The sequence below is a fragment of the Taudactylus pleione genome, unplaced genomic scaffold, assembly GCF_031769625.1.
Source record: "Taudactylus pleione unplaced genomic scaffold, aTauple2 ptg000089l, whole genome shotgun sequence".
Taxonomy (NCBI): domain Eukaryota; kingdom Metazoa; phylum Chordata; class Amphibia; order Anura; family Myobatrachidae; genus Taudactylus; species Taudactylus pleione.
The window spans coordinates 1,558,639-1,630,727 of NW_028284491.1; the positions used below are offsets into that span (position 1 = coordinate 1,558,639).

The following is a 72,089-nucleotide window of genomic DNA, read 5'->3' on the forward strand; positions in this document are numbered from 1 at the left end:
GGATTGCAGCAATTGGTAAATTATATTTTCCAACCTGGGAAGTCAAATAATAATGGATGAATAATTTAACATAGGGCGCTTTGTTTGACCATAGAGCTTTACTTATCTACATAGGGATCCTTCCCAACTTCACAGGTTTTCATATGTAGAAAAAAATCATAGGTAGTACAGTCAATCAAACCTATGATATTTTTTTTCTTGATATCCTTCCCACAATACCTGCCGTCTCCCCTATCCCTCCCATAATTCCTCCCGTCTCCCCTATCCCTCCCATACTTCTTCACGTCTCCCCTATCCCTCCCACAATACCTGCCGTCTCCCCTATCCCTCCCGTCTCCCCTATCCCTCCCACAATACCTGCCGTCTCCCCTATCCCTCCCACAATACCTGCCGTCTCCCCTATCCCTCCCACAATACCTGCCGTCTCCCCTATCCCTCCCATAATTCCTCCCGTCTCCCCTATCCCTCCCATAATTCTTCCCGTCTCCCCTATCCCTCCCACAATACCTGCTGTCTCCCCCTATCCCTCTCATAATTCTTCCCGTCTCCCCCTATCCCTCCCACAATACCTGCCGTCTCCCCCTATCCCTCCCACAATTCTTCCTGTCTCCCCCTATCCCTCCCACAATTCCTCTCGTCTCCCCCTATCCCTCCCACAATACCTGCCGTCTCCCCTATCCCTCCCATAATTCTTACCGTCTCCCCTACCCCTCCCACAATACCTGCCGTCTCCCCTATCCCTCCCACAATACCTGCCGTCTCCCCTATCCCTCCCACAATACCTGCCGTCTCCCCCTATCCCTCCCACAATACCTGCCGTCTCCCCCTATCCCTCCCACAATACCTGCCGTCTCCCCCTACCCCTCCCACAATACCTGCCGTCTCCCCCTACCCCTCCCACAATACCTGCCGTCTCCCCCTACCACAATACCTGCCGTCTCACCTATCCCTCCCATAATTCTTACCGTCTCCCCTATCCCTCCCACAATACCTGCCATCTCCCCCTACCCCTCCCACAATACCTGCCGTCTCCCCCTACCACAATACCTGCCGTCTCACCTATCCCTCCCATAATTCTTACCGTCTCCCCTACCCCTCCCACAATACCTGCCATCTCCCCCTACCCATCCCACAATACCTGCCGTCTCCCCCTACCCCTCCCACAATACCTGCTGTCTCCCCTATCCCTCCCATAATTCTTCCCGTCTCCCCTATCCCTCCCACAATACCTGCTGTCTCCCCCTATCCCTCTCATAATTCTTCCCGTCTCCCCTATTCCTCCCACAATACCTGCCGTCTCCCCCTATCCCTCTCATAATTCTTCCCGTCTCCCCCTATCCCTCCCACAATTCTTCCCGTCCTGCCCTAAAAGATTTCTACAGGGGAAGCAAGGGTTAATGCGCTTGATTCCCCTCCACTCATTTATTCCCCAACCTGGGAAAGAAAGAAAAAAGAAAAACAAAGTTGCAGTCATCACTGGTAGCAGATTGAAGGCAATGTAGCAACTTCTGCACAATATGCTGTATAATGACCAGACTGGCAAATGAAACAACCACTTCAAGACAAAAGGCTTAAGTCTTACTGATCAAACTCTGGTTTAACCCTTGTGACAAATCTATTATTTATTACACTCTGCTACTTGTCAGTCTGGCTACTCCGCTATGTAAGTATTTCAACAAACTGCTTCTTAAATCAGACATATAATACATGTATCACCTTTTACACCCATATATGTAAACTTCCACAAACAGTCAACAAATTATTCTGTGAAATTTTTACTATAAATTCCTTTAGTATCCATATAAAACATATTCAAATGAGTAAACCGCAATTAAAGAAAACATTTATTAAATAAAACATCTCACTCCTGTGCAGCTTCATCCCTCCCATGTTATTTTGTAGCCTTGCCTTTTGGACTAAAAAAAGAGGGAATGTTCTTCATTCCGCTTCTGTCCACCTTAGCCAGGGATTTCTGAGCCGCTGTCATCTTGCCATTACTCTGAATGAAGAATCACAGGGATAGAATAAGCAGTGGGAACGCAACACTTTGTTCACAAATCAGCACTTGTATTTATTATACCAAAATACATTCTAGAGTGTTACCGTCAGACTGAAATTACAATACATAAAGCACTAGAAGCCATAGAAAAAGAAAGGTTAGTTAAAATTAGTTCTTCTAGTGCAGAAAATAAAATGTTTCTGTCTAGACTACCTATTCATGTGCTATTCGCAGGACTTAATTTGCTAAAGCCTTAACAAAATATATCTACAGTACACCTGTTCTGTGGTCTACAACTTTGCCAATATAAAAGACGAGTATTCTGACCGAGTCTTTGAGCGTCCGCTCTCTATGTCAGTGTAGCAGCACTAAGAGCTTTGAGGCAGGGCTGGGCACCTCATCTCTAGTACGCAACTGTTAGACTGACAATAGCAGCATTATATAATGGATTATAGATGCTTCTGATTTGTTTCACATCATCCTTCCTCTGTACCAGTAACATGCAGTGAGGTATATGGCAGGGGAGGCACTGACTAGTATTCCTTTTGGGCTGAAAGGTTACGCTATTACTTTCTCTGGTAGCATGTACAAAACCTGGACACTCTTACCATGAAAGCAATACAGTTAGCCACAGGGTTTGCTGTGTGGGGAAGAGCTCTGTGTTTCATGCCTGAAGTTATTCAATAAATACTGCCTTTCCCTGCGCTGTAAATCCTGGGTTAAAGCGCGCTTACCCACTGATTCCATGTAAAATGCAGAATCAGTGTGTTTCACCACACGTTAAACCCTATCAGGGTGCCTTTTATCACAGATTTCACCATGAATCAACCAGCACTGTATTTTGCCCTCCCTTAAAATTTCTCCCTTCCTTTCAAGCAGGGTTTTCACAGCAGCTCATTAAATAGTGCAGAATAACATAAGAACTACTGTATTGCAAATGGATCAAAACACACTATAGCACACAGTACTATATAATAATATAATGAAGTGACAGCGAACAAAGTTGCACTTCTACACTTGATGGACACTCTGATAAACTCACAACAAGGGTTTCTGTGCAGAATCCACAGTAATTGCAGTGTTATACAATGCGGTGCCTGAGATGGATAAATGCCAGCAATCTGTTCCGGGCCGTTGTAGTGTTGTTGGCACAATGTTTAGTGCATATGAGCACATTACTGGTACAATATACGGTGGCACTAGCACTTTCATACAAAAGAGTTTGCATTTTAGCTGCCCTGTCCTAAATCATATGAATAAATTATCAAAGTAAAATATGCATTTTAGGGATGTAGTCAGAAGTTCAAAAATCAAATTGTCGACAGGCAACATGCCGACCTTCTCAGAATGTCGAGTTAGGCTTCAGGCGGGAAGTTAGGCTGTGGGCCGGAGGGTTAGACAAGGAGGGAGGGGTTATGGTTCGGCTGCGAAAGGGAGGGCAGGTTAGGGGTAGGCTGTGGGAGGGAGGGTAGACTGTGAGGGGAGAATAGGGTTAGATTGCGGGTGGGAGGTTCAGGCTGCGAGCGGAGGTTAGGGTTAAACCCTAGAAGGAGGGTTAGGAATTAGGGTCGAGAATAGGGGAGAAATACTCACTGGAGCGCTGTAGCATTGGAGGTCTGACTCAGAAGTGCCGGTCATATGACCCCTGGAACCCGCGCTGGACTTGCTGCAGCTGTCGGGAGCAGGAAACTCACCACTGGGCCACCAGGGATGATATGTCCACATTCTAACATGTCGACATTTCATCATTGTTTACATGATGAATGTTTGCATGGTCAACATCTACATTAGGATCATGTCGACATTCTCTTGTTGACATGATAAATAAATCATGCACGAACTACAATAATTGAATATATATACCCCTTCACGCTATACACACTGTAAAGAGTTTTCCTGATCAGGGAAACTTGTGTTGCAACAATCTTTCTATGGTTATTCTGCCGCTCATGAAGAATAGGTATTATATATATATATATATATAAAATGTAGTTTATATCCCGGTGCACAGAGTGCCAGCGCCGAAATCCCAACACCAGTCAGAATCCCAGTGCCAGCATCCCGATGGTAAGTATTGGAGTTAGGGCTAGGCACTAGGGGGAGGATTAGGGTTAGGCACTAGGGGAAGGATTAGGGTTAGGCACTAGGGGAAGGATTAGGGTTAGGCACTAGGGGAAGGATTAGGGTTAGGCACTAGGGGAAGGATTAGGGTTAGGCTGTGGGGAAGGGAGGATTAGGGTTAGGCACTAGGGGGAGGATTAAGGTTAGGCTGTGGGGAAGGGAGGATTAGAGTTAGGTTGTGGGGAAGGGGGTTAGGCTTAGGGGGAGGGTTAGGATACTTACAGACAGGTGTCGGTATCCTAACCCTGTCAGGATGCCAAACGTCTGGATTCTGACCGACTGCATCCCGTACCCAACCTATACATACACACACACACACGCATATATAAGGCAAAGCACTGCATTCCACTGTTAGTTAGATACTGTCATTCTGATGCACATTCAAGCTTAGCCTGGTCACCCGTAATGGACATGCATAACATAAGCAAGAAGCAGCATAGGTCAATCAAAGACAGAATTAAGTCATGATTATGCAATGATACTACTACTACTACTACTACTACGTATGTGGCTACACTGATAGTCTATATATATATAGATAGAAGCTGCGTTATTGCGCTTAAGCCCAATCCAATCACACTGATCAGGTTAAGTATTGTGCTCTATTGCCAGGTGATGCAACTGTGGCAGCAAATGTTCATTTAACCCCTTTGTCATAGAGTGCCCATGAGTGCACTGAAAGCTGCTCCATCTGTATGCAATCTCCTACATGCAACTAAAAATTAAAAAGACCACCAATAGAACGGGAAGAGGATGGTTATGTATAATAAAACGCCCACCTTTTTCTGGGAACTGGAATTATATTTTGTGTAGTCCTCTTCTGCTTCAACAGGCTTGTCAGAAACTTTCCGTTTCTGCAAATTTAGATTAGATATTGTTGAATTGAGTTTATTCCCCAATCACATATGCCCCAAATAGGTTCAGGAAACCAAGTTTTAAAAGGGAAAATACATTTGTCCCTAAAAAGGGCATTAATACAGGAAAGCATTATTTATTACATAAAATTACTATGGTCATAGTAGAGAATAATTTAACTAACATTACTGCTAAGAGAATAAGAGGGATATGTATCATGCCTTGAAGAGAGAGAAATAGTATCAGCTTCTGTCATTTAGCACAGTCTATGAAATGACAGTTAGATCCTAATTGGAAACGTCTCCACTTTATCGCACTGCAAGGCTTGATACAAGTCCCCAGAGATTTATAGCCTGTGCTATATCCACCATATTTGAAATTGGCATAGTGCTATTCTTACAGCATAATATAGGGTTAGTTTGATGATTGGAAAGAATACAATTAGCTTGTGCAAAGCAGACAAGTGCGGTGCGCACATTTACTTCTGCAGATTACCTTTGTGGGAGGCTCTGGGGTTGGGCTGGAGATCTCTGGCAGACTGGGTGGTAAGAATAAATAAATAAAATAGAGAACATAACCATTTGCAGACAGATTTGTAATATTTTAAGAGTCAGGCAAAATGAAAAAAACTATTGTATTAATATTTTACAATTAATCCCGATGTGTACTTCTATTAGAAAAACTCATTAATTAAGCTGCAACTATGTCAGAACATTTGTAGGAATACAACTGGAGGCCAGTTTCACAGCGATGTGGTTTATTTTTAGCAAGTAAATGTCAGTGATCCGTTTACTTAGCATTAGTTTGGTGTCATCGTTAATGCAAATGACCAAGTATAACGATGGGGAACATTTTAAAATAGAAACTAAAAACACACAGGCACTAACCATCCAGACACTAAAAATATAAGTACATTAACTGATTATAAATATCAGTAATTATCCCATGTAAATTTTGTGATCCTAGTGAAGAAAACATAACTGACAGCTACGGCCACAAGTGGGTACAACCGAAATACCCTACAAGTAGTGAGCAGGATGAGCGATAGCAGGCGCTAGTCAGTTAAACAATGTATTACACCAAGATCAGTACATACAGTATAATAAAAAATATACATGTATTTTATATTCACCACTTTCAAAATATAATAAAATATTTGGAAATAGAAAATAGGCACATTAATTGTACCAATTTAAATTTAGCAATAATAAATTGTCCAGCATAAGATGGCAGGGCACCTCTCAATTGCGTTTCCGCGCCTTACTAGCCCATTGGCGGTTTCCTATTAACCACTAAGGCTTCAATTGCGTTACAATGGATGATAATTTGCATATGCATTTTTTTTACATACTTTGACTACTAGTCAGACATTTAGCTATATTTTAAAGTGGTGCAATTAATGTGAATATTTTTTATTGTATTGCATGTACTGATCTTGGTGTAATAAATAGTTTTAACTGACTAGCGCCGCCTATTGTTCATCCTGAACATCATAAAATATCCTCTTATCTTTTTCAAGTTTTGCCCTCATCCCTGCGTGGATTTTTATTGTTGAATAGGTTTATAATGCACATGTACAGAAAATACTCCTACGGAAAAAAAAAAAAAAAAAACCACCACCACTGGAGAGTAGTTAAGGGCATAAGCACACTAGTTAAAAATTGTGTTTTTTTTTTTTACCTGAGGTGCAATTACCAGCATTCAAAGCAAGGTGGAGCTAGAATACCTATCAGAGATATTACTGATCTATGTGCTAAACAAGTCTTCAGCATACACTAAAATATAGGACCCACTGGTAATAGGACAATGCAAATATGTAGTAAATTTGTTGTCGCCTGTGTGTGAGTACAGAAGACATACAGACGGAGATTAATTATCTCCATAAAAAAAACATTCTAGCTGCATCCACTGTGGACACATCCGACTTCCCCACAGATAAATCACAGTTGTTTAACGAAATATACAAAAACTCTAAAGATTTTAACATTTCTTGTTCACTACTCTTTCAATATACCTCCAAAGATAATAGAATCTATATAGGTATGCCTCAAGTCCTAAAGTTTGCACTTAAATTAGTGCAAGAAGTAAAACTTGCAAGAAATATTTTATCTGCAATGAGTTCTTAGAACTCTCATAGCCAAAGATCTGAAAAATAGAAAACCAACTCTGTTGCATTTCATATTAAAACTATTATCCATTCTACATTTTTCTCCCTAAAATACAAAGTCGTATGGTTGTTTGTGTGGTTGATGCAAATGTATTGCTCGGTTACAATTTCTACCAGCTGTAATGTTTGTAGTCTTACTTTAAGTACTGGGACAGCTCATTGCGAAGATCTTCGGGTATATACTCGGATATCAGTCCATGGGCGTAACGAATGTAGTCCTCTGTCCAAATGGAAAGACAAGCTCAAATGTTGTAAGAGACCACATATATTACATATCTATGGGTTTACAATGTGTGCCATTAATTAAGAGCATGCCGGCCACATTCAACTAAAAACTAGAGATGAGCGCTTTGGTTATGGCTGATTTTTCCACCAAGTTCAGATCTCAGAACGAGGCAAAATGTCACCTTTCACAGACGTCTCGGCACAGATGTCCATGAAAGATTACATTTTGCCTCGTTCTGAGATACAAATCAAAACCGAACCGCTCACATATATTAAAAATGTCTGTTTAGTACTTTCTTTGCAGCCAGTAAAGAAATAAATACTATCACTAGTAATGGCACACCCCAACCTACCCAGTTCAAGGGCAAAAACACCTATCCTATCATATATTGCAAGCACATAATGAACGTCTGCTTTCTGAGACAAAGCAATATTTTTGGAACATTATTGTTCAACTTTTTTTTTTTGCAACCAACTTGCATTGTTCTACAGCTAGACTGTTACAGCATGCAATAAGTGCTATAACCAGAACAAATGGTAGCTGGTCTTATAGTGGACCTGCAGTTACTGTAGGAGATAACAGGTTGCATGGCACTCTCGCAAGACAGACACTAGGCTACGTAAAATAAAATAGCGTGCATCCGTATTTCCTATTTAAATCAATGGCTCAATCATTTTCAGAAAGTCACTTGAGGACGGTAAACCCTCAGATTTTGATTAAAAAAATTAAACAAAAAAGGGAGGTGCTTGTGACAGGCAAGATAGAGCTAGAGCTGTGATTGCAGCTACTTCTGGATCCCTGGTTTGACCAACCAAGGCTACCTAAATTTAACACAGCTAGTTACGTCATGCAGTCCTACATGGCTATAAACGGGAAGTAGTCAGCATCCCAGCGGTCGGAATCCCGGCTCCAGAATCCTGACGGTAAGAATTAGGAGGAGGGTTAAGGTTAGGCTGCGGGAGGGGTTAGGCTGCGTGAAAGGTGGGTTAGGGCACTTACCCAATTGGGTCGGTATTACGACTGCCGTGATTCCGTACCCAACCCCTAATAAACAGCTATGTGGGGTTGTAGGTTTTTTTCTAAGATTTTTCAACTAAAGTTAAACATAACTTTAAAATATATAAGCAATTTTGTTTTTATACCTGATCAGAAGGAACCTGTGTAAGGGCCTGCAATTGCCAAATGAAGACATGAGGCAAAACAAGAGGATGTAATTATAAATCAAAAAGGCACCAGTGTACCTCCACATTAAGTCTATTCCATGGTCAGCAGGTTTCACTATTATGTGAGAAGAAACAAGAATGTTTCTAGGCTCAACTCAAACATGACCTGACATATTTACAGAGGGTGTATGAGGGAGCTGTACAAATAGAACACAAATTAGTCTATGAACTCTGAGAAATTTAGGCCAGTGAGAAGAGCTTTAGCCAAGATCTGTTGAATTAATGTCAATTGCATGTTTAATGCTTCACATTAGAATATACTTTCATATAAACATTTGGCCCAAAAAATAGCATTACAGTAGAATTGGAAAAATAAAGTCAAGAATTGTACATAAAATTCATAAATGATAGAATGGGCTATATATTTAATACTTGTCACTCTGGAAACAGAGTTTGTTTTATTATTATTGCACGTTACAGCTCTTTCCCCCTATAACTACACAAGGACAGGAAGGAAGCCACCCAATCTTTCCCTGGCCCTTCAAAAAAGCACCTAGAGGTATTAAAAGCGATGAAGCAGAAAATTATATTTAAAGGTCTTGCACCACTGCCATATAGTACAGACATGGTTGTCTGTTAAGTAGGGCTAAAACAGAAGGTATGGAAGTATGGAACTATTTTTGGGACTAAAAGGGTACTGGTAACCAGTACCAACTTGTCATCTTAAAAGATAATTAAAAAAAAACAACAAATAGAATTGAAGATGGTACTGCCAAGGTCTCCACCATGCTGGTCATAAGAAAAGCTACCATCAAAAACAGCAATGTCAGAGACACTTCTCAACTGGGTCTTCTTGGTGTGAGTAAAGCTCCAGATTAAGGCCCTGATTCAGAGCCGGACGCTCTGACAGAGCGCTCGCTCTGAATCAGGACCATCCGTCTTAATTTTTAGAGCGTCCTCCTGGTCACTCGTATAGCTGTGGGTGACCACCCACAGCTATAGCGAGCGGCCGGGAAGATGGTCGCGATGGTCAAGACCATCAGGCTTGCGACGAGACCCTTGTGGTAGGGTCTCATTGCCGCAAGCCCTGGAGTGCTTTCGGCTCTATCAGAGCCGAAAGCACTCCCACTGACATCACTTGTGATTTAGTGGGGCCGGCCCCAGACGGAAGGCGTTCCCATGGGAACGCCTCCGTCTGGGCAGCCACGCCCCCGGAACGCCCACAAAAGGGGGTGTGCTGTCACTCACCATCAACAGCACGCCCCCTTTGGTACGAGACCCGGATCGACGGCTTTTAAACATTTTAAATCCTGTGAGTAAAACCGCTGACAACAGGTGGCTTTGAAATCCAGCAGCCTAGGAAATATAGCCTTTAGGATTTCGCAGCAGTTACAATTAGAGATGTGCTCGGACCCCCGTGTTTTTTGTTTTGGTTCTAATCAACATCGTGTTTTTGTTTTTGCAAAACCACCTTCAAGTGTTTTGGTTTGGATTCAGGCCTTGATTCAGAGCCGGACACTCTGACAAAGCGCTCGCTCTGAATCAGGGCCGTCCTTCCTAATTTTAGAGGGGCCTCCTGGCCACTCGCATAGCTGTGGGTGACCACCCACAGCTATAGCGAGCGGCCAAAAAGATGGTTGCGATGGTCAAGACCATCGTGATCATCGGGCTTGTGACGAGACCCTTGTGGTAGGGTCTCGTTGCCGCAAGCCAAGGAGTGCTTTCGGCTCTATCAGAGCCGAGAGCACTCCCACTGACATCACTTGTGATGTCAGTGAGGCCGGCCCCAGACGGTAGTCGTTCCCATGGGTACGCCTCCATCTGGGCAGCCACGTCCCCGGCACGCCCACCATCGACAGCACGCCCCCTTTGTAGCGAGACCCATAGCGACGGCTTGGCCGTCGCTATCCCGGTCTCGCGCATGCGCACGACAGAGCCGGCTCCGTCGTGCGCATGCGCACTGGGCCAACATCGACCCGCTTGCGAGCGCTCGGCGCTCGCGAGCGGGTCTGAATCAGGCCCTAAGTTCCCAGTATCTAAAACCGGGCTTTCCTGGTCGCCAGCCTTGGAAGCGTCAAGTGCCCCTACCCATTAGGTCACAAGGAGTTAGGTGTTACTCAAGCAAAAGCACTCGAGCTTGAGAAAAACATTGAAAGCTCGACGTCCAACACATGACAAAAGGAATCGACTCTCTGGGCCACTAAAATAGGAGGAGAGACCAGAGCTGTGGCCTTACCAGACTGGGGTATCAAAGAGAACCTGACTGACATTTATTACTTGAAAAGAAAATGTAAACAATGGATGTACCAGTGACCCAAACCTACACAGGAAACTGCATCCTGCAAGAAGGAGGGGTTCAGTAGTGATGAGGGGCCCTTTCAATTTATTTTCAGGATGAAATAACTTAAGTGGTGCTTGGAAGTGCCTTGTATCGGCAGTATGATGGATAAGCAGCACAAATGGGGGCGATTCAGTTGTTTTAGTGCGGCCGCAGATCTCATTGCGCTAGTCAATTGTTGCTGCAGACGGCGCGAATGCCGCAGACGGCCATATTTCTGCTCGCACCCTCCTGAGGTGGCGAGCAAAAATTGTCAAAAAGTCAGTGTTTTGGGCACTCCTGGACTTTAGAAGTAATGGGCGCCCCCTGGCACAAAACAATTGAATATTGCACCGTCTAAAGGCATGGGAGATAGTCGCGCAGAGACAAATGAATTGCCCCCAAAGAGTACATAATGTACATAAACTCCTGCTGTAGACCGAGTCCTTTAAGGCTGTGGCATGTAGTTCCACAATATCAAAAGAGCCCACATTTGCCAACCTCTGCTCAGCAGCAGTTTTACCTTCTTTAACATCAGATCCTTGTTTACTCCGAATAAAGCTGGCAGACTGGACACCTCCTCCAACACGCACGTCACTGCTTTTTAGACCTTTAACTGTCTGATCAACCTATAAAAACATGCACAAAATCTTAACAAGAAAACACAGGGCCTGATACAAACATGTACGCAATGCTGATGCCACGCACGAGCGGCCATGTTTTCAGTCTACGTATACGTCCGAGCTGCACTGCGCATGTGTCCTGATGGTTGCCGCACAAAGTCGCAGATCGAAATTGTACGAAAATCCATACAATTGGGGTAGGCGTTTCTGTGTGGTAAAAGTAGGGGAAGGGGGAGACTAGCCAGAAGCGGGCATGTCTCAGTCAGCGAGTTGCACTGACCCTGGCGGCCATGTTCAGACAGACACATTGCACCTGAGATAGGGTAGCTGCAATACCCGGTGGTGTGTCTTAATAGGCACAGCGACGATTAGCGCCACTGCCAGAGGGCGCCTCAGTAGGCTGCATAAAAAGCCGCAGCTGCAATAGTGTCCATTCCTGAACAGGCCGACGGTGTTCTATGGAATCTCCACTACAGGTATGGAGAATGGAACATCCATATTGCTTCATCCAATAGGGGAAACCATAGCATGCTAGGACATATATTTTCAGAATTTTATCATACATTTTGTAATTATTGCTAGAAATTTACCCAAATTATAAATCACGATGTACAGATGTGTCTTTATACATCTTTGCTGCAGTCACGGTAAAAAAGCCCTTCTCAGTGCGACATGTTTCGTGGAACTTTGCTAGCGCTGGGCATCTTTTTTCGCCGGAAATGCGAAGCGACTAGGACACACCAGCAGTCGGTGCTGATTCATTTGATATGTGACACTATCTGTGTGTTCCAGACTCCCTGACTCTGTATACAGAGTGCTGCAATGTAGAGGCCGCAGCTTTTTTCATTCCAAGTTCCGTTCTACATATACAGACACAGGTGCACACACATATACAAGTGATGCATATCAAATTAATCAGCACAGTCTGCTGGGGTGTCCTAGTGGCATCACACTGCGACTTAGATGCATTTTCGGGAGCAGCTCACTCACGCCAGGCAAGTCGCACTACATGGCATATTGAGGCTAGATGTATGAGGACACCTGAACGCCTTAAAAAATAAATAAATAGAATAAAAGTCATAGCACCAATGTACTTATAGTGCTGACTGCAAAGAATATGACTGGAAAGTAGAGAATAGTCATCCTTGTTTTTAGCCTTAATAGTAATGATGACGGTACTGCTGGTCTTGCTTTGTATAGATTTCAGATATTTTCTAAAGTCATATTCACTATTATTTGTAACCCCTTTAATTACAACCCCTTTACGACTCGCTGTGGTCTTCTCCTCAATGGTCAAACACATTATTAAGCATATGCCTAGAATTATTTACATATCTTAACCTAGCAAAGTGATTGGAGTGAATTCTTTGTGTAACACAGATGGAATATTCACATTTTATGGGCATTCAAAAGGGAAGCACAATGAAGAAAACAAGAATTGTTCTATAATGATTTACACTAGTACCACAGAAAATGAGTATAGTTTTCCCAAGCAAGGAGTAGAAATACATTTGCTTTACTCCAGGTCTGAGGCAGTTATAGGTCTAGAAAGGTTATCTTTGGTTTGGACCAGGTTTCCACAATCCAAGCAAGAGAACTGAATAGCAAGTAACATAGCAGTTACTAGAACATCAATTTCTGCATTAATTCTGTATGAATTTATGGAGATTGCCTTGGCCTATTCATGTCTGTAATGCAAATACAGGACTCCCCCAGTCTTCCTAAAAAACTATTTCTGGGACAAGAAACCAACAATGCTGTTTCTGCATGGGTCCAGGGAGATTATAGAATTTGGATTGGATTATAGTTATTTAGCATTGTAATAAACTGATTATTATTCATCTTAACAATTTTCGCATGGTAGAGCTAAATTTGCCGTTAGACAATGCACAAGAGTCGATATATGAATTCATTAAAACTAAACTGAACTTTTATTCTTTTAGAAAAAAAAAACACATACCTTTTTCTTTAGCCATGCAAGAGTTTTTTCCTTACTGTACTTGTAAAATTTTTTGCTTCCAATTTCTAGGAGAGGAATAATTGGAAGATGAGGAAATAAACATTGTTACAGAAACAGCCCAATACAACAAAGAAATCACTACATAAAATGTTTCATTTTTGGCTGGTATTATCCTTCAAATGGCTTACTCCTTTGCTAGGAGACAAGCACATAAGTGGTTACATACCAAGGTATACAAGGAATTGTTTTATAGTGTGGAGAGAAATGCATACTCGCTTGCAGATCATTGATCTCTATGGACACGTTAAAGAGACAGATGTTGGTGCAAGGACAAGAACAAACAACTTCCACTTTCATCCGCCTCCCCATTCCCCATGCAAAAATACAATAGCAGAGGTGACACAGTAATAAGTGTGGCATAAAACCAATAGGGGTCTATCTCACTAAGGTTTAGGAAGCAAAATGTTGGTTTGTAGCGGCTTCTACTTTGCCAGCTTATGAATGGCTGGGTCCCATCATCGTTGTACTGTAACCACAATACTGATGGACTTTTACTCGAACCACAAAAGAATAAAACTAATGTGCAGGTTCTGCAAAATGAGGGAATTAGGTGACAGAATAAAGGGCCTGATTCACATGTGTAGGCTAGTGCATTCGCAGCTGCTGTGCGAAAATTATGCAAATGCTGTAAGCGCCTGAAAATGTATTTATGGGGCCCACCGATGGCTTTGCAGATCCATACAGGTGCGTACAAACACAACGGTGGATGCAGATCCTTTGATAATCGACCATCTGAGTAACCCTATGGTCACGCAGAATGACCTCAGGAACAGAGACACTGGCGCCATGTTTTCTGCGTACGGGATTGCAGTTGCAGGCTGAGACATGCCCCGAAAAAGATTGCGACGCGGCTGTGCTATTGCCGCCACTCCCCAAAACCGCCTCCAAATGGTACCCGACTGTCAATCTCTTTGCAAAGAAATCCTCACTGTACGCGGCATCGCTAAGGTACCTTAGCGTTTGCACAGTGTGACCGTGAGGGGTGCGCACAAATATCGTCAATACCTGAATCAGGCACAGAATGCTAAGGATCTGTAAGCAAACTTAGTAACATATTTATAGAAGCAAAGGACATTCTTGCAACAAGTATACATAAATGATTATACACATATTTACAATAGACAAATATAAAAAGCAATCACGGCAAAATCAAGTTATAAGAGATTCTTAACATGCTCATTCTCTGCAGTATCTTGAGTCCAATAAATACTATTGGGGAGATTAAATTACTAGCGATGTGCAGGGGATGTCTTGCTGTACATGTTACCTGTTAGTACGGTAGACCGTTTTCCTGCGTGCCCCTACTGGTCACAGAATGACTTCGCCCGACCATCCCGGAGGGACTCTGCAGCACATTACTAGCACCTGAGTCGCTCTCTATGAGCTTCATTTAGTGTCAAGAGTAATTTCAGTCACAGTAGAATTTGCATCTCCACAAAACCACGCTGCGCTGTGGAGTGTGGATCAAATGTAATATGTTTGGGCTAATTTAGAATTGGTCAGTTTGTGCATCCTAGCTCACATCTAAAATGCAGTGATAAAATAAAGCTGCCCAATATTTTTGTGTTACATGTAAAACTAGGCTGTATCTTCTCTGTATGCAAAACAATAAAAAAAAACAAACAAAAAAACACACATTTGCACCCCTTCCATCGCAACATTGTTTTTCTAGGTGAGAGTTTGCACCCTTTAACTGGATTTGTGCCTGATGCTAAATGAGGCTTCATGCCTTTAAGCCAGGGGTGGGGAACCTCCAGCCCGCAGGCCGTATACGGCCCTCAAGGTGAAATCCTCCGGCCCAGCCGGCTGTCAGCGGCAGCAGCGGAATCAGCGTAGTGTAGCAGCTGTCAGCGGCGGCAGGTATCGCAGCAGGAGAGCGGGGATGTCAGGATTGTCGTTGGTGGCAGGTAGAGCAGCGTGGGAGAGGGGATGTCGGGATTGTCATCGGCGGCTGGTAGCCAATGACAGCACAGCGGGGGGTAGGGGTGTGTCAGGGCTATCAGCGGCGGCAGGTAGCACAGCAGGGGGAGGGTGTGTGTGTCAGGTCTGTGATCGGCTATCAGCGGCGGGAGGTATCACAGCGGGGGGAGGGTGTGTGTGTCGGGGCTGTCATCGGCGGGAGGTAGCGCAGCGGTGGAGGGTGTCAGGGCTGTCATTGGGCGGATTAGTGCAGGAGCTCTCTCCCTATCAGCGGCGACAGGTAGCCAAGGGGGGGGGGGGATCACGGTGTCAGGGCTGTCATTGAGTGGCATGCAGGGCTCTCTCCCCATCAGCGGCGACAGGCGGGCAGCGCACAAGGGGGGGGGGGAAATCAGGGCTGTCATATGGCTGTCATTGAGCTGGTTAGTGCAGGGTCTCACCCTAATAGCAAGGGCAAGCAGGCAGTGGTGGCACAGCAGGGGGTGTGTACAGTCAGTGCTGTCATCAGGCTGGTTAGGACTGAGAGAACCCCAGGGCTGCCTTATCAATCTGCCTGTCACACATCCATAGGGACTGCCCCTCCAGACTCTGCCTGGCAACATACAAAAGAGAAGCAGTTACTTACAGCCATCGCATTAAAGGTGAGTTAATTACGTTTTTAACCAAATATAGGAGGCAAATGTTAAGTCAATAATTTTGTATGGCCCCGAATGATTTTCTAAAAATCAAAATGGCCCTTGGCAGAAAAAAGGTTCCCCACCTCTGCTTTAAGCATACAAATGTGTCCTCATGCACCTGGCCTCAATATGCCATGTGGCCCAAGTGAGCCGCCAGGGCACGTAAAAAGCATTTTCGGGTGAAAAAGATGTGAAAAATAATTGGCGCAAGCAGAGTCAGAAGGGACCTGGTACGTCAAGATGGGAACTTGGCGTGACTGTAGCAATAGTGTAGTACAAGGATGGGGAACCTCAGGCCCGGGGGCCGTATAGGGCCCGTGGAATAATTTGGTCTGGCCTTCGGAGCTTTTTTCTGCTAGCTTCATATGGCTAGCAGGGCGCCTAGAATGGCACCCTACAGCCAGAATATATGGAGCAGTACCGCCTGGACCGTCCTTAGGATGCTTCAGGCGGTCACAGCGTTGCCCTTACAGCATTGCTGTAATCACTGGCGATTGTGGCCCTTCCCCATGTGACGTCACACAGAGGGGGCATGGCCCGCACCAGGCCAGAGAATAATGTTATATATATCAAAATGGCCATTAGCCTAAAAATGGTTCCCCACTCCTGGTGTAGTGAGACACATCTGCCTCCATTTGTTTCATTAAGTTGTTGCTCCCTTGTAGCAGGGATAAGTCTTCTATGAAAGGGAATCACTTTTCTTACAAAGATTTGGGGTTTCTTTTTCTACTGTGTGTAAAGTCAGCATAAAAGACTAAATAAGCTGTTATTACAGCAATATTATCTTTTGACTTTAAGATAATGCACCTTTTTCCTCTGTTACGTGATGAAGTGACTGTACAACTTTCGTGCACTGGAGTAATAGGTTACATGACGGAAACTCTTCATCTACCACAATCTGTTCCACAGGCTGAAATTTTCCTTGCTGAAAGAAAAAAAAAAAAAAACAATCACCATTGAGAGACACTATCTACCTGTATAACAAAATGCTTAGGGAAACTGATGAGGAATCCCCCCCCCCCCCTCCCACCACCCCCCTTTATGGCCAAACCAATTTGTGTGACCATCTTATACTGTATCATAATACATGTTGTATACTTTTCCCCCTTTGCAACATGAAATGGAAATAATTAAATCAGGTTCTAATGTATTAATATTTCTAGGGAATTTATCTTGGTCGTGAATAACTATTAAGTAGTCTCACCAAGTAAGTCTATTTCTTCTTTTGCTCTTGCTAAATTGGTATGCATGCCTTATATGATACTACAGGGGAAAAGATGAAAAGAAAAGACTTTACTTTGATATTTTAAAGAACGGGTGCCCAAACTATGGCCTGCGGGCCACCTCCTGCTAAAATCCACCTTCTAGACTCACTAGTAGACAAGGAACTGCGTCACGATTGTCAGACAAGCTCCGTTGAGGTTTGTATTCTATAAAACGGCAAAAGTGCTAAATCACGTCGCTGTTCACATCTCTAGAATATTTGGGTGCACTGCCTCTCGCTGTGGAGCCAAGTGCCTTGCACCAGTTCTGTAAGTAGACGAGTACCCCATCCTGTGATGCTGGAATCTGCAGGAAGCACAATCCATCCCACTCCTTTAACTCACATACCATGGATCCTGCCACCATCCGAAGGACTCCTTTGTAATCCAGGTGAGCTGGCCAAAATGATCCACACAAGCAGAAGTGCAATTCCACTAAGCAAGCAGATCCAGCTGTATTTCCTGCATGTCCCACCTTGCCCATTGTAGAATGTTTATGATGGAGGAGAATATTACCATGGAGTCTGTGATCAGCGCATAACAGTCAGTTGCTGGAAATTAAGTTAATATGGTAGATCCTGAATTTTCTTCTAGCAAGTACATCAGTTCTTGTGAAGGCACAGTATTACTTTTTGCCTCAATGATATTGATGATCCATGCATGTTCCTGTGTAAAGGACTTCTTCGATTGGATGATGTGTTTCAACATTATGGTTACAAGGATGTTGTCCAAATAAGGTTAGAGAGTGACTACCCATTTCCTGAGACCAGCTACGTGTACCAAAAACATCTTGGTAAAGGTCCGTGGAGATGTTTTATGACCACATGTAGGAAAGAGAAACTGGAAATGATGACCAAGATGGAAAAATATGATGCTGTTGAGTTGCAATGTATATGTGGTGAGAATTCTCCTGCAGAACTCTGAATGTTAACAGGTCTCCCTTGCCTATCTTGTGGAGAATGAACTTCCAGATTATGTACATGCACAAGTTAATAAAGCCTTCATGAATTTAAGCTGGTTCGGAGGAGCTTGGAATGGACATGGGGTAGGCAATGTGTGTCACTCCAGCTGCTGTGGAACTAACTTCCCAGCATGCCCTGCCACAGTTTTGCCATTAGTTCATGCGAAAACTAAGACCTGCTGGGATGTGAAGTTCCACAGCTGCTGGAGTGCCAGATGCTGCCTACCCCTGGAATAGACTGTTGCACTCTCTCTGTAAAATGAACCAAAGAGATCACTTTAATCCCTGTAAAGTTTGCAGACTGTTCTGTAATGTGCCTAGTTCCACTGGAGAGGACACAGACAAAGACTTTACAAAAATCTCCTCTTGGTACTGTGGAACTCAATTTAGTAACCTATGCTGATGCTGAAAACCCTATGTGACATCTGTCCTTATGTCTAGAACTGTATAATTTGAAAATCCACCACCCATAGTGCTCATTAGAGAGTGAGCTTTGGCCAAGGACACCTCTACTAAACCCTGAAGGGACAAAAAAGTTACTTGGGTAGTGGCACAATTCTGCTGGGAGTAGCACTTCCAAGGCCGAAACCTGAAGTGCTGTTGGGCAAAAGAAAAAGGAAACACCTTGTTCTCCAATCTTAAATAAGTGATGAGCTTATGAAACAAGCTTATTCCAGAGTAAGTGCTTTAAAAAGGAAAATGTGGCAAACGATTCTTTGGTTACATGGATGGAGTAGAGTACAGCTCCCAAGAAAATAGGTTGCTTCTTGCAACAGCTTTCCATCCTAACATAGGAGTTTTCAAAGGGCCTCCACCCTTCTATGGTTTAGGGATCTTGATCCAGCTACAATTTTCTATACCAGCAACACCTCCAAATCACTTGATTCTGGGAAGGATATATGCTAAAAAGTCTACTCAGTTTAGGCTGACATCTGTCCAGTTGTTCTCATTCCATATTAATGAGATCCTTAATAACCAGATGTACTCAATATCTTCTACTTTTTCACTGATGAGCCTCCAAATGGCAATCTTTGAGAGAAAAGGGAGCTGGCCTGTCACCAATTCAATTATTCTATACTTTTGGGATCATTCACAAAAGCAGGGTTAAATGACCTGGGATCTTCTACTTCCCTTAACTCACTGTCAGATGACCCAATGATTCTCAGACAGAAGACGCTTGTCTGAGGTACAACGCTCTTCAGTTCCTGCAATACATATAAATCTTCCTTGGCAACAAAAAGAGTCCTGCATTGATCTTACTATTAAGGAAATTAACTCCACAAATGGTTCAGGAGACTGATAATTGGCCTCTTTGGGCTGAGGAATATAGTCTGCGCAGAATGCTCCATCACAATTCTCAGACAAAGGCAAAATCCCGGGAGTTTGGCAGCGGAATTGAAATGAAAGCATCATCAATGTTTTAGACGAGAGAAAGAATAGAATTTATCAAGTCATTGTAATACTGCCACCAATACATTAGACCTGCCTGTGGCAAGCGAATTTGGGAGAAGCACTGCACAGGCCACTATGATCTGTGCAGGCATCGTTATGTATAAAAGTGTAGGAATAGTTCAATTTAATAAAGATAAATGTGTGGGGTCCTCTCCCCTAAATCAATAACCAACCTTGGACCTCTGAGCCTGGTCTGGTATTGGAAAATAGGGGGATGCTCTAAATGCTATAATAAATACATATATATTTATACAGGCGGACTACGAGTGCCAGCAGGCCCTTCACGTGGTTCTACAAGTGCCATCATGCCGGTCAGGCTTACTGGGACTTGTAGCCTGCCTGTAAATGGCACTATTAACCATGATCTCCACACCCACTGTCACCAGGGGAGTGGAGAAGAGCTGGCAGTCCCTCGGGAGGGAGGAGCAGATTTTTTGAGAGGTCCCGACTTTGCAAGGGATTCCAGCCCTGGCCTAACCAGGTAGGAGCTGGTTAACATTAGGGCAGGTCAACATTAGGGCACTGCAAGTCTCCCCGCTACAGCGTTATATCCCCGGCTGATTCAACCTGGTGCTGGTTATAAAAAAGTAGGTGGCACCCCACAACATTTTTCCCCCTATTTTGAAATACCAGTCCAGGCTCAGAGGTCCAGGGCTTGTAATTGAATAGGGGGGAACCCCATAAATTTTTTTTTATCATTTAACTATTTCTACACTTTTAAACATAACAAAGTTGTAGTGCTTGTCTATTCTTTAGCTTCTGTGTTTTCAATAGAACACGCCACAGTTTAGAAACTGCCAAGGATCAACAGGAGTTTCAGTTTAGACATCAAAACTGACCTTTAGTAAATACTATCAGTTAGGCATAGAAATGTCTATAAATGAAACCGAAACCATCGCTTAGTAAATTTAGCCCAAAGAATTTTCACATGCCCCACAAACAAGGCGAATACGCTTGCTGCTTTCCTTTCTTTCAAAAGGATGTGGAAGTACTGTATACTGATAAGGAATAACTAAGAATCAATTACAAATATAAAATATAGATTCAGGGTTCATACAGTGAGTCAGAATATATCCTGAAGGGTTGCAGGGAACAATAGAAGCAGCTGAGGTTTCCCATGCTGTATTCAGGCCTCACACCAGGTTTGGCACTGGGAACCAAAAGAAATGTCATATTGTGCATGCTCACATGCGAGAAGCAAGGATCTTGTTGGCTACACACTAATATAACTAGTGTGTAGTGCAACTAGTTTCCTGAGGGAGCAACTCTGTCCCTGGGGTGTCGCAGGGACCCATGGAAAATGGTAATGCCAAAAATATAAAAAAGAAAAAAACAACTAAAACTATAAAATACAGCTCACCCAGCTAACAGACAAAAAAAAGAAGACTATGGAGTGATGAAATCACTTCTCAGCCACCAGTACCTGATTGGTATCAGTTCCTCACTGTTACTCCTTTCCTCTGTATTCTGAGAAGCCTTGATAAAAATCAGCCCTCCACAAAGAGGAACTTTAATTGCAGAGCAGGCTGCAGCAGAACGCTATGCTGGGCTTTCCCCGCTCTGAATGCTGACACTATGTCAGTCTGCCACAACAGAAACTGCACAAATACTGGAGGGAAAGAGTATGTGAACAGCAGAATTGTCTTTTAAGGGTCTATTCATGATGTTAATTAACATTCCAAGTCAACACGGACGCTGGAGCAATTCATCATTGCACCAGCACTGTGACAGCAGACCCGAAAATCAGCTGTCCCCGCGAGCGGCTTCACAGTGAATTTTTTCACTATTCGGAGCAGTGACGCTAGTGTGCATGACCTACAGAACCCAGACGTCCGGCGGAAGGAGCGGGTAACTGAAGATGACGAATGCTCCCACAATCAAGCTCCGAAAATGTTGTATTTTCGGAGCTTGATGAAGTCTGTCCCCATACTAGTGTATGGGGACAGCGGGCCATTCCTTAAGAGGAAGGTAAGCAGGAGATATCTGTGATATCTACTGCTTTACCTTCTTAATGAATGGCCCAATAAATTAATTTCTACAATTGCAGGTGAAAATGTTCATTTTCACCTGCTTTTGTAGAAATTAAGTGATGATGAAAAGGGCCCTTAACATGTCTGCAAGAGAATCCAGACAATTTATAGGAAAAGGATTTTTAAAATATAGTTGTCTAGGATTTCACAGACCTTAGTTTTGACTCATTCACAACAACAGACCCTTGCAGGCAGCAAGTTACAGGAGACGATCACTTCCAGACATCTCTAAACTAATGGACCTGCTGACCCCAAGCAGCAAACCGGGCGAGGCGTGATAAAACAAAAGGATTATGTTGTTATGAAAAAATGGATGGATTTCAGTGGGTTTTTTTTTTTTTAAGCAATTGAAGTTGTTTGTATAATATCCTTATGATGCAAAAGAAAACAAAAAACTTTAGGACGAAAGACTGATCATGCAGCAATTATGTGCACCTCCTTTTGGGCGTGTAAATAAACTTTGGCACACACATTAGAAGTAATCGTTGTGAAATGAGACATCTGGTAGAGCAGGTTGTAAAAATCGGATAGGATTCCTCTTATACAGGAGTATGTGTTACCCTATTGGTATATTGCAGATTTGTGCTGACTGGTAAAGCATCTATTTATAGCAATACATCATAGTATAACTACTATACCTCCTTGTCTGCTTTCATCAAATAGTAGATCACATAAAACAGAGGATCCACTGGCGTTGCATATAGTAATCTCCCATCTAGAATACAAAACACAACAGGAAAAGCTACACATGATATTGAGGGTCAAAGATGAATTCCATTCCAATCTGAAGGGAGAAAAAAAAACAATTAAATAAAAATCAGCACAGAAGATAAGTGACAAAGTTGTACCCTCTTCAGTGTGTCATTACCACAATCCAGCCCGTCTCCTCCCCCAACAGTGAAATCTCCATACCTGCTAGGACCTGCTGGCAACAAACCAAGTAGCAATGTTTTTAATTGCACCTCCGCTATAAACTATTCTGTTCATATGAATGGGAAGTGTTTAGAATTGAAAACACAGCTTATACTTTCATCAAAACGCTCACCTTAGTAGGGGAGAGGATTATTACAGAGAACTGGTGCCTTTGGGGGAGAATACCATCTCTCAAAGATGGGAAGTACAACTTTTCTTTAGTTTTGGGTGGAGTTATTAAGAAAAACATCCAGATTGTTTTAAGAACTGCACATAATATATTGCATCGTAAATATTTATCACTAAAGGCACATTGCGGGGAATTCAATTCAGTGCGCTGTTGATAGTGTTTGTGACTGGGACAGGATACTGAAAATTACTCAAATTACTGTCCTACAATGGCAAGTGTTACTAGAGATAAAGATTGTGTGAGACAGTCAGTTAATGTTATATAATTAAAAGAAAGTTTACACAGTACAGTGGATGGGTAAAGCAGGTCACTGCCCAGAAGATCCGATCTATGAGGAAGGACAGTTACCGATGTTAGATAAGTCACATATGGTTGTCTAGTGATTAAGCATGCGTTACTGAGTTCTCTACTACAAACAGCAGATTACAAGTCAATAAAAAAAGTTAATTAACCATAAAGGAGGAATAAAGTAACAACGCAACTTAATACCTTATACATTTAGAATGGGGTGTATTATTCTCACGTTTTCCCAAAGTTGTGACATCAGAACTCATCATTTGAAATTATTTACGGATTTCCACACATTAGCATTATTTAAGACTATGGAACCATTTACCCAAGGGGATAGTACATGCAAAATTATTATACAGACCTAGAAATGGATTGGAGAGTGCGTTATTGGGGTGGTTGATGCACATTTGTAATTGGTAAACCCAAAAGAAGCCCTACAAACTTCTATAGTGTACTCACCTTCTGTGGGGTAAGATATAAGCCTTGGGGCTCTATTTATTAACATTATTTTGAGTAAAATAAAGTGAAAAAGGGTGTTTTCACACCCTTTTCACATTAATTTAGTATCACCTATAGTTATTACAGGGCAATTGGAGTAGAATTCGTAAAATTGTAATGGGAAATGTGATCCGACCAGAGTTACTAAAAATAAAATGAATTTGAATAGCCACCCCTTTTTTCTGAACGAGCGAGCGCAAATAGCATCCGGCTCTGAATCAGGCCCAGAGTTACTACAAATAAATTGTAAAAAAATATCGGGGAAAGCCCTGTGATAATAACGCCACCTGGATGTGGCGTTATCCAGGGTCTCCCCCAGTTACCGGACTCCTGCCCTGCTCTAACGGGGAGAGCAGAGCCGGGAGTCGGTCCCAGTAATCAGCTGTGTGGTCTAAACAGATCACATGCTGATTACTGTAAAAAAAAAAAAGAAAAAAAAAAAAAAATTTACTTACCTGACTCCAGGGACCGGTGATCGAGCCTCCGGTGATGACTCCCCTCCGGTCAGCTGGTCTCCCATAGTGCACTGCTGCCCGGTCATCAGGTGATCGGGCCCCAATGCAGTATGGGAGATCAGAGGAATGGAGAACATCACCGAAGGCCCGGAACATGCAGGTAAGTGTAATTAAGGGAGAGGGGAGGTCGTGGGGGGGTCCGTGATCGCGGGGCCGGGGCTTAGCGCCGGGGTGGGGGGGGGGTAGCAGTGCGAAAATACCGTGATAAGCCTCCGACGGGGATTTGCAGGGACAGAGCTTTATCGCAAGCTCTGTCCCTGTAAGGGATTTGTAGTAAATCCCTGTGATATTGCCTGAATTCGCAATGCGAATTCACTCGGTAATATCACACTACAATCTGCATTCAATATGCGGATTGTAGTAAATAGAGCCCTTGGACATTTATTTTTAACAATTGATGTCTGTCTGTTATATGGGATTTATGGTCCTTGGATCCAAAAGACTGATTTCTGAAAAAATCAAATTGCTATATTTTTATACATTTGAGCTAGAGAAGTGTTTGGCCAGCTAGTGAAATTCTTCCCTCCATACCCTGAAAAAGGTCACCAGCCGGCTGAAACATTGGCACACACTACGCTTTACAATTTTATTGGTTTAAACATCACACTGATTGCAGACATGTGTTTGTATATTAAAAATCACAGTTAAATAAAATGTTTTAAAGCGACAGTTGATGGTGGGACACCAGTAAGAGTAATACAACCACTAAATCCATTTGACAATCTCACCTTGTTGAACTGTTTGACCTATAAACCAAGATCGTAATTCTTCATTGAAAGCTTTCACTTCACAGAGCTGCTGTCCAGCGTTGATAAATAAGAACATGGTTCCTTTACCTATGAAGATGCAGGAACTGATATCAGTATATTTCAGAATGACTATACTACAAACCAAACAAAAGTAAAAGAAAACCGAAAAACACTTTACATAAAAACGTATAGCACTTTTCACAGCCAACCATGTACCACAACTGTACTGTAGGCATTACAAAGACATTATAGAAAATCAAAGTACCTGTAAATGGACTGCGGAGCTTTGCAAATAAAGTTTTATCACTTGGCTGCTTGGCATCATCTTTTAGGGTTTCTGAAATTAAAAAAAGTTTGAAAAAAATTATATCAATGATCCAAACAAGCTCTCTCATTTGATTACAAGCTCACTAGTGCTAAGTCATCCTTACAACCTGTCCCATAGTTTTGCATGTTAATATGTATCATGATACCCTTAATGTGCAGTGTGTAACAATATGCTAGCGCTTTATAAGTAAAATACAACTACAAACGTTCTTCAATACTCACTAGCAAAATGCCTGTAGCATTCAATAATTGTAAAAATGATTACCAATTGACAAAAAAACACTTAAATAACCACTAAATGCCAAAAATGAAATGTTCAGATAAAAATCATAAAAGGTCAAATACAATATTTGAAATTCCACTGCAGATCCGTTGAAGATCATCATCTACGCTCTCCATTACACACAGCTAAAGCTTCTTTCAGTGTCCAGAATATTATACACGTTTTAGATCGCAGCGAAACCCCGGGTTGTACTTGGTGTATAATGGGCCAGGGTTGGATTCCCAGGTCGAGTGACCCGGTTATCAAACCAACCTGTGTAGCTTGCAGGGTTTAACACAGGAACAATTTGTGTAACCCTGCAGTGTAAACAGATAACCTGGGTCGTCAGACCCGGGTCCCGTTTACAGGATGGGGAGATGATGACATCTCCAAGCGCTGTCAGAAGTGTTCCACTGCAAATCCAAGTCGATGTCACAGTGTGGAAGGGGCATATCCCCAGTCTGACCCAGTTTGGAACCATGTTCCAAATCCTAAGTCAGAACCGGTATTTAGGTGTAAACAGGTACAAAGGTGGAAAAGTTGATCCAACCAAACAACAGTGTATTTCTGCACAGCAACTCGGTAGGATGGATACGGGACGGCGGTCAGAATCCAGACACCGGCATCCCAACAGGGTCGGGATACCGACCAGTCGGTAAGTATTCTAATCCTACCCCTAAACCTCCCCGCAACCTTAACCTAACCTCCCTCCCTTGTGCCTAAACCTAAGCCCCCCCTTTCTAGTACCTAACCCACCTCCTAACCCCACTACTTACCGTCAGGATGCCAGCACCGGGGTTCTGACTGGTGTCAGGATTCCGGCGCCGGCATTGTGAGCACCTGCATCCCGGCTGTTGGGATTTCAACTACCTCCCCTCGGTAGCACACTCACTTAAAACATGCTGCTGAGGAGTGAGAGCACAGATGATGGACATATTTAAATGAAGTATATATAGTTCAATTATTTCATGCATATTATTCAACTCAGTTATGCACTGTCTTTCATATATAGTGATGGTAAACCCTGGCTTTACTAGCTTTTCGAGTATACAGCACCTGGGAATAACTGGTCACTACTGATAAGCAACCTTAAACACACCAGGGGCTGCATTGGTACAAGCCTACCAACGGACCACACGTTACTCTTAATCGCAGAAGTCAAATTAAATACATCAATGAATGAGAAACCTTTCTGTAGTAATAACATATTAGCAGCCATTATAAACTTGTGCTACAAAATATAAATATGACAAGAAAGCAGGAAGGGGCTGCAGGTGAGGACTCGGAGGTCCGTCTGTCAGCCAACACTGCTATAGAGTGACAAAACATGTAAATCCAGGCCTGTACACATCGGAATCACTGAAAAGCAATTCTTATCCAGCCAAAGCATGTCCTAACTAAAAGGAAATAGCAGGAGTATTGGATATAACTTTATTCTGGTTGTTTTCCTGAAAGTATTATGCATAAATATATGATGGAATTAAAAAGAAGGGTGCTGCAATCATACATTGTTACTGCCATGTCTGCATGATCATTATTAGTCATGGAAGGATGATAGGTGGAATGTCAAACAAATATGTTAACAAGCAGTAGTTTCCACTCATTCATTTGATCAACCAATGAAGTTGAGACATAAAAAAAAATAATAATAGGACTACAAAGCAAAGAAGGCGATTGTTCTCTACATTTTTTGGATTCACTATAATTTTTTAAGTGTTGATGTATTCATCAAATAAAATAATGCAATGGGTAGCGTATTGTTGTTCCTGTTACTAAACTGAACAATGTTCCCTGGTCATCTGTGCACTTGCTGGCGGCGAGGCCTCTCACCGGTTATACTTGCTCACATACAAGTGGGAATGCTCCAAGATTATTGGCAAATGGTAAATAAAATATGGAAGACTAGTGCGGGTGAAGAGACACTACTTGATTTGGCCTGATGGCTTTTTAATTATATTAATGGGGGAATTAAATTGTTAGCACCCGTGGTTGCTACTAATGTGCACCCAATGAAGCAATTCAATTGTTGCTCCGTTCGGGCGCGAATAGCTGCAGGAGCGCACATTTCTGCTCGCAGCCTCCTGAGGTGGCGAGCAGAAATGTGCGATAAGTCCATGGTATGGACGCTAACAAGGACTTTAGATGGGTGTAGCCAATTTACGCCGCTAAACCCAGTCTAACTGAGCACAGGAATAACGATAATTAATGTGCGCCCAAAAAACAACTGAATTGCTACATCGGGCACCCATTAATAAGCGTGGCAAAAAAATTCCATTACCCGCAACATGTTGATTTTGAAACACACACAAAATAAAAATCAATGACAAAACAAAAGCGGTTAATACGCTGTTTTTGAAATCTAATAACCCTCTGCAAATTTGTGAATGGTTCAGGGGAATTGATTTAAGGCCCCCATACATCAGAGATTGCAAATTGCACGATTGCTGCAATCAATCATGTATAAAAATCTTTCCCTTTTTCAATCGCATGCAAAAAGGAAAGAATTTTATACACAATCGATTGCAAATTGCACGATTGCTGCAATCAATCTCTGATGTATAGGGGCCTTTACACCTAGAGGTGGAAGACACCACACTATCACAGGTTCTCAAACTCGGTCCTCAGGACCCCAAACAGTGCATGCTTTGCAGGTCTCCTCATATAATCACAAGTGAAATACTTATCTCCACCTGTAGCTATTTTAAAATGTGTCAGTGAGTAATGAATAGATCTGTGCACCTGCTGTGTGACCTGGAAAATGTGGACTGTGTGGGGTCCTAAGGACCGAGTTTGAAAACCACTGCACTATCACATATATACTCTAAATATGCATCCACTTGGTTTACTGATTAAAGTTTAAGGAATCACCTGAGTTTATAAGTTAAGGTGCGTATCCACTAGGCGATTAAAATGAGCGATTGAAGGATAACGACATCCTTATCGTTCAATTGCTGATTAGTCGTTCGCAAATCGGGCATTAAAATTCTGAAAACGACCAGCGATGCGCGCTCCCGCTGGTCGTTTCTGACATCAATCATCACCTGAACATGCCCGTCACTCTGCCGAGAACGACAGATTGGGCATGTTCGGGGATGAGGGAGGGTGTCTGCTCTGAACGACATATCATTCCGTGTAGGCACTACAGGGGATGAGGAACGACTGTATGATTACAAAGATGTAATCGTACTGTCGTTCCTCTATCGCCTAGTGGATATGCGGCATTATGTTAGCATCACTTAACCCTGACCTTCCCTCTTCCTCCCTAATGTTTTTCTTTATTGTTTGTCTTGTTCTTTACTAATTTTATTGTACTTGATATATAGAACGGTTACATCCAGATGTCACAATTCTCTTTATCATATATATGCCAGAAACCTGCATCCATGGCTTTTATTTAATTTAGGGGTCTATATACTAATAATTGCGGTACTGCCACAATATGTATCCAACTCGCAGGAGATATTTAAAATTTTAATGAAAATATTCCGCTATGTACAAAGTGGAACTCGCAGGGACAGTTGTTGCAGTAACTGTTGTCCTTGTGAGTTATATCGCCGGCATTTAGGAGAAGTCATTCACAGAAGTGAGACACTACTCCCGGGGAAGGTGACACCAATGCATGCGCCCAGTGTCAGCTTCCGGTGCCGCCCGGGACGAGATCGAAAGATCTCTCTCCTACCCCTGGAGCCTCCATAGGGCTAAACTACGTAAAGCTTTGCTTTTTGGAGTTTAGTACATAGAGATCACGTCGTAGTCCCCATTGATAATAATGGGGACAGCGATATGCAGCGCTAATTATTAGCACTTTTCTGGTGATTTCTGTGAAATCTCCTGCATTGTGCTATTAGTACATAGGAGCAATACATAAAATTATGCAGAAACTGCAATTTCTGCATAATTTTATGTAACAAACAGATTGGTACATAGGCCCATTAATGTAGAAGTGTTGACACGTAAAGATCATACAAAAAAAACTGGAGCTATGACGGTATAAGTGATAGATAATAAAGGTTATGCGTGAAGTGCTGGTAGCGGATTTGAGAATACAATAAAAGGGGCCCATACATCTGTAACGGATTGCGACAATTACCCCTTCTCCTGACGTAGAAATTCCCGATACGCCAATGGATTGCCGATCAACGATGACAAGCTTGTTAAATAGCCACATTTTACCGTCCCCATAGAGAACTATAGCATAGATATACTGTAGCTGTAATACACAGCTGTTACTTCATTTTCCTGTAGTCCGGAATATATATGTTTACATTGGCTTTATGGCTTATAACTTTCCTAAATAGGCCCGAGTACTATTTTAGAATGGGAAGATTCACTATGGGGCTTTCTTTAAAACAGTGCAGGTCACACACCACACAATGAATATACCTGGCGGAGGAATGAGGGGTGACATTTAGATATATATACAACTTCCACCAGCTGACAGAGAACTGTGACATTTCTTTCCCAGCTTGCTACATTTTATGCAATATAGATGCTTTGCCTAACACCCATAAGACATCATTACCAGTCACACTGTGTGCAGGCAACGACAATCCAACTTGTGACTTATAGTATGTATGTATGTAGCAGTCACATGTGCTGGCATGGGGCTCTGCCCGGAGATGTGTGTATTACATGACAGCACTGCAGGAAAGTGGGACAGGTAATGGTGCCATCCCAGGAGGAGGAGGAGGAGTACCTGGAGCTATCAGCACCCACTGGTCGCTCTGCACATCCGCCAGCCTCATCTTCCTGGACAGCATGATCTCAGCTCACCATAAGCCCCAACTGCCCCTCCGTGCTGCTGCCGTACTGTAGGAGCATTGAGACTTGGCGCTCTCCCGGCCATACTACTGTGCGGGAGGGGAAGATTGATGCCTGTTACCACTAATACAGTGCTGAATAGTCAGACCATGGCTACATAGCACGCCGATAAGCCATCAGCCATGTACTTATGGGAATACTATAAGTAATTGTATTCATATGGGGGATTTGGGATAAAATAGCGTTTTTCTGACAGGCAGCACAGCGCAGTGTACCCCCCGCAGGCGAGGCGAGATGGTACGTGCCGTGCATGGCCACATTGTTGCGGGAAGTAGCAGACTGCCGGCTTCCTGTACTGTAGTCAGTGTCTCAGCATCAGACAGAGCATGTGAGGAGGTGACGGAGGACTTGTGTGTGTATAATGAGAGCACATAGCCCGGGGGGCAGAGCTGTGTGTATGCTATGCTCACTCTCTCACTTACAGTGCTTACACTGCTGCGCCTGCATAATAATATACCATATACAATGAGCATTTACTCACTACATTGCTGCCTCAATATGAAATTACAAAGGCAAAGTTTATAATTGGTAGCTAGAAAAATCTAATAAAAACAATCATTGTAGTAGAGATGTGAAATATACTAATGAAAAACACAGCCACATGCACCATAGTATTTTAGATGTTTATTTTTGGGAATTTACTGTATATTTGGACAACATCTTTCTTACCTGATCTAATAAAATCAATTAATGGATATGAACAAGGATGCAACACAACTGGCATAAATGTTTTGCATCTAAAATAGGGTTGTACTTCAATCGGGTAACCCTAACCATCTGTGGAAAGCCTTCAATGATTGAACCATCAATGGTCCACTCTCATGCATGTGCAAACCATGCCCTGCTATCCACCATTGGACCTCCAATGTCAATGGAAGCCATTGGTGGTTCAGTTCCCCATTGATGGCAAAAGCAGTCGCAATCGACATCAAACCATTGATGTTTATTAACCATCGATGGCTATGCCTAAGGTGGCATAGTGGTTATTCTTGTTACCCCACAACACATACTTTTCTACTTTGTTTTTGATCCGAGGTACAGGGTGCCACTGTGAGGGTTGTGGTAATGTGATTGGCACCATCACAGACAGTCCCCTTCTGTAAAATGTATTTGCAACATCATGCAGCATGGGCTATAATGTCAGCATTACCCTGTCCTAGGGATGGCCATGGTAACTTAACCATCGATGGTGCCTAACATCGATGTCATGTTACCATCGATGGGGAACCATTGATGATTTGACCCACCTATGGATATCTCTGCTGTTGGGAAAGCAGGCCAATCAGGAATGAGGGCAGAGCTTAGCAGTGCATCCAGGGGAGGGGCTAAGCTACGTTTCCCTGCACCGAGGGGTAAAGCAAAAAAAACCATTGCTGCCTCTAAGCCATCAATGGCAGAGCACCATCGGATCTCCGCCATCAATGCCAAACCCATCAATGGTTGTTAACTAATAGTTGATGGACATCTCTACCCAGGTCTGCAAAATTCTCTGGGGAAGTGGGAAATATCCAGGAGGGCAGGCTACTTTCCTCAAAGTGTGGGGGAGGGTAGGAAAGTATGGACATGGGTTAGATCCCAACCAGGGCATTATCTCTGTGGTGCTTATATAAAATCCCAATGTACATGTGGATTTCCAAAAAATATATTTGTAGGCTAATTGAACCTAGAGTAGTAGAGAATTTAGACGTAAGGTGCTGGGTCAGGGAATGATGTTGATGATTCAGCATTCTCTGTAATGTACTGTATATTATGTTTCACTTTCCACTATGTAAATAAAGGATAACAAAATGTATGAATCCTAATGGTAGTAAAATAACGTGTTCAATGTCACTTTTGTATTCCAATGCAGCTCTGTAATAAATGTTAATAAAGTATTAATTCCCTACTCCATTTCAGACAGCTAAAGCACCTGCCACATTTTCAGGATATTGTACTAATGAGTTCTGATACAGGTCAAACAGCTAAGACTGTTGTCGGTTATGCTGGGCATACGCTATACAATTATCTGTCAGATATCTGTCCAATCTGGCTGGTTGGAATGAAAATCTGGTAAAGTATGGGAGCAAATGACATACATCATTTGCTCACAAACACTGGAAAATAGACAAAAATGGTTGTTCAGACAAATCGGTTAAAACACACAAATTTTGCCAATTTGAACAATTGTTTTTTGTCTGTTTTCCAGTGTTTAAGATCATATGATCGACTGTCATTTGCTCCCGTACATTACCAGATTTTCATTCCAACCAGCCAGATTGGACAGATATCTGACAGATAATTGTATAGTGTATGCCCAGCATTAGGAAAGTGTGAAAGCACAGGTTCTGCCCTTGCGTATGAATCCATCAATCCATAATTAGGGGCCAATTCAAATACACATGAGCTGCGTGCATATCAGGCTGCAAGCAGAAATCAGCCCATGACACATTCCAAGAAGCATCTGGAAGCACTCGCTGGCAATTGAATTCCCCCCCAGAACATTTTCGCAGTGCAAGCCTTCAGGCCTGATAAAAACATGGGGACCTGCTATAGAGGTGTAAAATAGAGCATGAGCATATATGGGTATATAAACAGGGGCATTTTCTGTAAAAATAGGTTCAGGATCTGGGGTGGAGCTATAAAAAAAACATTATATATATATATATATATATATATATATATATATATATAATACAGTATGTGTAGTATTTAGAAAAGGAGACACTCAAAAGGGACTTTAAAATCAAACTTATCTAATGGAAAATGCATTTTGGCCCAGGACATTACGCCATAGTTAATGAGAGGTTCAGGGACTGTGGGCCTGATTCAAACCCGCTCGCGAGTGCTGAATCAGCTGGCTCCGTCATGCACATGCGCGAGACCCGGATAGCGACGGGCCAACCGTCGCTCCAGGTCTCGTACCAAAGGGGGTGTGCTGTCGATGTTTAGTGACAGCACGCCCCCTTTGGTGGGCGGGCCGGGGGAGTGGCTGCCCAAATGGAGGCGTTCCCATGTGAACTCCTCCGTTTGGGGGCGGCCCCACTGACATCACGAGTGATGTCAGTGGGAGAGATTTCGGCTCTGTGAGAGCCGAAATCTCTCGGGGGCTTGCGGCAACAAGACCCTACCACAAGGGTCTTGTCGCAAGCCCGACGGTCGCGATGGTCTTGACCATCGCGACCATCTTCCTGGCCGCTCGCTACAGCTATGTGAGCGGCCAGGAGGCCGCTCTAAAAAACCAGAGGCCGGCCCTGATTCAGAGCGAGCGCTCTGTCAGAGAGTGTGGCTCTGAATCAGGACCTGAGTTCAGCTTATTCCTGCTGAAAAATAGCCCTGGATATAAACACTTTTTCAGATATATTATTCAGGTTAATAATAAAAATCCTATGATATATATTAATATACAGCAGTAGCGTCATGCGGGGGGTATAGGCCGCACCCGGGTGTCACCCGCTGAGGGTTGACCATGACGCCAAGGTGCAGCCTCCCCTTCAGTGACAGGAGCTTGGTGCTGCACTGTATAATTAAGTGCAGCACTCGGCTCCTAACACTGTGAGGGAGCCAGCCGGCACTGCATGAACCTCTGGCACCCCCCTCTGCCTCCCAGTGATAACGGGACCACAGGGGTTTGGTCGCGAGGCCATGCCCCTTCCCACAAGGCCACACCCACTTTTGGTGCCGCACGGCTCTGCCGCGCAACACGTTCCTCCCCGCACCAGGTGACACAGTGTCATACAGTGTATCTAACACAATATTAAAACGTAAGCTAGCCTACAATCCACCCAAACCAAGCCCCAACCTGACCAAACCCACAAACATTTGTCCACTTTGTCAGTTTCTCATGAACCCTTGCCCATGCCATGTTACTGTATGTAGTTAACAGAGATGCAAAATGGTTGGTCCTTTATATTTAGAGGATAACAGTAACCAATTTACTTTTATCTCCATCTTAACAGAATGTCTGGGACTCAGCTACAGTCCCTATATAGCAGTGGTCCTCAACTCTAGTCCTCATGTACCCCCAAAAGGTCATGTTTTGAGGATTTCTGTCTGTGGAAGCAGGTGGCTTAATTACTGACCTGCAAAATATATTAACTCATCTGCGCATGAATAAAGAAATCCACAAAACATGACCTGTTGAGAGCAGAGACACCATCAGGGGGGGTACATATAAGGGCCAGAATAGTGTAGAGGGCCCATGGGTGTACTTTTCTTTTTATACTTGCTATTCATCGTAGCATGGGACGGGGGGCCTGTCGCTGCAAACTATGTGTCTGCATCACCTCTCCATGAATACCCCTACTCCACCCATGTGTGTCTCTGCCCTCCCTCCTTTCCCTATGTAGGCCTCCGTGCCCCCTCCACTCCCTAACAGGACTCTGTGAGCAGCACCGTCGCTGCCCCATGGCTCTTGCTTCTGGCTAGCAGGGTGCCTGGAATGGCAACCTGCAGCCAGTATCACTGCAGCAGTGTCACCCATGGCGTACATCGGACACTCCAGACAGGCACCCTGCAGTCTGAACAGCCAATCGGAGCGTTCTCAGGATACTCCTGTGAGTGCTGCACTTACTGGTGTTGGTGGTCCTGCCCCCTCTGCGCATCACCATGAAGTAATGCACTGAGGGAGCAAGGCCGGCACATGGCACAGTTGAGCCCAGTATCCGGATGACATGTCAACAGTAAAAAGATCGACAATGTATAGATCGACACCATATAGTCGAAATGCAATAAGTCGACATGACCAAGAGGTCGACTGACAAAAGGTCGACAGTATGAAAAGTCGACTGTGATAAATGGTTGACACACCAATGGTTGACACACAAAATGGTCGACATTATTATTTTTTTTGTCAACATTTTTAAGGTTAGGGTTAGGCACTTGGGGGAGGGTTAAGGTTAGGCTGCCGGAGGGGACGGTTAGGGTTAAGCACTGGGAGAAGGGATAGGGTTAGGCACCAAGGGGAGTTTTAGGGTAATGTTTAGGCTTAAAATACGGAGAAAAAAAAGTATTGACCATTTTTGTGTTGACCACAGGTATTGACCATTTGTCCCTATCGACTTTTTGTACCTGTCAACTTTATGCACTGTCGACCATTTGATGTTGACTTATACACTGTCGACCTACTACCTGTCGATGGTTTTGGTGGCTGCATAGGTGGCAATTGAACAGATACTTTTATATTTTAGTAAAATTACTGCATCAATATTTCCCAAATACAGTCCTCATGGACCCTTAACAGTGCATGTTTTTCAGATCTCCCAGTTGGTGCACAGGCATATTCATTGCTGGATAACACATTTTAAAAGAGCCACAGGTGGTGCTAATTTTAATTGTGATCCTGAGGAGATCCATAAAACATGCACTGTTAGGGTTCCCTGAGGACTGGCATTGGGAAACATTGGACTGGAATCATAATGAAACCTGGGATGTTCTCACTTGATTCAATAGCTTCACACAGATCAGTGGGGTATCTGCACAAAGATCCAAGGGAAGGTTTTGCAATCTAAACTACGCAGCAAACTTAAATAGTTGGTTAGTTATTAATTTTTTGGTAGAATGTATCTAATGGGGTGGACATCTCATAGCAGCAAATATATGGTGCCCATCATTACTATCATGTAATCTACATTGGGGGCATTTTAAACATTATTACACTAAACAGAACACCCAGGAAAAAAGGAAAACTATTTTTGACAGCAAAGTGAAAAAAATCACATCACACAGACACTCACAGATGAGTTTCAAACTAGAGATGTGCACAGACCCCCCTGTTTTGGTTCTGGTTCTAAATCATCATGATTTGGTTTTGGTAAGGCACCCTCAAGTGTTCTGGTTCATTTTTTTTTTGTAAATTGATAAAACAGCTAAAATCAAATAACTTGGACCTGTTTTGTTCATATAGTATTATTAACATCAATGACATTCATTTCCAGTCATTTCCAGTCAATTGTGACCACCTCACAGCACCTGAAATCATGAGGGAGGGACTTAAATACAATCCAAATTACACAAGATCTGGTTTTAGATTTGATTTCCAGAGTCTACTCTGTACCCCAATGCGACTCAAGCTGGGACTCGGTTCTGCTCGGAACCCGTGTGTTCAGTTCAGTGTTCGGTTTTCAGCAAAACCTAACCACTCTTATATATAATAGCCTGATATGTGTAAGGAGTAGATAGCATACACATACATGTTTAAATGATGATGTTGCATTGTGATGTCTCCTGGAATGTGGAAGTATTTATTGCCTTATAATTTTCATTATCCAGCAGATGTGTTCATATCCTGATACTTTTCGTAGATATTCAGAATACACAATGGGTGTTGCCATATAGACATAATGACATAATTACTACACAGACACATATTGTTTTTGTCATTATAAAGCTATTTTATAGATGTGCAGAGTATTTACATCTTAGTCAGCTTTGGAATTTCCTCATTTACATAAATAAAATGGAAGAGAACAAGTTGAATGTGTTTATACCATAAATACATTCACATTATTCTCTTCCATTTTATATACATATCATGGTGTAGTCCAAAATAATACTAGCACACACTAATACCCCTTTTCCACCTAAATTCCGGGTCTGACCCGGAGTTGGAACAAAGGGCCTGATACAGAGCCGCTCGTAAGCGGCAGTACGCTCGTTTCGAGCGATGTTCGCACTTCTGCGCATGCGTACAGTTTATAATACGCATGCGCGAACCAGTCAGTGCGGCTGAAAATCGTTTGTTCGCTATATAGCGAATGCCTACTACTTTGAGTGACAGGATGAGGCGTATGTGGGTGGTAACAGGGGAAGGTGCTTGAAAACGGGGAGTGGAATTAAGAACGCAGGCGTGCTTAAAGGTCAAAACAGGCGTTTTATGGGTGTGCATAATTAAAACAGCAGCGTCATTGACCACGTCACTGGGTTATTTTATAGTCAGAACTGCTCGCAATATAGTGGTAGGAAAAACCAACCACAAGAATAGCGAGCAGTTCATACCCTGGTCGATGTACTCGATTAATCTAATAAATAGCGGACATGACATATGATGCGAGCGGCCAGGGGGCGAATTTTTCAAATAAACGTCCGCAAGTTTTGTTCGCTCGTTCAGACATGGAGACGTCAACAGACCGCAAAGAGCGAACGGTTCATTTGAATAGCCACACCCTTTTCCAGAACGACCGTCCGCAAATTGCGTCCAGCTCTGAATCAGGCCCAAAGTTCCTATCCGGATCAGACCCAGAATTTTGCCGGCGCCGACTTGGGATATTCCCGAGTCAGCGCCTCTCACACCGCAGTCGGGTCTGCATAGACCCGGCTTTTGCGGAGTGAAAGTGGTCGCTTGGAGATTACGTCATCTACAAGCGCCACTGAAGCCGGACCAATTGGCCGGCTAGCAGCGCACTCCAGGTCATCATGACCCGGAGTGCGCTGTTCTCATAGCAGGGTTTCACGGGCTACGCCTGTGTTAAACCCTGCTAGTTACCTGGGTTGGATTGCCGGGTCACTCGACCCGGCGATCCAACTATCTCCCCTTTTACACCAGGGAGCTGCCCGGGTTAACCCTTCAAAAACCCGGGTTTTAGCTCCGCTGTAAAAGGGGTATTAGGGGCAGATTCAATTAGCCGCAGGGTTATGTGCTAATGCTCTGTGGCCTGTGGGATATTAAGACAGGAAAACCTTTTTCTCAGGTCACATAGAGGTGCAAGTTAAAAAACAAGCTGGCTATGGGCCTGATTCAGAGCCGGACGCTCTGACCAGAGCGTTCCCTCTGAATCAGGGCCCTCCTCCATTAAAATGGAGCGTCCTCCTGGACGCTCATATAGCTGTGGGTCACCACCCACAGCATATACGAGCGTCCAAAAAGATGGTCGCGACCATCGGACTTGCGACGGAGACCCTGCGGTAGGGTCTCCCAGCCACTAGCCCTGGAGTGATTTTGGCTCTATCAGAGCCAAAATCACTCCCACTGACATCACTAGTGATGTCAGTGGGGCCGGCTTCAGACGGTAGGCGTTCCCATGGGAACGCCTCCGTCTGGCAGGCACGCCCCCAGCACGCCCGCCAAAGGGGGCGTGCTGTCAGTCACCATCGACAGCACGCCCCCTTTGGTGCAAGACCCGGAGCGACAGCTTGGCTGTCGCCGTCCGGGTCTCGCGCATGCGCACGACGGAGCTCCCTCCGTCGTGCGCATGGGCAGTGGGGAACATCGACCCACTTGCAAGCGTACTGCCGCTTGCGAGTGGGTCTGAATGACCCCCAATGTGTATTTGAATCTGCCCCTTACAAATCCAAATACAGAAATATAAAATAAATATCTCTGACAGGATTATGAACAGAGGGCCTGATTCGGAGCCGCTCGTAAGCGACCGCTAGTTCGCTCCGAGTGATGTTCGCACATCTGCGCATGCGTATGGGTTGTAATGCGCATGCGCCAACCAGTCAGTGCGGTCAGAAATCGTGTGCTCGCAAAATAGCGAGTGCCTGCTAATTTGAGTGACAGAATGAGGCGTTTGTGGGTGGTAACAGGGGAAGGTGCTTGAAAACGGGGAGTGGAGATCCGAACGCAGGCGTGCCAAACGGTCAAAACGGGCGTTTTAAGGGTGTGCATAATTAACAAAGCAGCATCATCGACCACGTCACTTGGTTGTCTTTTAGCCTGAACTGCTCGCATGATTGCGGTAGGAAAATGCTACCACAAGAATACCGAGCAGTTCATACGCCTTTCGATGTACTCGATTAATATAATAAATAGCGGAGATGACGTATGATGCGAGCGGCCAAGGGGCGTCTTTACAAAATAGCGAGCGCATGTTTCGGACGCTCGCTCAGACATAGAGGCGTCAACAGACCGCAAAGAGCGAGCGCTCAATTTAAATAGCCAGCCCCTTTTTCTGAACGAGCGTCCGCAAATAGCGTCCGGCTCTGAATGAGGTCACGAGGCTGGGACATAAATTGGCAGATTGAGGTGTTCAATTGCATCTCAGTCTATTTCTTCTGTGTGCACTGGTCACATTTACATTACTTGACTTCTGTCATACTCAGATGCTTAGGGGGGAATCAATTGTTTTAGCGCCGCCGCTTTTCCCTTCTAAAGTGACAGTAGCTATTCCATTGTTTGTGCAGTTGGCAGGGACGTGACTAGGGGTGTGCAACCGGTGCTGCCCAAAAAGTGCAGAGCTCTGTGGTTGGCATTGTAATAGCCCCATGGCCCTTGCTTCTGGCTAGCACTTTGCAGCCAGGATCGCTGCTGCAGCGCCGCTGAGCATCCTTAGACAGGCACCCTGCAGCCCGTACAGCCAATGGAAGCATCCTTTAGACAGGCACCCTGCAGCCCGTACAGCCGATGGAAGCATCCTTTAGACAGGCACCCTGCAGCCCGTACAGCCGATGGTAGCATCCTTTAGACAGGCACCTTGCAGCACGTACAGCCGATGGTAGCATCCTTTAGACAGGCACCTTGCAGCCCCTACACCCGATGGTAGCATCCTTTAGACAGGCACCTTGCAGCCCGTACACCTGATGGTAGCATCCTTTAGACAGGCACCCTGTAGCCCGTACAGCCGATGGTAGCATCCTTTAGACAGGCACCCTGCAGCCCGTACAGCCGATGGTAGCATCCTTTAGACAGGCACCTTGCAGCCCGTACAGCCGATGGTAGCATCCTTTAGATAGGCACCATGCAGCCTGTACAGCCGATGGTACCATCCTTTAGACAGGCACCCTGCAGCCCGTACAGCCAATGGAAGCATCCTTTAGATAGGCACCCTGCAGCCCGTACAGCCGATGGAAGCATCCTTTAGACAGGCACCCTGCAGCCCGTACACCCGATGGTAGCATCCTTTAGACAGGCACCTTGCAGCCCGTACACCCGATGGTAGCATCCTTTAGACAGGCACCCTGTAGCCCGTACAGCCGATGGTAGCATCCTTTAGACAGGCACCCTGCAGCCCGTACAGCCGATGGTAGCATCCTTTAGACAGGCACCTTGCAGCCCGTACAGCCGATGGTAGCATCCTTTAGATAGGCACCATGCAGCCTGTACAGCCGATGGTATCATCCTTTAGACAGGCACCCTGTAGCCCGTACAGCCGATGGTAACATCCTTTAGACAGGCACCCTGCAGCCCGTACAGCCGATGGTAGCATCCTTTAGACAGGCACCATGCAGCCCGTACAGCCGATGGTAGCATCCTTTAGACAGGCACCCTGCAGCCCGTACAGCCGATGGTAGCATCCTTTAGACAGGCACCATGCAGCCTGTACAGCTGATGGTAGCATCCTTTAGACAGGCACCCTGCAGCCCGTACAGCCGATGGTAGCATCCTTTAGACAGGCACCATGCAGCCTGTACAGCCGATGGTAGCATCCTTTAGACAGGCACCTGCATCCCGTACAGCCGATGGTAGCATCCTTTAGACAGGCACCATGCAGCCTGTACAGCCGATGGTAGCATCCTTTAGACAGGCACCCTGCAGCCCGTACAGCCGGTGGGAGCATCCTTAGTATGCTCCATCAAGTGCTGCAGTTTCAGCCACATTTGAACTCTGGTGGGCAGGGGTGTATCTAGGGATCCAAGCGCCCCTGGCAATGTAATGTACTGGTGCCCCCTACCCCCCTTATGCAGTGCCCCCAGTAGTAGCCCCCCCTATACAGTGCCCACAGTAGTAATCCCCCCTATGCTGCATTGCCCCCAGTAGTAGTCCCCCCTATACAGTGCCAACAGTAGACCCCAGTAGTAGTCCCCTATACAGTGCCCCCAGTAATAGTACCCAGTAGTAGTCCTCCCTATACAGTGCCCCCAGTAATAGTACTCAGTAGTAGTCCCCCCTATACAGTGCCCCCAGTAGTAATCCCCCCTATACATTGCCCCCAGTAGTAGCCCCCCTAAGCAGTGCCCCCAGTAGTAGTCGCCTATACAGTGCCCCCAGTTGTAGACCCCCCCTATACAGTGCCCCCAGTAGTGGCCACCCCTATACAGTGCTCCCAGTAGTGGCCACCCCCCATAAATTGCCCCCAGTAGTGGCCACCCCCCATAAATTGCCCCCAGTAGTGGCCACCCCAATCCAGTAGCGGGCACCCTCCCATAAAGTGCCCCAGTAGCGGACACCCCCTATTTCAGTGCCCCCCTGTAGTGCCAGGCTTACACACACACACACAAAGAAAAAAAAATTCAACTTACCTGATCCCCGCTCCTGACACGACCGCCGCTGTCCGAGTCCCGGCCCGCTCTTCTCCTGCATGGGAGAGACGTCATGACGTATGACGTCTCTCCCATCACATGCTGCGGGGGGAGCCGGAACACGGAGCTCATGAGTGAGCTCCAGCCGGCTCCCTCCACGGACGACGCAGCAGCTAATGAGAGTCTGTCTGACTCTCACTGGTTGCCTGCTATAACTAACACCCAGCTGCCGCTGGCGGCTGTGTGTTTGTAAACGATGTAGGGCAGACCTCTCTCACTGCTGTCTGCCCTACATTTGTGGGGCCGAGGGACTTGTCCACCCCTTGGCTGCTGGTGGCACTGCCGGGTGGCGCCCCCCTTTGGTCGGCGCCCCTGGCGAGTGCCACCCTCCTGGCCAATGGGTAGATACACCCCTGCTGGTGGGCGCAAGTGCCGTGAGCACCAGGGGCGTATCTATAATGGGTGCAGGGGGGCCCACACCGCATATCCTGCACCCATATAGTTTTATACCCATCCGTAGTCACCAGAGTGGTGCTATGCAGCACTGGGCCGGCGTTACGGAGCAGCAAATATCACTGTGAAAATGGCTGCGGACATTTTCCAAGTGATTCGCGCATGCGCAGTACTACTGTTCCCGGAAAAACAATGCGGGCACCATTTTCTCGGAGACCCGCGCATGCGCAGTAGATTCTGACACTAAGCCAGAATCGAATGCACCAACGTGACTCCGCGGCACTGCACGATAGAGGAGGGGGTCCGCGCTGAGTCTGCACACGGGCCCCTTCCTCTCTTAAAACATCCCTGGTGTGCCCCCATCACTAATTACAGATGTCTTGCCCAAAATGCAAAGAATTGGCCACATAATGCAGCTTCTCCAATCTACAGAGACCATTAACCTTTAAACATACTAAAAAAAAAACCCACAAATGCTTTGGTGATAACTCTGTCAGTGTTTGCTATATACGGTGCTAGAATATTTTTACATGAATATATTTATGAAGTAATCACATCGAGTTTGTATCAAAGCTTGATATCAAGAATGAAACAAATGAAAGATGTTTTCAAGAGGTAACAGGCCGCTGTTTAGCTGCTTATGTGTCGTATACATGCACTATATTGTTTACATGGAGCATTGTGGGGAATTAATATTTTCACATTCCTTCTAATAGTAAAGTATTTAGCAGCTTAGTGTAAGCAATGGTGAAATATATGGTAAAATACACAATATCATGTGAATAAGCTACTGTGTTTGGATATTGCCTAATAGGTTTATGTGGTACTACTCACACATATAATAATGTCATCATTTAATAATGTAGTGCACAGTTCAAAATATTTACAAAAATTATGTATAATATTATTATTATTATTATTACTACTACTACTACTACTAATAATAATAATAATAATAAACACCATGCAGATTAATATGTAATAGTCAACTACTGTACTTACAAATGTCTGCAGTTTTGTCATATCTATCTTGGAATTACTTACTTGTGAATACAATTGTAATTGTAAAGAGTGCTCTATGCGGATATAGGGCCTGATTCAGAGCCGGACTCAATTAGCGCTCGCTCATCCAGAAAATAGGGGTGGCTATTCAAACGAACCGTTCGCTCTTTGCGGTCTGTTCACGCCTCTAGGTCTGAACGAGCGAACAAAACTTGCGGTCGTTTTTCGGATAACTACGCCCCCTGGCCGCTCGCATCCTACGTCATGTCCGCTATTTATTAGATTAATTGAGTACATCGACCAGGGTATGAACTGCTCGCTATTCTTGTGGTTGGTTTTTGCTACCACAATTTTGCGAGCAGATCTGGCTATAAAAAAAAACAGTGACGTGGTCAATGACGCTGCTGTATTAATTATGCACACCCATAAAACGCCCGTTTTGACCTTTAAGCACGCCTGCGTTCAGATCTCCACTCCCCGTTTTCAAGCACCTTCCCCCGTTACCACCCACATACGCCTCTTTCTGTCACTCAAATTATCAGGCATTCGCTATTGGCAGGCACATGAATTTCGACCGCACTGACTGGTTCGCGCATGCGTATAACGATCCGTACGCATGCGCAGTTGGGCAAACATCGCTCAGAGCGAACGAGCGGCCGCTTACGAGCGGCTCTGAATCAGGCCCATGGAGCACTAACTTTTTTCAAACAACCTTCTTATTGTATCAATTCTAACATTATAAGAACATTGTGTCTGTCTGTTTGTTCCAAGTTGGCTCAAGAACTACTGAACTGATTTTCATGAAAACTGCAGTCTGTGCACAGGGCACACAGTGACATTGGTGTGAGTGGTGGGTGAATAGGATAGGCTACATAGCAGTCTGTGCACAGGGCACACAGTGACATTGGTGTGAGTGGTGGGTGAATAGGATAGGCTACATAGCAGTCTGTGTACAGGACACACAGTGACATTGGTGTGAGTGGTGGGTGTATAGGAGAGGTTACATAGCAGTCTGTGCACAGGGCACACAGTGACATTGGTGTGAGTGGTGGGTGTATAGGAGAGGTTACATAGCAGTCTGTGCACAGGGCACACAGTGACATTGGTGTGAGTGGTGGGTGAATAGGATAGGCTACATAGCAGTCTGTGCACAGGGCACACAGATACATTGGTGTGAGTGGTGGGTGAATAGGATAGGCTACATAGCAGTCTGTGCACAGGGCACACAGTGACATTGGTGTGAGTGGTGGGTGAATAGGATAGGCTACATAGCAGTCTGTGCACAGGGCACACAGTGACATTGGTGTGAGTGGTGGGTGAATAGGATAGGTCACATAGCAGTCTGTGCACAGGGCACACAGTGACATTGGTATGAGTGGTGGGTGAAGGCGCTGCTGCCACCATTCTGGGGTGCCTCAAGGCATTTGCAGAGGTGCCTCAGGTTGGTGGTCCAGTACCAAATAAAATGATTTTTAGTCAGTGTCAGGGGCGTATCTATAATGGGTGCAGGGTGTGCGGGTCACACGGGCCACCCACTGTCCACCTAAAATGCATGACCCAGCCACCGCCCGCCTATATGAGGCTGGGTCATGCATTATACACCCCAGTGGCGTATCTATAATGGGTGCAGTGTGTGCGGGGCACACGGGCCCCGGAGTCCATGGGGGCCCCGCGCCGCACACCCTGCACTCATATAATTTGAAACTCACCTGTCCGTGGTCCTCCATCGGGTGTCAGCACTGCACAGAACACTGAAAAATGGCCGCCGCGGCCATTTTTCCGGCGTTCTGTGTATACACAGTAGACTCCGGGTGCACTCTAATGCCCAGAGTCTACTGCATCTGCGGTGGCCGGCCAGCCATGTCAGTCAGCTGCCGACCGCCGGGGACAGAGGAGGGGGCCCTGCACGGAGAATGCTAATGGATGCCAATCAAAAATTATGTGGAGAAAAAGAAGCATAGCCCTGTCCACCACCATATAACTGAACCTAAGGGTGACATAAACACAATTTACTTAATTTAATTTTTGCTGCATTTCTCAATAAGAAACTTTTGGCCCTTGGGTGCCATGGAAAAAATGCTAATACTTTAAAATGCTGATACTCTAGGATGCCGTGATTTGAAAAAGTTTGGGAACCACTGGCCTAGAGAATTGTTTTTATTACATATTTGTGTGAGTATACTCTACCTTTTCTGAAGTAACAGAGAGAACATTTTACCTTAATCCTGTTTAGCACATACAGTATGCAAACTGTAAACTGTACATAAACGTACAGATATCTCCACATACACACCACTAATGCGACAAATGTATAATGCATAGTTACCCTGATACTGTCACTGGCATTTCACGGGCTTCTGTGTGAGATTCAGTCGCTAATCTAGGTAAAATGGCAAATGATAGAGATGAGTGACCGGCGCCATGCCTTGTGCCAAGCATTGCTATTCTTATTCTGTGACCTTATACCTATTCCTTTGCCACAAAAATACTTCTCTTAAGTACCGAGGGCATTTTAAGTGAATATACATGTGGCTATGATGCAAATAAGACACAAAATTCAGGAAAAAGTAATAATTACAGGAATCACTACCTGTGGCATGGCGTCTAAGTTGTGCCATGCGTTGTGTCACATGGCACAATAACGTTATGTGTATGAGGACATATGTGTTGTAGAAAGTTGCATCCTTTTTTTTATTCAATACTATAGTGTAGTGTTCAATATACATTCAATATACATAGATATTGCATTGATTAATAGCAGCCCAAATAACTTGCTAACCTCCTCAGATGATACAGAGCATTAATGAATTACAGTGGTTAGTAAACCTTCATAGGCAAAATAAACAAGATGTTATTAAATCAGAACATGACTAAGGGATCTGCCCTACTTACCTTCCCCCAGGTTTCAGTGATGTACAGGTACATATTGCTTTCCTCCTCTAACCAGTTATGTTAGCTTGATTTGCTTTCAGGATAACGTCATGATACACTAAAATATAATTATCTGAGCTGAGTAATGGTTGTATGCTACTCCTGTGTCACTCAGTGTCACAAGAACCTGACACCAATACCTCACAAATCAGCTTCAATGTTCCATTATGGTAATGTAGACTGCTGCCGAAACAAGAAAACTACTGGTACAGGTAACGTGACTTTCCAGCTGTTGTGGAACTAAAAATCCCAGCATGCCTGGTTTGAATTTTATGCTGGGACTTGTGGTTACACAACAGCTGAAGAGCTGCAGGTTTATTAAATATTCTATACAGTCTATAGGATCTGTTTTTGTGATGATACTAAGGGCCTGATTCAGAGCCGTTCGCTATTTGTGGTCGCTCGTTTAAAAACAAGGGGTGGCTATTCAAATGATCCGTACGCACATTGCAGTCTGTTCACACCTCTAAGTCTGAACGAGCGAGCAAAACATACGCTCGTTTATTTGTTAAAAACGCCCCCTGGCCGCTCGCATCCTACGTCATGTCCGCTATTTATTAGATTAATCGAGTACATCGACCAGCGTATGAACTGCTCGCTATTCTTGTGGTTGGTGTTTGCTACCACAAATTTGCGAGCAGTTCTGGCTATAAAATAACCCAGTGACGTGGTCAATGACGCTGCTGTTTTAAATATGCACACCCATAAAATGCCCGTTTTGACCTTTAAGCACGCCTGCGTTCGGATCTCCACTCCCCATTTTCAAGCACCTTCCCCTGTTACCACCCACATACGCCTCATTCTGTCACTCAAAATAGCAGGCCCTCGCTATATTGCGTACCAACGATTTTCGGCCGCACTGACTGGTTCGCGCATGCGTACTAAAAACCGTACGCATGCGCAGGAACGAGCGTACTGCCGCTAACGAGCGGCTCTGAATGAGGGCCCAAGTGATCTATTTATTATCCTCAAATTAGCCAAAACGCCAGATAAAATGGCCGTTTTCTTCAGATAATGTATACTGCAGGACTTCATGCAATATTTAAATGGGTTAAGGCCCCAATTATTAACAATCTTGATCGTGATGGGAATATTCATTTTTAACATGATTATTTCGGCTATATATTAAAAATGTCTACAGGGACAACGCTTTTAATAAGACTGTAGAAGACACCTCCACAGTTACTGACACTGTGCATGCATACAGTATCAGCTTCCAAAACTCCTTGGCGGCGGATGGATGCTGTGGGAGAGGGATCGCAAGATCCTTCTCTGACAATGCCTCTATACAGACATAAAGGGGCCCATTTATTAATGATTGCATTTTGCAATGCGATCATGGCATGCAGTACCGCCCATGATCGCATTGGAAAATGCGATCATAGCGGCCGAATGTATGATCCGGCACATGCAGGGTGACGGGCTCCGAAAGGAGCCCATTCCTGCGATGTGGCCGGAGGCTGCTGTGCATGCGCAGTCCCTCGGACTGCACATGAGCGACGCCCATTGCCGGCGGAGGGATCTGGAAGATCCCTCCGCTGGCTGACATGTGGTAAGTCCCCATAGGCTACAGCGGCTAACGCTATCTTCAGATGGCATTAGCTGCTGGTTCCAATATCGGGAATGCTTTGCATTCCCGATATTGATACATTTGGCAGCATCGCATCCCCCCGAGAAACCTATGGGGGAGGCGGCTGTCAGCGGCAATGGAGGGATCGCAGCAGGTATCGGAGATACCTTCTGCGGTCCCTCCATACATCCGCGGGATACTTAGTATTTTAGGTAACCCCCGAAAACAGGTGTCTTCTGGGAATTTACCTCAAATTCCCTTTGATAAATGGCCCCAAAGTGTCTACCGCCACAAGATGATGGTGATAACCTTCAGGGCAAACTTGAAAAGTGACGTTTTTTGGAGCTTAGTACATAGGGCCAGACAACAGTCCGTATTGAGAATAATGTGTTCTGCATTTTGAATCGCTAATTCGCCTTTTGCAGGAGATTTCTGTGGAATCTCCTGCCTTTGGCTGTTGCTACATAGCCCGGATACTTAAATCAAGTGGAAAATCTGGAGCTATTTCTCCTTCCTTACTGCTATCCCAATGTCCTCCTTGGGTATGGCGGAATTAGGGAGAACGGGAAGGAAGGACAATTTACACTAATGAAAAATAAATCAATACTTTACATTTAGGGGCCTATGTAGCAATAATCACGGCAGTGACACCATTATTAACAAACCATATTGTGGCGTGTATTAGCATTTTCAACACAATCATCCCTAAATATCTAAAAAGTGTATGCAGCGGTTGAAAGAAACAGCTGTCCTTGTACATTATAAAACGTCCCTCATTTTCAAAATGCTTCTCCACACTTCTGACACTGCACATGCATCCAGTGCCCCCGTACTTCACCAAAAACTTTGGTGAAGTACGGGGGCCGTGGGAGAGAGATGGCAAAATCTGTCTCCTGCGAGGTTGCCTCCATAGGCATAATGCAGTTAGCACCATCTGAAACGGATATTACCCTATGGGACCAAACTCCGAAAAGCTACACTGTTTAGAGCTTTGTACATAGGGTCGGACCGCAGTCAACATTGAGAATAATGAGGATAGTTGTCTGCAATTAGACTTTTGCAGATTTCTGTGATATATCCTGCATTCGGCTGTTGCTACATAGCCCCAATACTTAAAATCAGGCACATGATTTAAGTACAAAGGAGCTTGGGGTATATGCTCCTTAAACTTTCAGATTCTGTTCAGTATGTATGACAAAATGATCTCTATATTATACCTATCCACAGTGCTTCAACCTGGCAAGGATTCAGCAAAGCACGAAAGGTTTTGTTGAGTCCCCATTGGTGGCTATGGGGACTTTATTGCCAAAGCCATCTACAGACGGTGGAGTGATTTTAACTAAAATAGGGGTAAGCAGAGCTCACAGCTGTTTGATGAATAATAACAGCATCACATTCCCAATACCTGAGTATGGGGGAGCGATAATGAGGAGTAACCAGGGAACTGCCTGAAAAATAATTGATTTCATGGTGGAAACATCCTTGTTAAATTTCATTACCCTTTTTCCCATGAAAAATGATGTGATAACCTCTTTACCCATGAGAAATAGCAGTTATCACTTATAAAATAAAGTCTTTATTGCCTTCCATCTAATAATAACGATTTACCTACCTTATTATGTATAAATGTATGGGCACAAATAGCTGTTTCTGGTGAGTAAGTGTGATCGGTATGCTTGTAAGCTTGATGAAACCAACAGCTTAGTACTCGTAAATATTCAATGATGTAATATTCATTGCACACAGTTTTCTATACATAAATGTGAGTGTATTTGTTTATTTCCCAAAGAGCATTCATGACAGCATGTGGCTAGGCACAGCACTATAAGGAAATGTGCTGTGACAGCATAATAACCCTGCAGTGAGCATGTGAGCCTCTTGGTAAACTTTACTTCTGTAATTCCTGGCTGTATCTGCACTGTAAGATAACACTATAACATGTGTCCTCTGATACAGTCATGTGTGTGTGAGATGATAATGAGAATACAAGGCAGTGGCTGTGCACCAAGGTTTATCCTGGCTGTATAAGGAGCAAAGGTCCCTCACTGGGAGTCAGGTTTCACCGCTGAGCCCTGGACCACACGCTGAGCAGCTGCAATAAATCGGAACTGCTCTTCTTTTTATTGTTCCCATTGTGCAGCTGAGCGATGGAGATACCCCGGCCAGCAGCAGTACTGAAGGACGCAGTCATCCACCAAGCCGAGGCTCTCAGGACCCTGATCCTCCTGATGGATGAGAGGGGTGTACGGAGCAATGCCTTACACCTGCACACTGCGGGCAGCAGCATTTTGCCTTACATCCGCACAAGCACACGGGAGCTGGGATCAGCGCAGTCAGGGCGCTCGGATGCAGGAGCAGACTCTTCCACGCCGCTCACGCTGTCGCAGAAAGCGTCCAGGAATCGCTTATCCAGAGTCGCACGTTGTAGTCTAGAGCTACTAGCGGTGGAGGAAGACATAGTGAACCATTTGCCCCTGGGCCACCAGCTACCTATTCAACTCAAAGTGAGTACTGGCCGAGAGAGCTAATAATACATGTACAATCATTACATATAATGTGTGTTATAAATAAATGAACAGGCAGATACAAGTTTTATAATGTTACATTCACCAATGTATATATATGTACATTGTCATGGAACCCCGGTGGTGCCACTGGGCTATCTGTCTGTCTGCCTTTAATCTAATGTATGTTGTGTATGGATAGATATGAGTTGAAGTTTTAAACGTTTATTGAAATTAAAGATTTTTTTAAGCTAGAAATTCAAATATGGTCAACTAAAAAAATTAATAAATATAGACTTTAACCTTCTTGTACAGTAACTAGTCATTTTGTAGGACACTGCAGTGAGCTTTTTGGAGCCAAGGTGACTGATAAGAATAGCCAGTGGCTTCACTGAAATGGGTGTAAACACCTAAATAAACCAGTTGCTTATAAATGGGATAGCTCTTGTAGTTTGGCAGATGCTGATCACTATGGGACTCACGCTGAGTTGGGAATTAATACTCAAAACCAGATCACTTTCTGAACAACAAGAAGCAACATACTTATGTGAATGAACAAAATCAACATCTTCTGCTGTATGCTTATCCAGGCAACTACTTACTGCACTCACTGCTTGGACACTGCAAGTGCTCCCCTATCTGTGTACTGCTCTTGTTGATTGATCTTTGTTGATCAGAACACTTTGGACTGGATCAGCTCGGGTACATTGTAATTTTGTCCTCATTCATTTTGTATTGCCTTTTCCAATTGTGTCACATCTATCCACTTTAATCATTTGTTTATAAACTAATTCCTGCACCCACTACTCACATACCTCTCCTTTATATATCACTTTTGGAGCTGCGCTCATACATTAGCAGCACTGTTCTTTACATGTATTTTTGAACATTTAACAACTTTAATCCACACTGACTCTATATCTCACAGCCTCCACTCCAGTTTACATCTCAATTATTACCTTGTCCACAGCATGAACACCCTTACTTCACACAACCCCCATATTCTATGTCCACATAATCCTCTACTTTATCCGTCCCTCTCTTCCCCCTCCTGTTTCCTCCACTTGCTGTTCTTCCTTTTTTTTCTCTCATCAGTCTGCTTCCAACCCTCTGCTTCTTTCCCCCACCTCTCCTATACCTCCACTCTCAACCACCTCCCTCCATGGTCTTGTTACCCCACTACTAAGCCCCATTCCCTCCTCGTTCTGTCTGTCACCTCCAGGGCTGCCAAGAGAAATTCTGGGCCCGGGTACTGCAACATCCTGTGGGACCACATCATGTATGGCTGCACCCATTTGTGAGTGGGTCTAGCATGTGAGATGCACCCACTCACAGGAGCATGGCATAGCACCCAGCAGCTGGAACTAAAGTAGTCACTACTGTATTAGGATGGCGGGACAGTCCCATAATAGTTGCATTTCTTGTCAGGCTGTATATAGATGCTAAAATGTAACACACAAATTAAAGTGCTTCTACTTTACTTTGTACATCTCTCATGTAAATAACACAAACAATCTATTTTCTATCATAGAGATAGATGTATGAAGGACTTAATTTTTACATAACATCAGGTCGTCTTATACACACACATTCCGCAGCACATATCCTAACCCACTGCTCCATGCTCCTTCTTCACTATCTACCCCTCTGTGTCGCCCCTGTCTGTCTGCCCTTCCCCTTTAGAATGTAAGCTCTCACGAGCAGGGCCCTCATCCTCACGTGCTTCTCCTCCCCCTACTTATAGTATAATTTACTCCTAACTCCCTACAATGGCACCTACCACCTGGTTGCTCATGTCCTGCTGCTTGTGTTTTGCAGCTGAGTTTATAACCTTGTCCTTGTCCTGCATTGTTTTGTATTACTATTAACTGTTTTTCTTGTGTGCTCATTTATGTACTGTGTAAGGCGCTGCGGAACCTTTGTGGCGCCATATAAATAAAGGATAATAATAATAATAATAATAATAATAATAATAATAATAATAATAATTTTGAAGCTTTTGTCCCCACAAAATGCATCATCTCACTATGGCCCCCAATTGTTAATGATCGCTATTGCAAGCACTCTGGGCATGACATTACCGCCCATGATCGCATTGCAATATGCAATCATAGCTGCCTGGAAGTATCATCCGGCACACACAGCATATGGGCTCTGAAAGGAGCCCGTCCATATGATGTGTGCTCAGAGAACTGCTGGGATTGTTGCACATGCACGGCCGCCAGTCCCGGGGAGGGTCCTGGAGAAACCCTCCAGTGGCTAATTATGCACAGTGTAGCCCACAGGCTGCAGCGGCTAACGCCATCTTCAGATGGCGTTAGCTGCGGGGGCCAATATTGGGAATGCATCGCATAATGGATGTTGGTAAATCTGGCAGCATCGCATCCCCCATAGAAACCTATGGGGGATGCGGCTGCCAATGGGAATAGAGGGATCACAGCAGGTATCGGAGATTCCTGGGCATTTAGATGCAGCCAAAATACAGTCAGGATCTGTTCAGGCAAAATGCGCCCTGTGCTTATTACCAAGTAGACACAAATGCGTCTGTGTGGAGATGGGTCACTTGTGAGTACTCAAACCCTGGTGTAAGTTGTCAACTGATAATGATGACTATGATGTTAGCACTTCACTTCTTATAGGCTGAATGGGTGTAAAGCTGTCCAAATTATGCTTATAGTCTCATAAGAAGGCTGCTGTAATCCATTTGCAAGATTACAGTAAAGTAAGCAATCAGGTTGCATTAATAAAACATGTTTCCTAGTTGGTTTGTAAAGGGGAAGGCTACTGGCAATTGAAGAGGGAAGTGGAGGAAGGTGTTATGTTACATTTAGAAGAAATGGAGATATTTTCAGTAAAAGATAAATTTGACACGACTTGGCCACAGCGCTTTTATCCACAAAATATATCAGTAAATAGACATCAACATTTAAAATAACATTGTCACTATGATCCCTAGGTCTTAACACCTTCATTCATTAAAGTAATTTTTCAGAAAATTGTTCCATAACACCTTCATACACTCCCCTATTGTATACTTAAAAAAACCCATAACACTTTGTATTTGTTTGATTTTCATTTTAAATGCCCCCTGTAACTTTATTACCAGTGACGTTCTCTGGCACAGCATGCTGCGCTGGTTGCATCTTGTGTTTGCATAGATAAGAAAAATTAACTTTTTCAGAATTAATTTTACTTTTACGAATAGCCATGATTTGGGCCCATCTCAGAATTAACCCCTGCATCTCCACTTTTGCATGAGTCTTCCCATTCACCCATGCAGGACTGTCCTACCACAATCAGGGCAGTTGGGTGCTCGTGCCTTGCAGGACTGTCCCACCACAATCAGGGCAGTTGGAAGCTCGTGCCACGCAGGACTGTCCCACCACAATTAGGGCAGTTGGGTGCCCCGTGCCATGCAAGACTGTCCCACCACAATCAGGGCAGTTGGGAGTTCGTGCCATGCAGGACTGTCCCACCACAATTAGGGCAGTTGGGAGTTTGTGCCATGCAGGACTGTCCCACCACAATCAGGGCAGTTGGGTGCTCGTGCCATGCAGGACTGTCCCACCACAATCAGGGCAGTTGGGAGGTCATGTCATGCAGGACTGTCCCACCACAATCAGGGCAGTTGGGTGCTCGTGCCATGCAGGACTGTCCCACCCCAATCAGGGCAGTTGGGGGCTCATGCCAGGCAGGACTGTCCCACCACAATCAGGGCAGTCGGGGGCTTGTGTACATACAAAACCTCCACATTTTCACTTTGAAAACAAAGAATATATTTTTCCAAAATTAATTATTAATATAACCACAGATAATGGATTTCAAATGATACTTCATTCTTTTAATGATGAATTTATTTAATTCTGTTGTCACTAAATAACTGTTCTTCCAGCATGGAAAAATCCATTAATTTAGTAAGTTTTAAAAGTGAATTTGGCACATTTAACAGCGCTGACAGCTATTATTTGGGACATCTACCTCATCTTACATCAAAAATAGACAATCCAACATGTCTCTTTCAGATTAAGGGGCATATTTATCAAAGAGTCTTAACCCTTTTTTGTTGAAGGAAGGGAGTAATCACTGCTTCCTGCTATTAACATGAAGGCTATCACAGAGAAACCCCAGGCAAGATACCCGCTGGGTCAAATCTCAATGCACAATTGCAGCTGCTGGCAAGCTCTGGTGGGTGGGGGTGCAACTGAAATGTATATGATATAACCCTTTAATTTACTATTTTCAAATGTTGCAGAATGCATTTCCATATTGGATCAACTTGTATTTTAGGCTTGAGGTATAATTACTAAAGTGCGGGTTTATACAAGTGGAGGTGTAGCTCATATCAACCAACCAGATTGTACTTATCATTTATCTAGCACCTTCTAGAAGATAATAGCTAGAATCAGATTGGTTGCTATGGGCAACACCTCCACTTCTATAAATCCACACTTTAGTAAATATACCCCTTAGTGACCCGGGCTCGCATCATTTTATTTGTATAGTCTCTTGGATACACCATTGTGAAACATGCTGTCAACATATTTTGATTGTATACTGATCAATTGTTAATGATGTGTATTCTTCTATACCCACTAATGAGTGTGCTTCTTTCAATCTTTTTGTATACCTGTCATGCTTCAATAAAGAAAACTATATTAATAAAATATATACCCCTTAGTGTCCCATTAAGTATAATGCAATCTTATTATCATGAAAGAAAATAAATCAGTGACTGTTGATATGGAGCTCTGCCATAATATATGAATTTGTTAAGCACATCCACTCAGTGGCATAAGTTCATCCCAGACGCCTAGAGGCAAGTTATCATTTAGTGCCCTCCTATCCAGGGGCGTAGAGAGTGCCGGCGGGCCCCGGTAAAGAGGGGGCGTGACCTAATTGTCGGAGGCGTGGCCACCCCCCTGTGAAGAAAAAAAAATAGTTTTGCTGCGCCGCGTGCTGGGGAGGGGGCGCTGTGAGTCCCTCAGCCCAGCACAAAGCCTGGGGGGGGGGCGCGATCAGTGTGATCACTCTCCCCCTCAGACATAGGAGATTTCCCACTGCTGCTTAGCAGCCGCGAGCAATCTCCCACTGCATCCCAGCACATGCTGTGTGCTGGGCTGCTGCGAGAGAGGGAGGAGGGAGGAAGGAAGGGGGGGGCGGCGCCAGACCTGGGCCCCCGCCGGGCCCCTCTGGAAGCCCGGGCCTGGGTCAATTGTACCAGCCCCTTCCCCTCTTGGCGCCCCTGCCCCTATCCCCCATATTTACAGCCCTAAATGCGGTGAATATATTGTGGGTCATGGAGGAGGTGCCCCTTCAGTGCTGGTGCCCGGCGGCAGGCGCCTCCATTGTCTCCCATACTTCTGCCCCTGAATTCATTAAATAAAGCAGCTGCTTAGTACCATGCATGCAGCCAACTATGGTCCCCAGCTGTCAACAACACCCGGAGCCATAAAGTCTATTTTGATTTCCCTGCAGCTCCCAGAGTACCAGATTGGGAATAATCAGGTGCTTACTAGTACTGGTGCTGCTATCAGGCTTAAGGGCCCCATACATCAGCGACGGATTGCCGCGATCCTGCGATGCTGCAACCCAGCATCGCAGGATCGCAGAAATCCAAAAATTATCTTGACCATCAAATCGGCGAAATTTAAAATGTAAAAATTAGATGGTGGCCTGTCTGCGTTTCTGACTGAAAGATCCGATCGCATCGCTACATCGCGACGATCCATCGCAGATGTATGGGTACGTTTAGGCAGGTACCCACTAGTGCTAGTAAAACGCTTGTGACACAACATGACAAACATGATAGCATTTCAAATGTGGTAGAGACCAGAGCTTGCACCTGTGGTTAGGTGGGAGATCATTGGAGACATTTTATAGACCCCACTCAGCCTACAGGGATTGTAGGTATCATACAAAAACGCTTCTGTGACACTAACGCCTCCGACTGCAAGTGTGTATGGGGCTTCTGGAAACAATGTGCTCCATTCTCATACCATGTACATGCTGTTAAAATTAGTGGGTAAGTGGCCTTACAGTGGAAACAGAGCTTTTTTATACCTTATATACTTTGTACAGTTTTTGTAGTTTATTGCAAACTCATCAAGTCAAATGTATCTCAACTTCAGCAGAGACTTGAAATCTTCAATAATGTCATTTTTACATTTTTCTAGGACAGCATAGAATTCAGAAACATCTGCACACACATGGCTCTGCAGACAGACGACAGAAGCTTTGATCAAGATCTGAATTCAGCACAGGAATGTTTAATCACCATAATCAACAATATGAACTGGGATGTATCTGCTAATTCTTGTGATTTCTGTGACACGGTCCGGGAGCAGCTGAAACAGATATTACAGAAACTCCATGAGGGCTGAAAGACTGTATTATACACCTCATAACTATTTAAGGCTTGTTTCAGTGTTACATTGTACTAATGTTTTAATTTATTAAATGTGATAATATTTAAATATATTCAATTCAGGTGCTTTATGTTCTAAGGCAGAGGTTCCCAAACGTGGTCCTCAAGGCTCCCCAACAGTACAGATTTTAGAGATATCCATGGTTGATCACAGGTGACTTAATTAGTACCTCAGTCAATTTGATTTAACCACCTGTGCTCAACCATGGATATCTCTAAAACCTGAACTGTTGGGGAGCCTTGAGGACCGTGTTTGGGAACCTCTTTTGTAAGGATATATCTCCAAATTGTCTCGATTTGATAGCAAATCGAAGCTCTGTAGAGAACAAGCCATTGCTCTCTACAGCTCTCTAATGTTTTTTGCTATTCAGCAAGCATAAAAACATTAAAATACTTCATAAACATTTACTTTATATAACGCCATCTCAGAATGGCATTATATGAAGCAAATCCTTAACTATCACGATAACTGCAGGGACAGAGGGAAATTTTCCCATCAGTCCCTGCAGGATCTTGAAGCTCCGCCTTCCATGCAGTGTGGCGGCCGGCAAGTGTATGTCTAGCTCCAGCCCCCCAAAAGTGTCTAAATTGATTAAAATGTGTACATATGCTTCTCTGTATTCATCTATATTATATATATATATATATATATATATAGAAGAAACTTCGGATCGGCACTCAATCCAGCCACAGCAGCATGCCCCGGTGCCCTCTGGCATAGAAATGAATATCAGCGGCTTGTAAACAAACAGCGGCACTCGGGGGCTGGTAATAGAAATATAAATAGTGTATTGCAGTCAATACATAATCCCAACGTTTCGGGACACACACGTCCCTTAATCAAGGTGTACCTATATATAAAATTTATATATAAAACCATATAAATATAAATGTATACGGACTAATATAAAGCCTATGTACACATTTGAGAGGCTGGAGCTAGACATACTCTTGCCGCTGACCACACTGCAGGGATGGAGACTATTTGCACTGATAGAGTAGAATGTGCAGGACCAGATACAGCAAGGTCTTGTTTTTGGACTTCTGAAAACATTGCCACCGGGAACTTAGCAGGGACAGTGTGTTAACGCAACCGCTATCCATGCAAAGTTTAATGCTGAATAGCAGGGAAATATAATGAGAAAAAAAAATGATGTTGCCCGAAAACATTCGGGAAAATATTGTCACTATTGCTGAATAGAGCCCTATGTGAATTATATACTATAATCCTCAATCCATGCAGTGACATCAAAATATGCTATACAAGTCATGGCCATTTGCTTAGTGTTGCCAGTGATACAGGGGTATTGATGCTTGCTAGGGGGAATCTCATGCTGCTTGGGGACACCTTTCAGATTTCCCTGGGAACCCCTTATTATGCCGCAGTTAGCAGTGATAGTGAAAGAATAAGCAGATGAGCTGCTGCTATGGTAACTCCGGGGTAGCTGGTGACATCACTACATGCTTAACACAAAGGGGAACTGTTGCAATGATTGGCAGAAGGTGAGGGCAGGAACATGAAGCAACAGAGAACAACATCTGAAATAAGTGGATGCATGGCAAACAAGTGTTTAGCTTTTATTTTCAACTTCCTTTCCTAGCTTTCCCTCTGACTGCAACTGGAACTACACGATCATGTGATGTTACTATAGGAAACTACATGCAGCTAATGGCTCAGACAACTGCAGCTTTATCAAAACAATCAAAGACCTCACATCAAATATCATTACATCAATAAACATTTCTACATAACCTCTTATCATTTTTCATTGTTATACTCTTGTACATTAAAACGTATTTGTGGGTGTGGCCATGCCGCGCAGGGACATACCTCCCAAATTTCCCACCTACAGGACTAAAGGCCTGATTCAGAAATTTACAGAATAGCACAGCCGCTGCAGCTTTGTATGCAGCAGGCCGGGGCTTTGTATGCAGCGGGCCGGGGCTTTGTATGCAGCTGGCCGCGGCTTTGTATGCAGCGGGCCGGGGCTGTGTATGCAGCGGGCCGGGCCTGTGTCTGCAGGGGGCCGGGGCTGTGTCTGCAGCGGGCCGGGGCTGTGTCTGCAGCGGGCCGGGGCTGTGTATGCAGCGGGCCGGGGCTGTGTATGCAGCGGGCTGGGGCTGTGTATGCAGCAGGCTGCAGCTTTGTATGGAGAGGCTGTGCTAATATATGCAAAATCTGCAGGAGGACTAAGGGCCTGATTCAGAAATGTACAGAATAGCACAGCCGCTGCGGCTTTTTATGCAGCGGGCCGCGGCTTTGTATGCAGTGGGCCGGGGCTGTGTATGCAGCGGGCCGGGGCTGTGTATGCAGCGGGCCGAGGCTGTGTATGCAGCGGCCCGTGGCTTTGTGTGCAGCGGGCTGGGGCTTTGTATGCAGCGGGCCGGGCCTGTGTCTGCAGCGGGCCGGGCCTGTGTCTGCAGCGGGCCGGGGTTGTGTATGCAGCGGGCCGGGGCTGTGTATGCAGCAGGCTGCAGCTTTGTATGGAGAGGCTGTGCTAATATATGCAAAATCTGCAGGAGGACTACGGGCCTGATTCAGAAATTTACAGAATAGCACAGCCGCTGCGGCTTTGTATGCAGCGGGCCGGGGCTTTGTATGCAGCGGGCTGGGGCTTTGTATGCAGCGGGCTGCGGCTTTGTATTCAGCGGGCCGGGCCTGTGTCTGCAGCGGGCCGGGGCTGTGTATGCAGCGGGCCGGGGCTTTGTATGCAGCGGGCCGTGGCTTTGTATGCAGCGGGCCGGGGCTTTGTATGCAGCCGGCCGCGGCCTTGTATGCAGCGGGCCGGGCCTGTGTCTGCAGCGGGCCGGGGCTGTGTCTGCAGCGGGCCGGGGTTGTGTATACAGCGGGCCGAGCCTGTGTCTGCAGCGGGCCGGGGCTGTGTCTGCAGCGGGCCGGGGCTGTGTATGCAGCGGGCCGGGGCTGTGTATGCAGCGGGCCGGGCCTGTGTCTGCAGCGGGCCGGGGCTGTGTCTGCAGCGGGCCGGGGCTGTGTATGCAGCGGGCCGGGGCTGTGTATGCAGCGGGCTGGGGCTGTGTATGCAGCAGGCTGCAGCTTTGTATGGAGAGGCTGTGCTAATATATGCAAAATCTGCAGGAGGCGTTTTAAGAAAAAGACGATCACTGCCGGCTTCTCCGATCTGCTGCTGCACCCAAAGACTCAGCATTGGATCAACTGAGTAACTGGTTACTCAGGATGTCTGTTGCTGGGGGCCAGTAAAGATGCGCACAAGGAGGCAGTCGTTATCTTTGGCACAGCCCTATTTTCTGTACTGCTCCCCGTCGCCGCCCCCAAATGTCAGCAGCATGTCAATCATACTGCGGTTTGTGTGGCACTGCAACCGATGTTGCAGGACCAGAGCTGCACATGTGAAAGGCGGCTCCTGCGCATGCACAGATAAAAAAAACATTGAACTTACATTAACTCCTGAATCAGGCCCCGAGTTCCTCTCGCGGACGATGGGACACAGCCCTCAAATTGGTTTTATCCTACATAAATCAGGACAGTTTTGAGAAATGCATTTGGAGAAACTAGAAAAAGCTAAATATACCAGCTCCTTAATAAGACTATTAAAGAGAATAAACTTCAGTAATAGCAAGCTTACATACAGTACATGGGACTGTACATCAGAAAGATACAATTTTTTTTGCACAATTATTATAATGCTTTAAATAAAAGTATCTACACAGCTGAGTATTAAGGTGCCCATACATCTGCGAAGGATCATCGCGATGCAGGGATGCGATTGGAAATTTCCGATCGGCCATCGGAAACTTCCGAACCCCCAACATCGATGTTCTGCGATCTGTCGCCGGATCGCAGACATTTGTCATGTTAAATGTCAGAGATTTGACGATCGCAATCATTTTTTGATCGCGATCGTCAAATCGGGAAAATCCAACATGTTGGATTTCTACGATCCTGCGATGCCAGGTTGCAGCATCGCGGGATTGCGGCAATCCATCGCTGATGGATGGGCCCCATTAGATGAGATGCAATAATAAAGTTGCAGGCATATGAGGAAGGAGTTAAGGTCCCATCCGATGCATCAGCTGCTTCCTCTAACTTTAGATCATCATCTCCCTTCAGAAGGGTTAAGCTGAAAGGAGGGGGGCGGACAGTCTGACAGTGTTAGAATAAAAGTATTGAAAAATTCCTCCTTGAGATTCATGTCAGGGGTGTTTCAGAAAGTTTGCATATTTGAACAAGGAATGGTGAGTGAGGCTGCGGATCACTAGCCCTGCAGAAATAGCTGTATCATTACTTGTCTAGTAAATAACGCACAGAGGGCACAATATTTGCATCTACAATTAAATAGATTGAGGGTGGCAGTTAAGGCAAGAACTGGATCGTAAAATATAAGCAAAGAATTGTTTGATACATTTTAGGGGATGGTGGTTTATGGTGAAAAGCAATTAGGTGGCAGAGGGCATCATTTTGGGTGCAAGGAAAAAAAACACCTGAGTCATGAGAATCAGGAGACATTGATAGAAAGGGTCGGGTACAGGATGCCGGCGCCCGGGATCCTGGCGGTCAGAATCCTTACACCGGCATCCAGACAGGGATAGGATACCGACACCTGTCGGTAAGTATCCTAACCCACCCCCAAACCCTCCCTCCCCACACCCTAAACCTAACCTCCTCCCCTAGTGCCTAAACCTAACCCTCCCACCCCACACCGTATATCTAACCTCCTCACCTAGAGCCTAAACCTAACCCTCCCCCGCTACTGCTTAATCCTAACATTAACCCCCTAGTGCCTAACCCTCCCCCTAACCCCACTATCTGCCGTCGGGATGCCAGCGCTGGGATTCTGACTGGTGTAGGGAGTCCAACGCTGGCATTCTGAGCACCAGCATCCCGACAGCCGGGATAGGACAGTTCTAACAAATTGTCACAGCCATTAATAAGTGTTAATATTTATATTAATCTGCAACAAACTACACTGAAGTTACACTGAGTATAAGATATTTCTGTAACCTCATTTAATGAAAGCTTTAATAGTGCATGGTCCTTCAGATTCAGGGGTAAACATGGCGATACAAAGGGGAGAACAGAACATGAATCTGTGCCTATTCATCTGCCCCTCATGTTGTACTGTCAGTGCCTCCACAGGAAATTCTCACTGCACAGAGACCTGTGAAGAGTTAAATGCTGAAGCTCAGAAATGACTAATGCATGTAGATGCAATTGTGCAGCTTGGGTTAATGAAAGTTCCAGGGTTGGGCGCATAAAAATGATGACTACCCCCCAAAGACCACTTACTGTCCTACTCCGCTTATGCCTTGACAGTGCTGGGCAACCATATGTTACAGGGAGTTTACAGGGGTCAAAAATAGGAAAATATTTTATAGACACAGGAGATACAGCCTCAGTTCAAGACAGGAATGGTTTAAGAAAGGAGGGGGCTCATGTGTAGTGTCCGTGAGCCCCCCTTCCGCTTACTGGCGCAGTTACAGAGAAGAGTCCTGCATTCTGCCAGAGCTTATTGTGCATGAGCAGGTCTTCGGGAACATGGTGGCCATGCCATTTTCCTGAAGATTTCTGCAGCATTGGAGCCAAATTATGGGTATGGTGTGGTCCCCCTGAAAGGGGCCCGTCTGCACTGCACACCCTTCACCCACTATATATACTATATATACTCCCATTGTTCCAGAACATTATTAGCTATCCCACCCCCTGGCAACTCTCCCTGATTTTAGGGAGACTCACTGAAATAGTAGCAATCTCCCTGTCATCACCAATCATACATTACCAGGGAAGTCCCAGACCAGAGCATTGTGACCCTCATTCAGAGGCGCTCGCAAGAAGCGAGTGCTCGTTCTGAATGAGGGTGACCGCTTGGTTTTTTTAGTGCGGTCTCCTGGATATGGAATTAAAAGGGTGTGGATATGTAATTAAAAGGGTTTTCTTTGTTACATACCTCCCAACATGACCCTCTCCAGGAGGGACACAATGCTCTGGTCCTGGACTTCCCTGGTAATTTATGATTGGTGGTGGCTCCAGAGCTGGGGCTGCAGTACAGTCCAAAATTCAAATAGGGGAGTCACACCAACTGCCAGTGAGTCCCAGCCAGTGATGTTTGAAATGACAGTTGGTGTGGCTCCTCTATTTGAATTTTGAACTGCACTGCAGCCCCAACTCTTACCAGGGAAGTCCAGGACCAGAGCATTGTGTCCCTCCTGGAGAGGGTCATGTTGGGAAGTATGATTGTTTGTTTTGGATTCATCCACAGAGTAAAATGACAATGGGCCTGATTCAGTAAGGATCGCTATTGTGATCGCAATAGCGATTACGAACGCAGTCTCACTGCGAAGATATGCTAATGATTGCAATCGCAATGCCTTACACAGCTTAACATAAGGACGCCCCCTTTACCTCACACACATCCGTAATGCTTAGTAAGACTGCAAAACCATCGGTAACATCGAGTACAATCGGAGTCTCACGCACACTTGCACAAGGTCTGACCTTACTCAGGAATTGTTAACCTCATCGCACGCTGTGAAACCCACCTCCCCATCCCACACCATTACTAGAAATAGTAATATAATTTTACTAGTGCTGCATGTTCTCAGTATCACAAATGAAATAATCAGCACCACCTGTGGATCTTGTAACATGTGTTAGCCAGTAATTTACTATTTATTTATTTATTACCAGTTATTTATATAGCGCACACATATTCCGCAGCGCTTTACAGAGAATATTTGTCCATTCACATCAGTCCCTGCCCCAGTGGAGCTTCCAATCTATAGTCCCTTCCACATGCTCACACACATACACACTAGGTTTATTTTTTGTTGAGAGCCAATTAGCCTACCAGTATATTTTTGGAGTGTGGGAGGAAACCGGAGTACCCGGAGGAAACCCACGCAAACACAGGGAGAATATACAAACTCCACACAGTTAGGGCCGTGGTGGGAATCTAACCCATGACCTCAGTGTTGTGAAGCAGTAATGCTAACCATTACATCGTCTGTGCTGCCATAACATTTAAAATATCTATCTATCTATCTATCTATCATCTATCTATCTATCTATCTATCTATCTATCTATCTATCTATCTATCTATCTATCTCTTCATGTATCATTTAGGTTGAAATAAGCTTACTTTAGCCTGTGAGATTTCAATTTAAGCAGATACAGCTAAGTGAGTTTTAAAATAAGCACTGAACTATGGGCCTAATTCAGCAGTGCACAAAGGTGCACTGCTGAATGCAGATTCACGATGATTGGGAATCTGCGCAGGTGTATGAGCCATTCTGCGCATGTGCAGACTGTCAGTGATAACTTTCAAAATATCTATCATCTATCTATCTATCTATCTATCTATCTATCTATCTATCTATCTATCTATCTGTCTGTCTGTCTGTCTGTCTGTCTGTCTGTCTGTCTGTCTGTCTGTCTATCACTTTACTTTATGTATCTTTTAGGTTGAAATAAGCTTATCTTCGACTGTGAGGTCTCTTATAAGCAGATACAGCTGAGTTTTATAACAAGCATTGACCTTTATTCCAAAGCTCAGTGACATCACAAAGGCTGTTTATGATGTTAAGCAGTCACTGAAGTGATAAAACTCAATCAGCCTGATATCTATTTCTATTCATCAAACATTATTTTCATACATTTAAAATATCTATCTAAGGGGTCTATTCATTATCACCTATTTTTCACAAAAGCAGTGAAAATTAACATATTCACATACTTTTGTAAAAAGCAAGTGTCAGGGCCATTCATCAACTTCCGAAGCCCCTTCAATTATGCCCAGTGGTGGATTTTACCTAATGTAGCCCCTAAAAGCCAGCCTATCTGCTCCGAGCTTAATCCATGCCCCCCTTATTAGGCTCCGCCCCTCATGGCAGCAGGACTTAAGCCCCGCCTCATGGTAACATCAGCTGTTAATCATGGCAGGGAGGAGAGGGCTGCATAGACTGCAGGCAGCCTACAATGTGCAGACCCCTCCAGCCAGACAGGTAATGAGCCGCCACTTATTATGCCATTTTATATTCTAGCCTCATAGCCCTCTTAATCTGCAGACACACACAAGATGATAAGTCGTCCGGTACCACGGATCAGAGTGGCATATTGGGTACACCTTCTAGTGTGTACCCATGAGGTGCGCGTTGCAGCGGGTCATTAACAACATCCCCCATTGCAGGACTGATGGGGATGTTGTTAACAATGCCATGCTGCAAAATGCAGGAGCCATGGGGCAGCGATGGTACTGCCCCCAGGCTCCTGCCCCCTGTTGCTTCAGAGCCCTCAGTCATGCCTCTTTATATTCCAGCCTAAGAACCCCCCAGTCATGCCCCTTTATATGCAGCACAGACGGTGTAATGGTTAGCATTACTGCCTCACAGCACTGAGGTCATGGGTTTGATTCCTACCACGGCCCTAACTGTGCGGAGTTTGTAAATTCTCCCTGGGCTTGCCTGGGTTTCCTCTGGGTACTCCGGTTTCCTCCCACACTCCAAAAATATACTGGTAGGTTAATTGGCTCCCAATACAAATTAACCCTAGTGTGTATGTGTGTGCGCATGTGATAGGGAATATAGAGTGTAAGCTCCACTGGGGCAGGGACTGATGTGAATCGTAAGCGCTGTGGAATATGTGTGCGCTATGTAAATAACTGGTAATAAATATGCTCAGAGCTCCCTCATGCAATTATATTCATAGTGCAGACCTTTCATCATGCCTTTACCTTCCAGTCCTCTCCACTGTCCACCTGCGCACGTCACACATGTCCCTCCAGCCATGATGGCCATCTGGGCTTCACCACCAGTCCGTCCCAGGCTCCTGTGTAATCCTACTGGCCATGAGGTGGACTGGTGGTAGAGCAGGAGAGAGCCTGCTGCGACACACTCAGTAATTTCGCCGGTCCTGTGCCTAGTGAGGCAGAGATTCTGAATTCTCAGTCTGGACTGTCTGGAATAATCCCAAATGGGATAGATTTCTGCAGGTGGTGGGCCATGTTTGGTTGCCCATTTTCTAATACATGAGTCTACCTTGAGGTTTGTTTTTACTTTTGTTAGTCTACTTTGGGCATACTTCCCAATATTTACAAGGGAGGCTTGGCCATGTCATAAGGGGATCATGGTCATGGTCTATGGGGTCATCTCCAGCCTTCTGAAGTACTCAGCTGTCCCTAACTCCCTTCCATCTCCCACAAAAACATCCATTCACTGCTGCACCATTGGACATTCTTCCCAACATTCCCAGCAGTCAGGACAAACATCCAGGCTGTCAGGATAGTGACAGATAAATAAGGGAAAAGGGGGATTGAGGATAGATTTAATGCACTGGATGGAAAAAATAGTCACTCAAATTAAACGTAAAGATACCAACAATATTATAATGTTACTGGATATAGAATTCCTTTAAAGATAATACTATGTTGGTAGTGCACCCAGGAAAAAATACATTGTTATATTATATTCAATATTGCACAGGCAAAAAGAAGGAAATTTCCTTTTGGGGCACTCTTTATATAAAGAGTGCCCCAAAAAAGCAAATTTCCATTTTTTTGCCTGTGCAATATTGAATATGTCGGGATAATGAGATAGTGAGACAGCCCCCACATTTGTATTGTCTCATCTAAATCAGGACATTCGGGATATATGTTTTGGTCAAGGACTTGGCACGTGTGGATGATTTGTTGACAAATAATACAAACCAATTTTGTGCAATGTCAATCAGGTGTAAAATTAATGTTTAAGAAGTTTTTTTTTTTGGATTAAAGTTATTGATCCTATAATTTGTGTAGTAACTGGAAAATAACCACAAGATGAAATACATTTTCATATTGATCATACTGAAGCTGGTTGAGTTCCTTGTTTCAAACACAGATAAGGACTATCTCTTGCTGGCATCATGACGGGTTCACAGAATCACAGCTTGTTGCTGTGTTTTCTTTTGAGGCTCATATGACCTGCAGAACATGTAAACGCCCTGGTGAAATCTTTTTGGATGAATTTTACATTGTACACCGATTCTTGTTTCCGAAGAAAACATTTGACATACTGTCATTATATGACGCTATGAAGGGAGGAGATACAGTAGTAAGAACATGGACAAAAATATCCAGTAGGTGTAGTGACTGCTCCGTGACAGACACTCCACTGCTGCTCTGCTTTTCTGTGCATTATGCTCATGTTTGGCTTTTGTGCACTGATTATTGTGCTTTGTATGTTAATATGGATGCCTTGTTAGGGTAAAAGAATGACCAGCATCATATATTTTAACATCTTCCCTTTCCAGATTTTTTCCTTTACTTCAGGCTATAATGGTTTGATCACTGGCCTCTTCCTGGTTATTAACCACAATTTTACCTTGATCCCTTTACTAAGAATTCATTTTTTATCCTGGCAACACACTACAGAAATTTAATTTGCTTACTGTATCTTTGATTATATAAACTGATAAAATCACCTACCCCAGGAACAGACTAAGAAGAATCTGCACAATTCAGTTAAAAAAGAAAACAATGTTTAATGGGCTTGAACAAAGATGAACATGATAACAGTTAAGGCCGCCGAGACATCAGACGAGCCCCGGTGCTAGAGAGGGTGTGCTGCCAATTATAGGGGAGTGGCCATGCCCTGCTCAGAATATTTTGCATTGTTAAGAATATGCATGCAGAAATGGGGGCATTACTCCACCTCTCTGATTGACCTGGGACCCATTTGGGCCCTCCAGACAAGCATGGGCCCAGTTAAACTGTACTTGCCCTACCCCTCTCTTGGTGCCCCTGATAACAGTGCCCGATGTCTGTTTTAACGGAACCTCATGACTACCGGTAGCTTGCGGTCTTAATTTTGGTGGCTTATCTAGCTGCAGTACTGCCAACTAAACTAGGAGCAAGTGACCTCTGATGCGTGTCCCCCCTGGTGTCGACGCCATGGGTGGAGCCACAGGGAAGCACATCAGGTGATTGCTGCAGCTGTGGTTCCATCCACGGCGTATACGCTACGGCAGAGCGAGTGACTCCAGCCCAACCCTGCTGGAAAATCACACAGCAGCCCTGCCTATACAGTATCTTTTGCTCCTCTACTGCACGTATCTCCTTGGAGCCGGTAATTACCAGTGAAATGTGCCTGTGCTTAAATTATATTTACAAACTACAACAATATCACTGTAATAATTAAATACATTGTTGTTTTCTATGAAACATTTTTTTTTTTATTTTCCTTAAATGACTTTCAATTGTTCGGTTATTAGCCAGATTTTTTTTCTACAATTTTAGTAGCTCTTCAGGAGGTTTCATTTTACTAAATTAGCTCAAACCTCAATTAAGGTTGGTGACCAGTGATTTAAACAAATTACAAATGTTTTAAAAATCTCAAACTAATTTGCTACAGTTTAGAACATTTTGCTGTTCTTAAGGAAATGCTCATAACAAATACCCCGATGTCCAGGCTTGCTTGAACATGTGTAAAAATGAAACCCACATGCAATAAATTTTTTATCATGAGATGTTGACTGAACAAGATTAGATACCATAATTTCAGTTCTACCTATACCTGTTCTGTTTAAGGTTGTGCAGTATGCTCTAATTCACCTTTATCCCCACTAGTCTAGGTGGGTCCAGCCTCGGAAGAAGGTTGTTCCCCTCGAGATTGGGACAGTAGATTGACTTCCACGCTTGATGTTGCCCCTGAAATCTTATTGAATTGGAACATATTTGATTGTGGAGATACTTTCTTAGTTTCCCTGTGAGGCTATTATTTTAATTGTGGATCATATTGCTGTAGGAACTAGGTAGTGGTATAACTGGCTTCAGTTTTCCATGTAGTTTCAAAGTCAATCTTGTCACCCCATTCTGTTGGATGTGAATGCATTGTAAGCTTATGTGGCCTTTCTGAATGAAAGTCTAGTTATTTTTATGGGTGCTCACATACTGTATGGGGAGAGGTATCAAGCATTCTGAAAAGTGCAGAAGCGGAGAAGTTGCAAACCAGAAACATTGTGGCCTCTGATTCTGAGCCTCCACTAAACTTCCAGAGTCCATCATGAAAACAAGGAGCTGAAATCGACACTATTTAGCTCACTGGATTGTCTGGCCCATATAGCCACGAGCCTTAGACATTGTCCTACAGCAGGCTCAATGTTAGTCACTGGAATGATCTGAAAATTGTTAAGTATGGCTATATTTTCTACTTGTGTTAGACAAGCCTATGTGGAAAAGGGGGGGTGACATGCAGGAATTTTGTGTAGAATGTTTGACAGCCTCAGGACCAGAGCCGGATTAAGGGGGGGGCATAGGGGGCGAGTACCCCCGGGCCCCCTCTCTCAGGGGGCCCCCTGCCAAAGCTGTGTTTTTGTTTTATTTCAAATGGCTGCGGACTTCTACCTATTTGTCTAGGAGTCCATCTGTCATTTCAGTGATGATGAAGCGGAAGGGTTACAGCCAGGCCAGGAAAGTCAGCTGAGAGGGACACGCTGCTGCTGGGAGCAGACGCCCTCTCTGACCAATCAGCAGCGCTTCCTGTACAGTACTGTCACCATCGAGCGCTCCACATGACAGGGGAAGGGGAGGAGACAACAGAGACTACAATGCTCTCCTGCCTTCCCCTCACCCTCAGCTCCGCACAGGCACAGTGATCCATCCATGCACGCAGCGTGAACACAGCTGCAGATGCCGATCTGATGGCATATGAGAGCTATAAGGTAAAGTAGTAAAAGTGGCAACTTTCCCACTGTAGCCTGACAGCACACACAGCTCAGGACAGTGCAGAGCAAAGGGAGAAACAAATGGGCATAGTGGGGGAGAGAGAGTATCCGTGAAGGTGGGAGATAAGGGCTGTTACTGTTTTGATAACAGAAATTTACAGCCACTGCACACCAGGAGGAGAGGTTGAGAGACTGGAGGGAGGATTCTTCTTGGTCCTAATGAGCTGATATAACAGATTCCTCAGTAACAGGCAGATATGTCGCACCTTTGGCCCCAGCAAGAGCAGCTCTCCTAATAAATCAATCAGAGCAGGAGGAATCAGTCTCCTTTATATAGTTTATATACTGTGTACCAAAGGCTACAGCCACAGAGACCTGAACATTGTCTGCACCCACTGACCCAACACCCCTGCTGGGAGCAGCTAACTAAAGCCGCGTATCCACTAGTAGACATGGAAACGACAGCACGATTACGACATTGCAGTCGTGCTCTCGTTTCCATGTCTAGTGATGTGCCTACACTGAACGTTCAGTCCAGACACATCCATCATCCCTGCACATGCTGAACCTGACGGGATCGTCAGGTTGACCAGCATGTACGAGCGATGATAGATGTCGGATACGACCAGCGGGCACGCGCATCGCTGGTCGTTTCCGACCTAAACCTGAGCGATGCATGCACAATTTGCAAGTGATTGCACGATAACAATGCCATTATTGTGCAATCGCTTGCTTAAATCGCTAAGTGGATACCCCCCTTAATACCTCTCATGCTATTACCATCTCTGTACCTCATTTATTTTCATCTTCATAATTAATCTATCTGTGGTTTCTCAATTTTGTCTATCTTGCAACCCTATACTGATCTTGGCCTATTTTGACATATTTACTATAAAACTATTACGTAACATTATCAGCATCCGTCAGATCATTCCCACCCTCACTGCCCAAATAGATTAACCGCCTATTTGCACCCCAGCACCCAAAGCTATTTGAACCAAATACTGTGAGAACTGGAAAGCCTAATTTTCTTTTAGCGGCTGCCTCATGGAGGTGCAGGGGGAGGGACTCGCATAGGAGGCGCTCATCTGGCACAGCCAGAGGGGTGTTGCTAACAAGAGGGGAAGTAGCCCACTTTTTTAAGTGCCCCGGGCCCCCTGAAGGCTTAATCCGGCCCTGCTCAGGACAATACTATAGTTATGTGAGGGCGCCAGATTGCAATTATATTTCGTCAGGCACCTTTGTGGAGGGACACTTTGCATTATCTGCACTGTGATTGCTGGTGTTCTCTCTTTGAGGTCTGTAGTCACCTGTCAGGTCTGTCCACCATGCACATGGAGTTGTAAGGCCTACAGTTGGTGCCAGGTTTCCAGTGAGTGGTTTCTCCTGGGAACATTGTATATACCACTGAAGACCATCTATAGGTTGCCATGGATACCCTGATGCAATTTCTTAAGACTTACAGACCAGTTAGGCTGACCAATTCAGGGATAACTTCAGCACCAGACCAATGAGAGCATCTGTGTAAGCGAAGGTCATCCTCTGAGATGATCAAGGCAGCAGGAGCAGGCAGGGGCTCATAGAGAAAAGGGGGAGCAGGTACTGCTTACCTTGGTCCGGACCAGTTGGATGGGTCCGGTGGGGTCCTTGGTCTTTGCAGTGCTGATGAAGTCATGGACAGATCCAGGGGAAAGCAAACACCCCCCATAAGCTTTGCTGCTTGTCTATACTGGGTAACATGCACAGTGGACACGCAATGCCGCTTTGTGGCTCCACACATAGTACTTTTTTATTTTGGGGGGGATAAGGGGAGTGGTAACCCACTACCCCTATTTGGCCATGCCCCCAGTACCTGGATCCTGGGAGCAGGAGCCTTTTACATTGGAACAATGTAATTGTGATCCATGCTGATTCAGGCCCATAGTGTGCAAAGCTGTACTAAGTTGTGTCTGCTTCAACTATATGGTAAACCACACCCCATAGGGTCATCATTTTAAGTAATATTTAGTAAATATAATTTTTTATTTACTGTATACATCCAAGATAATATGTATAGGTAACGAAAACTGCATTTTCTTTATCTTCAATGCTGATCCACTATAAGCTAAATTATGTTCTAGGTTGATCAACGTTAAAATTAAGAAAATAAGGTTGAGTGATGTATAGGAATCATATTTGCCTTACATCTTTTCTTGGGAAGTGTGTGGGATTTGAAAGGTGGTCTAATTTGGAGTCTCAAGGATATTCTGGGAAAATAGTATGGTATTTGTCTCTGTATCTGTACTGTGTGTGTGATTTATAAGATAGAGATGTACTAAGCCTTGGAGAGAGATAAACTGGAGAGATAAAGTACCAACCAATCAGCTCCTGGCATTTTTTTATACACAGCTTGTAAAGTGACAGGAGCTGATTGGTTGGCACTTTATCTCTCTCCAAGGCTTAGTACATCTCCCCCAGGGTGAGTTATAATGGGGGAGTGGCATATGGAATTGTGGCTACTATCTTGGGTGCATGCCTAGCGCTTTCAAAGGATAGGCTGTTCTGTGCTCTCCCCAAGCCAAAAAACCAGGGCTAGCTCTGACCAATTTGGTGCCCTAGGCAAGATTTTAGATGGTGCCCCCGTCCCTCCCCACTAGGTACTGGCTGGGTTGCTTGTATTTTCTTACCTACATGGTGTTTTTTCTGCAACAGGAACTTGATCCTGCCTGGGCAGACAGTAACTTCAGTCAGTATTCACTATTCACATAGGAGATCACATGGGGTGGGATGCAGCAACAAGAGAAATGCGGTCAAACCCCTAAAATGCGGGTTTGACCGCATTTCTCATATGCACCAAGCCCCAGAATGTGATACATTCTTAATGAAGATTATTGTGCCCCAGCCTTTTCCTTCTAATCTTCAAAATTGTGGAAAATTTCTAGCCACTTCCCCCATGTCTCTCCAGCAGTCTCATCCCACCCTGTCTCTCCAGCAGACAGATTCCCCCGTCCAGTGTCTCTCCAGGAGCCTTACCATTCTC

The 72,089-nt window shown here is 44.6% G+C and overlaps 2 protein-coding genes across 2 annotated transcripts; one reads left to right on the plus strand and one right to left on the minus strand.

Annotated features, from left to right (window-relative positions):
* Positions 1 to 1,759: 1,759 nt before the first annotated feature.
* On the minus strand, positions 1,760 to 30,453 carry RNASEH2B (ribonuclease H2 subunit B). Its single transcript, XM_088469239.1, has 11 exons — positions 30,234 to 30,453; positions 25,214 to 25,285; positions 24,928 to 25,035; positions 22,432 to 22,508; positions 16,896 to 17,013; positions 13,432 to 13,496; positions 11,372 to 11,477; positions 7,281 to 7,362; positions 5,471 to 5,513; positions 4,900 to 4,974; positions 1,760 to 1,999 (listed from the first exon to the last, which is right to left on the minus strand). The coding sequence occupies exons 1-11, from the start codon at positions 30,295 to 30,297 to the stop codon at positions 1,892 to 1,894; spliced, it is 918 nt and encodes a 305-aa protein (XP_088325365.1). The 5' UTR covers positions 30,298 to 30,453; the 3' UTR covers positions 1,760 to 1,891.
* Positions 30,454 to 49,477: 19,024 nt separating this feature from the next.
* DLEU7 (deleted in lymphocytic leukemia 7) lies at positions 49,478 to 56,429 on the plus strand. Its single transcript, XM_088469240.1, has 2 exons — positions 49,478 to 49,972; positions 56,146 to 56,429. Exons 1-2 carry the CDS (start codon positions 49,616 to 49,618, stop codon positions 56,350 to 56,352), a joined length of 564 nt encoding a protein of 187 aa, XP_088325366.1. The 5' UTR covers positions 49,478 to 49,615; the 3' UTR covers positions 56,353 to 56,429.
* Positions 56,430 to 72,089: the final 15,660 nt, after the last annotated feature.

Coding starts and splice junctions, on each gene's coding strand:
- RNASEH2B (XM_088469239.1), bottom strand. CDS start 30,297: ATGCTGTCCAGGAAGATGAGGCTGGCGGATGTGCAGAGCGACCAGTGG. Junction 25,036..25,213: donor GCTCCGCAGTCCATTTACAG/GTACTTTGATTT, acceptor GCATCTTCATAG/GTAAAGGAACCATGTTCTTA. Junction 2,000..4,899: donor ATTCCAGTTCCCAGAAAAAG/GTGGGCGTTTTA, acceptor TTCTTCATTCAG/AGTAATGGCAAGATGACAGC.
- DLEU7 (XM_088469240.1), top strand. CDS start 49,616: ATGGAGATACCCCGGCCAGCAGCAGTACTGAAGGACGCAGTCATCCAC. Junction 49,973..56,145: donor AGCTACCTATTCAACTCAAA/GTGAGTACTGGC, acceptor ACATTTTTCTAG/GACAGCATAGAATTCAGAAA.